Source organism: Malurus melanocephalus, unplaced genomic scaffold (genome assembly GCF_030028575.1).
Source record: "Malurus melanocephalus ecotype Western Australia unplaced genomic scaffold, MMel_1.1 scaffold_786, whole genome shotgun sequence".
NCBI classification, from domain to species: Eukaryota; Metazoa; Chordata; class Aves; order Passeriformes; family Maluridae; genus Malurus; species Malurus melanocephalus.
The window spans coordinates 51,629-122,152 of record NW_026624018.1 but is presented as its reverse complement, the minus strand read 5'-3'; the positions used below and the strand labels follow the sequence as shown (position 1 = coordinate 122,152).

The 70,524-nt window shown below is 50.7% G+C and overlaps 1 protein-coding gene across 1 annotated transcript; it reads left to right on the top strand.

Moving 5' to 3' along the window:
* The first annotated feature begins 37,344 nt into the window (after nt 1-37,344).
* On the top strand, nt 37,345-65,154 carry LOC130584863 (voltage-dependent T-type calcium channel subunit alpha-1H-like). The gene is made up of 9 exons (XM_057385099.1): nt 37,345-37,483; nt 38,241-38,374; nt 40,867-40,964; nt 43,421-43,580; nt 47,977-48,292; nt 57,376-57,468; nt 60,473-61,265; nt 64,270-64,697; nt 65,122-65,154. The coding sequence occupies exons 1-9, from the start codon at nt 37,391-37,393 to the stop codon at nt 65,152-65,154; spliced, it is 2,148 nt and encodes a 715-aa protein (XP_057241082.1). The 5' UTR covers nt 37,345-37,390.
* Nucleotides 65,155-70,524: the final 5,370 nt, after the last annotated feature.

Below are 70,524 nucleotides of genomic sequence, written 5' to 3'. Positions count from 1 at the left end.
TTATTGAAATTCCATCTCCTTCCCAGTCAGATTCCCACCATTTCTCTCCCACATRAACTGGGATGTCCATAGGAGAGCCAAATTTCCTGGAAATGCTGTCAAAACTCCGAGCTGGGATTTTTCCTGCCTGGACAGGGGATTTTTCAGGAGCTTGGGAGCGCCTGGTGTTTCCTGGGAATGCCAGGAGGGACGGAGCAGCACCAAAGTTTGGATCTCACTCTCCTTCCTCTCCCTTTTCCCGTATTTTCCACCTCCTGCTCCTTTCAAACCTTTCCCAGCCTGGCTGTGTTTTTTAGGATGAGGAGGAAATTCGAAATTTGAATCCAGGAAGAACAAATTTATCCAAGGAATTGGGACTGGGGCAGGACAGGACATGAGGGGATGTGGCAGCACCTGTTGGGGTGACAAGGAGGGAGGAAACAGCAGAACTTTCCACTTTTYCTCACTTTTCATGGAAAAATCCTATTTTTCCCTATTGAAACAGCTCACAGGCCACAAAAATTAGGGAATGTCCACCCTAAATTCCTCATTTTCTTTAAATCCCRGGTGGAAAAGGCAATTTGGGGACATGAGTGGGAATCTCTGGGCCGTTTCTTCATCCRTGTGCATTCCCTCTGTGAAATTCCCAAAGGATTTCCACCCCCCAGGCCCAGGAAAAGTTGTTTGGTTTGGGGTTTTTTTTCTGGGGGGTGGGGAGAAGGGAAGAAGGAATTATTAATGAGTTTGGAGCCGTTGCCATGGGAACCTGTTGCTAATGAATCTCTGGGGTTTCCTCTCCACCTCGAGCTGCGTTTCCTGGGAATAACGTTCCCATGGCAACGGATGTCACCGATACCCTGGGTGGCTCCCGGGCCACCGCCTCGGAAGGGGACAGGAAGCTCCTTTTTACATCATCCAGGGAATTTTTAGTGGGAAAAGGCACTAAGCCTGTTCTCCCTTCCCCTGATGATCCAGAGAGTTTTTTTGGAATACTTTGGCCAAAAATTCTCAACCCTATCCGTCTTTTTGGGGAGTTTTCCATCCCAAATCCAGCTTTGCCACAGCCTTGACTTCCCATTTGCTGCTTGCTGCCTCCCCTTCCTCTCCCTCCCCTTGGCATTTTGGGAGAAAAACACGGGAAATGTGGGAATTTTGTGGGAAAAAGGGATTATTAGCAGCCCTTTGAGCTGGGGCTTCCCAGGGGTGTTGGAAGTGTTTCCCAAAAATGGAAAATGAAAATTCTGAGAGGTTTTTCCTCTCTCCAGACCTCATGGATGGGRTGGGAACTGCTGGGATCAGCACCTGGAGCTGGGATAATGGGAGAGGGCACTCCGAGAAGCTGCTCTAAAAGGAAAGTTGAGTTTATTTGTGTTTTGATTTGGGGAAGGTCACTGGGAGTCACAATCCGATGTTTTGCTATCCTGTGGCCGTCTCCGGTGGATTCCTTGTTTTCCCARAGCTTCTCCCTAACGGTTGGCTTTGCCAGGGAGCCTGGAATGTTCGGATGTCTAATTTAGGCTGTTTATCTCCAGAGGTCCTGGAGTTCAAAGGCTCCAGGAATGCTCTGAAGCTCCTTTGGCTCTCCTGAGCCTTTCCCGAGCACCATTCCATTCTCCGGCTCGATCCACCCTTGGATCTCAGGAGGATTAGACCTGTTCCAACAGCAGAAGGATTTTTTTGGGATTTAGAACCCAATCTGATGCTTCTTGCTCTTCCTTTTCCCAAAATTACACCTGGAAACCCTCCCCACCCCCAGCCAGTGTGTATCTTGCTTTTTTCCTTGTTCATTCCGGGCGATGCCTGGAGAGGAAAGGTCGGATTTGAGGGAGATTAATTAATTCTGGCAGCTTTTCCAAGGCTGTTCTGCCATCCTTGACCTTGGAGCAGAAGCTGCTGGGCAGCACTGCAGGTTCCCACTTGGCTCCTTGGCGTGAATTCCCAGCCTGTCAATCCTGGAAATGCTGATGTTGGGATTTTAGCAGAGTGTTCAAATCCGGGATAATTACACTGGAATTAGATCATTCCATAAGAGAGGCTGTTCCCAGCTGGTCCTTCCTAATCYGGGGAGCTGATTTAGGTTTTATTCCCTATTTCTCCTCTGATTGTTTAAAGGGAAAATAAAACTCCTTGGCTCCATCTAAAAAAAAAAAAATAGATGGAATTATTGCTTTCCCAGCAAATCCAGGCCACAATTAAATCCTTCCGTGGAAAGAAAATCATTCCAATTATTGGAGAAGGGAATTTCTCCAACCAAACCTTAAGTGGTCACYCTCTGCTAAATCCCACCTTTTATCAATTTAATTAAAAAACATTCATTCCATGAAATAATCTGGGAATGCTGGGAAAGTATTTCCAGTTGCCAGGACAACCCATTTCTCCCTCGCTCCCTTTTTAATCCTTCTTTTTCCTCCCCCCCTTGATTTCTCCAATGTCACTTTTGATCTCATCATCCTGACAGGAGATTTGATTATTTGGGAATTCAGGCTGCCTGGATTGAAARGCAGAGGGATTTTGGGGAAGTTAATGGAATTTAGGGAGGTTTTTGTATCCGTGCCCGTCCTCTCCGGAAGGTCACGAGGAGCAGCAGGAATGGCAGGGAATATTGGAAAATCAGTGGAAGCAAACAAGGGCTGTCTCCTCTGTTATCCCACCTCATTCCAGCAGATCCCAGCTGGAAAATCCTTGAATCCAAGTTAAATTTGTGGCACGGGACACGGCGTGAGATCCATGGGATCCATGAGCTCCGTGAGCTCCTACTGAGCGAAACTCCAGCGGCAAAAGGAGGGTGGCCCAAAGTTTGGCAGATCCAGGTCTTTTTTCCTGGAAAATCTCTTTTGTCACTCCCATCCTTCCACTGCTCTGCTGAAATAGTCTGGATTTCAGGTTGGGATTGGATTTTGGTTAATGAAGAAGGAAATCAATCCAAAGGAATTCATGGACACAGGGCTGGATGTCGCCTAAAAGGGAAGGGTTGCTGGGGGCAGGTCCGTCCACATTCCAGAGGAATGGATTGGACATTGGAAAAAGGAGCCTTGGGAGAATCCTGACAGATCCAAAGCCTTCAGAGCAGCCTAGACCAGGTCAAATCCCAGAAATCTCTGGATTTGGTCCCTCCAAGGAAACCCTTGGCTCAAAGTCCCCAATGTCCTGAGGTCTGATATCCTGGGATGAGCTGTGGCTGCGGTGAAAATCCAAGGACAGCATTCCGTGTGGATTGTTGGGAAAAATGGGAATCATCCAGATTTTACCTTCAACTCTTGTGAAAACATGGGAATCAGTGGGAATGCAGAACCTGTCTCCAGGATGTGAAAAATAGAACTAAAAAGGGATTTTTTCCGTGTATTTGGGAGAACATTGAAATGCTGAGGACATTTCCAGCTTTCATCCCGAATTCCCCAGTACTGAAGAGGTGAGATGAAGGTCGTGGAAATTTTTTATTCCCTGATGGGGAATAAAGAGTCCCTAATGGACTTCCCAAATTGATCTGGGGCTTGGATTTTCTCTAAGCAAACAGAAGTGACAGGAAAATCTTTGGATAAATTCCCATGTTTGCTTTAGGAGCTGATCCCAGCGCCTTCCCAAACGTTGTTTAACGAGGCGAACCATAAAGCCGAATGTTAATAGAAAGATTTCCATGAATTATTAATTTTTATTCGCCTTAATGAAAYTAACGAACCTGGCTGATTTTTTGGGGATATTTGGCCGTTCCAGGAGATTTTCTGGGTGTGGATCCAGGCACTGAACACCACAGGGAGCGAGGTTGGTGTGGAACCATTTGATTTTGTTGCTCCCCAGCAGCAGAAAATGAAAAGAAAAATACAATAATTATGGATATCAGGCTGAATTCCAAGCTTTCCCACTTTTTCAGGGCATTGTAAATGGTTCATCTATTTTTCAATGGTCAAAACTAGGAAGCTGGATTGGGAATTATTTAGAAATCCCAAAAACTCCACCTCTCCCACTGCATTGAAAAATCCTCCTGACTTCAGACCATTTCCATCCTTGGATGTTCCTTTTCATCTCCCTGTAATGAAATTTTGGGGGTAAATAAGAGGATTGGGAGTTTTAGGGAGCAAAATGTGAGGTTTTCATGAACAGACACCCAACTTTGGAAGTTACCCCAAAAAAGAAAAGCTTCAAAAATAAGGTTATTCCTAAAAATCACGAGGATTACTCAGAATCCACTGAAATCCCAGCCTGCTCTGAGTCCAGAGCTCCAGACGGGATAAATCCATTCGCTCCAGCCCCGTCCCTGATCCATTATTTATGGCCCAACATTTGCTCTGTAAAACATCTCCGTGCATTCAGCTGCCAGAACCTTTGGATCCCGCTGGATTTTCCCTGTTTAATGAGTYCCAGGGGCGGGGAGCGGGGTCAGGACAGGGGGAGACACCGAACGTCTCTGCTCGAGGTTGTTCCCGCTCTCGGCTGCTCCACTTTTGTAGGAATTCTCCTCCCAGACAGCGAGATCAAAGGGAAAAGGGAAAATAAATATGCGGAGCCACTTGTTGGGATTTCCCTTTGGAGACACCTAAATTGCAGCTTTGCTTTTCCATGTGCTAATTATCCATTGTTGGATTTTTCCATTTCATTTGTTTGTTCTTCCCCTTTTTTTTCACCCTTTTTAATCCTTTTTTTTTTTCCCCGTGGTGCTTGATTCTGCGGGAAGCCAATCCATCCCGTCCCAAAGATGCTCTGGAAGCACATTCCCATTTTTTCTGCCCCCTCCTCCCCTCCCTCGCCCTCGTGGCGTTGCTCTCGCTCCAAGGTAATGGGATGATTTATTTTCCATTTGCCAAAGGATGGAATAATCCATATCCGTGTACCTCCGGCTCTAATCCCTCTTCTTTTTCCCGGGGCGATTGCATTCGGTGTTTGGGGAGTGGGGGAGATTTAAAGCTTTTTTGTATTTTTTGGGATTTGGAATTAAAAATCAAAATGCCTCAAAGCCAGGCTGGAAATGCAAAATGAGATATGCAGAATATTTTGACTGAATTTGTTCTTTCCCCTCGGCTTCACTTGWATTCTGTATTAATCTGGGAATGGCTCCCTGCCCCCATCCTTCTCCCAATATCCTCAGCTGAGGACCAAAAATCCAAATTCCTATAAAATCAGGGGAGTCCGTGGAGCTTCCCAGCTCCATCCCTTCCCATCACAGGCATCCCATTCTATAAAACCTTTTCCATAAGTTGTATGGATTCAGATTTCCCTCTCCTGCTCATTTGGGAGGGAATGATCCCATCAGGCTCCTGGAAAAGGCAGCTTTTTGACACTAAATGGAAGGGGAAAAAGAGGATTTATAGGAATTAGGGAGGATATTCCCATCATTTCTGATCCCTGTGCTGTGTCCTGGGAATGTGACAGCGCTGTTAGATCGGTGCAGCCTCATTGATTCCCATCAATAAATTATCGGGATCGCTTGATCCCATTCCATGTCCCCAAGCCAATGTCACTCATCCCATGCACCAGCACCGACTCCAAACATCCCAGGCAGCTTCCAGCCCTTCCCAGATGTTGATTTGGACTCCCAAAACACTTTTTTAATCCACATATTTCATGGCAAAATCCATCTTCTTTTATTTTTAATCTCAATTTCCTTGTCAGATCTTGCAGTTTTGGTGTTCTTCCCTTGCTCCTGGATTTTTATGGTCGGTTGCTCCATCCTTCAGAAGGCAGKAAAGGCTGATGTTGGGATAAGGAAAATAATGAATCCATGGATTTGGCTCAGCACAGGGACAGCGGCCGCGCTGATTCCTCTTTGGGGATAATTAAAATCTCTGTGTGGGCGTGAGAAATAACGGAGCAAATCCCGTCTCATATGCTCTGGATCAACCCTCTCCTTTCCAGCTGATCCTGGGGGTCAGGATCAGATCCAGAACATTCCAGGATCCTCTGTTTAMTATCAATTCATGGAATTTTGCACTCTTGAGAAAAAAAAAAAAAACCAAAAAGACAACATTTCCTGGCTTTTAAGGGGAAGGTTAAAATGGATCCACAGAACCTCTGGGAGCACAGGGAATTGTCCGAGGGAATCAATGGGAGAAATACAGGGAAAATGTGGATGTGAAGGGAATTCATGGAAAGAAATTGCTCAGGAGAAATGTTGGGATGATCAYAGCAGGAAACTCTGCCAGAATCCAGGGATTTGATTTTGCTGGGAGATACTCACGAATGGGTCCATGGTCGGGGATTTTGGGAAGAGGGGGATGTGGAAATGGGATCTGGGAATGTGGCTGGCTGAGGATGCTCCCAAAGCTGCCCCAGTGGGGTCATGGGAATAAAAGGACGGCACTGAGGGCTTGAAAAGGCCACAAAGGATCCCGGAGCACCCAGAAAACTCCAGCTCAATGCCCAAATCCTGGAATGGGTTGGGTTGGAAGGGACCTTGCAGCTCCTCCATTCCCATTCCATGGGCAGGGACACCTCCCACTATCCCAGGTTGCTCCAATTCCATCCAGCCAGGCCTGGGACACTTCTGGGGATCCAGGGGCAGCCACAGCTTCTCTGGGAACCCTGTGCCAGGGCCTCCCCACCCTCCCAGGGAGGAATTGCTTCCCAAATCCATCTAAACCTCCCCTCTTACAGTTTAAGGCCATTCCCTCTTACTGTGAGGGAGAAAGTTTTAAAGGAAAAAGAATTTGGAGAAAGTTTAATTTTTTACTTCTTTGAGCAAAATTCCTCCAAAATCTGGTAAACTCTGGATCAAGGCATGTGACTCCACACAAACCTTGGCCTTTCCCTGCGCTGCCTCTGAGCAAGGGTTTGGGAAGAGCGTGGAGACGTCAGGGCTTATCCGATGGAAAGGGAAAAATGGCCGGAACCCTTCGGTGTTCCTGAGGTTTGTCAGGAAATCTTTCCTAATGACTTCACTCCGCATCTCTGCCTGAAGTTCTGACAGTGTTTAGAGGGAAGGACATCGGTAAAGATGGATAAGAAGAGGAATTTAATGAGGATTCCGGCCAATTTGACTTTAGAATCTGATTTCCACAGGATGCACCCCTGGAAATGCCAGGGCTATTCATAGCTCCAGGGACCAAGGGAAAACACGGAAAACTTTGGAATTTCARCTTAAAGCCCATCCATGGCATGGRCAGGGACACMTTCCTSTATCCYGGAATGCTCYGAGCTGCCCTTGGACACTTCCAGGGATGGAACAGCCACAGCTTCCCTGTGCCAGAGCGTSCCCAGTTATTCCCAGCTCCCTTTTCCTGTAAATTCCAGAGCAATTCCAGAGCTCCCTCCCAACTCTGACACGGGGAAGGATTTGCTGGAAAACATACCAGGGAATTGCCCTCATCCCTCTCCTGCTTCTCCTCCCACAGTTGTCCCAGTGCCCCATTCCCAGCTCTTCCCTGCTCCTGGACACAGCCAGTCCCATTCCCTGGCTGAGGAATCCCAAATCCTGTTCCTTCCCTGCCTTTTGTTCTCCCTGTGTAATCCATATATGGGGCTTTTCCAGCAGAAACCTCCCAGTAGGGCTCCAATCTAAACAGTGGCAGCATCCCAGGACTTCTGCAGCTCTGGGCTCCCGGAACAGCCTCCAGCTGGAATTGGGAGCCGTTAGGAATTAGGAATTGGGAACATCCCACTCCAGCCATAAATCCAGATCCCATGRGGAGTTTTCTCCTCCCTGGAAATGGAATTTTGTGCTGGCTGCCCACCCCCGCAGGAGCCAGCAGAGACCAAGTTATCCAATTATTATTGGATATTTGACTGGGAGCAACTTCCTCTGCATCCCTGGGCTATTGATCCTTGGGGTATCCGAGGAGTAGAAATACCGGGAAGGAAATGGGAATTGGCATTTGAAAGGCGACTCTGCCGGGAGCTGCCCTAATGAGGGAATCATTTCCTAGGGAGTGATGGGAAAGTCAGGATGATCCATCTGGGATGGGGTGGTTGTGTTTGGTGTTGTCTGGCGCTGGGAAATTCATGGAATTGTGGAATGGTTTGGGTGTGAAGGGACCTTAGAGATCATCCAGTTCCACCCCTGACACCTCCCACTATCCCAGGGTGCTCCAAGCCCCGTCCAACCTGGCCTTGGACACTTCAGGGATCCAGGGACAGCCACAGCTTCTCTGGGAATCTGTGCCAGGGATTAATTTCTTCCCAATCTCCCATATAAACTTTCCCTGTGGCAGAGAATTCCCRCTCATATCCCCTGGATATGCAGTTCCTGTTTTCCAGTAACCTTGGATCACTTCCCAAAGCTTTCAGAGATCCTGGGAGCGGGCATTGAAAATAATTAATGGCTTAAAAGGAGTTGGGAATTTCACCCCAAGTTAAGTTTTAGTCAAATTCCTGTTCTCAGGAATTTCTTAACAACTGGTTTGGAGAAGGAAAAGCATCTCATAATCCAATTTTATTGACTCCTCATCTCCCACACATGCTGCAGAGTATCACTTTGGAAAAGCTGTAATCGTGTTGGTTTGAGGGATCAGTCTGGAGGAGCTGGGAGGTGCTTTGGGTTGAATTTCCCTGGATTTKTGGTGCTCCAAGGGCTGTTGGTGCCAGCCCCATGTCCCCTTCCTGTCATTCCCSCTGTCCCCCAGGACATCCAACAATTCCATGGCTGATCTCCCACCCCTGCACATCTGGAAGGGTTGGAAAACAGCAGAAAGGCTCCTTTGGTTCCCAAATCCAGGCCTGGGTTCCAAACTCTCCCAGGAACACCCATTATTAGAGAGAGGAGCAGTTTTGGAGATATTTCGTGAAGCAGGATTGGGAGAATTCCAGAATTTCCATAATCCAAGGAATTTTGGAATGATTTGTTGATAATTACCCCCATTCCCAGCACTTCCAGACTCTCCAGGAGTTCAAACTGGGGCTGGATCTGGGGAATTTCTCTCCAGCTGATCAGAGCCATAAATATGATATTTGTGTCAGCTTTATGCCTTTGGGTTGGCATCCAGAGGAGGGAAAATGCCTGATCCAGCATTTCTGCCCTGGAAAAAAAACCCAAAGCCAGCGATTTTGGATGTCAGAAAATCCTTTKGTGTCCAAGGTTGTCATTTTGATCTCCTCTGGTTTTCCTTTCCAAGTGGGAAGAAGCAAACCTGCCCTGGATATYTGGGAAATGCTGGGAAAATGCTGTAAAAAAAATCTTTATCACCCTCATACAGATTTAAAAAAAAATACGGGAATTTTTGGAGGCTCTGGCTATTGTCCATGCACTGGAAATACTGGGATGCACTGGGATGCACAGTGGGGTGCCTGGAAAGTGGACAAAGCAGCAAATTCCCTCTTTTTCATCCTACACAGCTGAAAACTGGTTAAGAAAAGGATTGGGCAAAAGTGAGAAAAATCCAGCTGGGAGTCTCTGTTCACTCCCAAGCCATAAACTTCTGGAAAATAGAGACTTATAAGGAAGGATCTCACTTTGCAGCATTAATGGGGAGTGGGGCCTATTTTTAAATCAATTTCCAAGACGAGAAATCTTCCCTTTGGTAAAACAGAACAAAAGGAAAGAAATATTCCAAACCCTCTGGCTCCAAAGGGAGCATCCTCATTTTCCAGCCCAGCAYAGTTGTCAAAGCTGCTGGTTTTCCTTCATTTCCTAATTTTCCTGGTGAAATAGGGATCAGGAAATGACAGGYGTGAAGTGGGAATGATAAAACTGGGATAAACCTCTGGAAACCCAGCTTTTATGGATTTTATGGATGAGGTTAAGCAAGGCTGGGTTTAAGCACAGGGGTGGCTCCCATCTGCAGGAATTCCCTGTTAATTAGTGGGAATTAATGAACAATCACAACAAAAGCTCTGCATGGAGAGAGGAGAAGGATTTTCCCAGCATCAGCTGGTCCTGCTTTTTTCCAGGAGTCAGATGGAAAAGCAGGCTCGGATCATAGAATTCCAAGGTATCTGAAACAGCYTTTTTGGTCTGACCTCAAAAACAAGGCACAGAAAATCTCGTGCCAGAGGATTCCGTGGAATTCTGCCAGGCTCTGAGGTGCTGCAGGGAGGGAGAGTTTRGGAAGGGAAAGGCCTTTTGGCCACKGTGACACTGCAGGTGACACTGCCACCTCCAAAGGCACAATCCCGAGAGCTGCTCCCACCTCAGCAGGAACAGGGAGGWCTCATCCAGCAGCAAAAGCCTGGATCCAATTTTCCCAAGCAGAGGTGGGGATTCCTGCAGCCAAACCCCAGGGAAACGTCTCTCCCTCTTCCCACAGGGAAAGGATTTTCCTAACCCTGCGGAGCGCCTGGATTCGGTGAATGAACCGTGGGATGCAAACCCAAAGGATTCCCTCGGGCTGGGTGGAGGCGGCAGCCTTTGGAACGGGATCAGGACGAGGCTTTTGTTGTCCCCGCTGCCACCTGCCCCGCCATCCCCACCCTCGGGCACGGCCTGGAGCCGCTGGAGCTGTCCCAGGCTCGGGAATCCGAGCGGGATTTAATCCTTGGCCGCGCCAGGGAAAATCTCAAGGTCACGCTGTCAGCGAGGGGTCGGGTTCCCCCCGCTCCCGGAATCTTTCCTTTGATGTGGGAATGGTCGGGATGGCTCCAGCCCGCCTGGCAGGGCTCAGCCGGTGGCCCGGGTCCCCTCCTCCATCCCGGGAATCGCCGCTCCCTGGCTGTCCCCAAAGGAATGTGCCGGGGGGGATGAGCAGAGCGAGCCCAGCAAAGCCAGGGCGCTCAGCTCCCCCTTCTCCTCAGCCTGGGAAAGCTTGGAGAGGCTGGAGCACGGAGATTTCTGCGCGCCGGGGTCTCCAGCTGCATCCCATCGCGCGTGAAAATGCGGAGCCATCCCAAAGCGTCCGCGCAGCGGGAATGCTCGGCAGCCGAGGGCTGGGCTGGGCTGGGCAGGAGCCTGAGGAGCGTCCAAAGCTCCTGGCCGGGGCCGTGTGCGTGATTCCAGCCGGGATTCGCTGGAGCCGGGACAGCTGCGCCGCGGGAGGTTTGGCACGGCGGGACGGGACCCGGCGGCAGGAATGTGCCCCCCTCCTGCTGCTGTTCCTTCTGGGAATGCCAGGCAGGCTGMGCCTCCCGCTCCCAGCCCAGCGGGATTCCCACCACCCACACCCCAGCGTGGGAGTGGGAGCAGCTGGATCTGAACCCCCGGCTGAGCACAGGGAGAGATCATGGAATGCTGCCGGGGTGGGAATTCCTGGGCGGGCGGGAGGGAGCGAAGCCCCATCCCCTGAGAGTGTCTGGAGGCTCCCAGGTCCTGCCGGGCCCTTCTGGGGCTTCCCCGAGCCCTTTGGGGGGATCTCGGCTGGGAAGGGCCGGGGCCACCTCTGAATCCAGGGAATCTCCCGTGGGTGTCCCTGTTCGAATCCACCTGGGATGTCACAGGTTCTGTGTGAGGCTGGGAGGGGACGTTTGACACCACAGGGAGCTTTGGCACAGATTCCCAGAGAAACTGCGGATTCCCCATCCCTGGAAATGTCCAAGGCCARGCTGGACGGGGCTTGGAGTACYCTGGGACAGCAGGAGGTGTCCRTCCCATAGAACTGGGTGAGCTTTAAGGTGTCTTCCAAGCCAAACCATTCTGGGATTCTGGGATTTTTTTGCCAAGCAACCCACTTCCCTTTTGCTRCTGCAAATTCCCCTGTGATCCCACTCTGCTCCCATCCAGGTGTGCCTGGACACAGGAACATGGAACACTYCGTGTCACCCAGGGCTGTCCCTGCTTGTTTCCACCCGGAGGATGAGCCAGATCAATTTGTCACTTAAAATAGGRTTTGGGAAAGCAGTGGAGAGCTCCTGATGTGTGGGAAATACAGGGATGTGGACGTGGGGGAGACTGTGTTGTGCAAACTTTGTCAGCGATTCAGCAGAGCAGTGACTCAGCTGAGGGGGATGTGAGGAGGGGGTGCTAGGGCTGGGTAGGGAATTCCTATCCTGGGAATCTCCAGAATCCCACGTTGTCCTTCAAGGTGATGCCTGGGAGCCACTGATGTTTCCCAGTGCTGTGGGACCACTTGGAGCTGGAAAATCCCCACATTTGGAGTCAGGAAATCCCCACACAAGCCGAGCATTGCCCTCACCCTGGACATTTCCTGCTCTTCCCAGCAGCTGGAATTGCAGCTGCTCAGTTCCCTCAGCATCATCCTGCAGGTCCAGCCCAGATTCRTTATCCATGCTCGTTATTCCAGGGAGCAGAGAAATTCCTGGCTAGATGGATTGGGGGCAGAGGGATTGAGGTGTAATCGCTGCTCCTTGCAGGATGGCATTCCCAGATCCCAGGAAGTAGCTCTGCCGTGTTCCCAGACCCTGGAAATCTCCAGGTTCAGGAGCTGCACTGCTCTCGGGAAGCAATGGATGAACTCGTCCTGATGTGGGAATGCAGGATTTTTCCAAGGGTTTCCTTCCATTCTGCCTCTTTTGGGRTTGCTGTGGTTTGACTGGAGGAGCCCATTGCTACTTCCTTGTCCCCATGGATATCTGCACCTCTTTCCACCTGGAAATTCCTGCTGGAATGGCTCAGTCTTTGCTTTAACCTCAGCCTAAAATATCTCTGATGTTCCCTACCTGCAACTCCTGCAGTATTTCACATTTTGGGATGCACTGGAAGAGCATTTTAGGGCTGAGRGGTTTCTCCCAGCAGAGAAGGAAATTGCAATCCCGATTCCCTCTGTGCATTCTCATTTTCCTGTGTGTTCCATCCTTTCTCCCTGTCCTGCTCCCCKCTGGCAGCCGGAATGTCTGATCCACAGGGAATGTTGTTGTTCCATCGGGAATGATGCTGAGGTTGCTGTTGCAATTTGCTCCCTGCTCTGACTTTCCCACCTGCCTTTTTCCATCCCTGCTCCTGGTGGCTCCTTCTGGAGCATTTCCCAACACTGGAGCATCCAAGGAATGCCTGGATGTGGCAGGGTGGGAACGGGCAGAGTCACAGGTTGGACCCTGATCCTGGAGGGCTTTTCCAGCCTCACTGATTCTGGGATTTTATGGAGAGGGAAAGCTCTGCTGGAGGTGTTTTTGTCCCTGTGTGCTCTGGGCTTTGCAGCAATCCCAGTTTTTTTTCCTCTGGATTGCTGGTGATATCCAGTAGCCACAGGGCTTCATCCCCAGCAAATCTTTCCTGTGGATCTCACAGAATCTCTCCTTCAGCCCGAATTCCAAATAAACATTGCCATGTTTGGAAATCTCCCTGCTGGGCCCCCCCTTTCCTCTCGGCAGGAACTTTTGCTGGAGGGTGACTCATCACAATCCCTTCCCTAACAACAGAAATTCCCTGCGGAGCCGCTGGCCAGGATCTGGAGGGGCCTTTGGATACCACAAAATTTGAGCCACTCCCACCCCTTTGGCTTCCAGGTGGATTTTCCCCATTTCCCCCCATTTTCTSATTTTGGTGGCCRGYTGKGGCTCCTTTGCCAGCAGCAATAGMTGCTCCTGGATGCTCCATGGGGTGATCCAGGTGCCTCCCAAGCGTGGAAACATCTTTTCCCACTTAAACTCTTCCCAAGACACATCCAGGTTGTGCTTATCCCTCTTCCCAGCCCTCTTTCATCCATGGAGCGGATTTTAATGGAAATATGAATTTATATTTTAATCCTGCTGAGCAGGGGCTTGGGGAGGTGGCCTGGTCAGCTGGGCTCATTAATTAATAAATCCGATAATTAATTAGTGTGCTGCAAATTATGCTTGGATGAGRGATAACCTTCAAGGTGTAATTAGAGGGGTGCAGTAATTAGCCARGCTGGGATGGAGGGGAGAATTCCCAATCTGCAGCCATCCAAAGCTGCCTTTGGCCATCCAAAGGGACAAATCTCTCCCACTTCAGAGGCGACAGAATCAGTTCAACCCATTGCCAAAATTCCCAGTTTTCCCAAAATAGGAGAGAGGGAGAGATGATGAACTGGCAGTGGTAAAGGCAGGCTAGATTTATAAGGATATTGGGAAGGAATTCCTCCCTGAGGAAGGGGAGRGTGGGGAGGCCCTGACACAGATTCYCAGAGWAGCTGTGGCTGCCCCTGGATCCCTGGRAGTGTCCAAGGCTGCTGTTCCATCATTRTGGAGTGGGGTCTTCTTTACTCTGGGAATGCTGGGATGAGTCTGGCTTGCTCSTGGCTTTTCTCTTTGGACACTTCCACAAAGTGGAATCCCAGAGGATTTGGGGGTTCCTGAACTGCAGGATGTTATGGAATCATAGGGATGTTATGGAATGTTATAGAATCATGGAATGGTTTGGGTGGGAAGGGACCTTAAAGCTCAACCAGTCCAAACCTTGGGAAAGGAAGGGACGCCTCCCACATTCCCAGGGTGCTCCCAGCTCCATCCAACCTGGCCTTGGACTCTTCCAGRAATCCAGGGGCCTCCCCACCCTCCCAGGGAGAAATTCCTTCCTCAGATCCAATTTAAATCTATTTCCATTTATTCTCTCCTATCCCGACTCTGGTAAGTCTCTTTCTATCATCCTTCCCATTTCCAGAGCCATGATTTTGGAATATTCCTGGGATATCTTTCACCAGAGCTGCCTCAGCTGATGTGCTCTCCTTGGCAATGGCTGCCAGGAGCTTCCATCCCTTATCTTTGATCCATTTCTATTCCTGTRAAACACGATTTTCCAAGGCTCGGGAGCTGCATTTGGGCAGTTCCTTTAAATAACCCTGATGACAAAGCGTTATCCATGGAAGGGCCATCTGTTCCCTGTGCTCCCAGAGCAGCTCCTCCCTCCATCCCCTCCCTCCTTCCAGCATTCCCAAAGTTTCCACCTCAGTCTCTCCCATCTGTCCCACCCATTCCAAACTCTTCCAGGCCCCTTTTCCCATCTTTTTGTGCACCCAAAATCCATCTCTCCTTGAAGGAAAGGTCATGTCTGCATTTGAAGTGCTGGGAACTGCTTCCCTTGGAATTCCAGCCTCGTTCCAAATGGCTCATGGGTTTGGAGCAGAGGGATCAGTTAATCTTAAAGGTTTGTTCCCTATGCTCCCAGATTGTGCAGGATACAATCCTTCCGACATCCCTTCTTYCCTCCAGCATTCCCAAATTATCCAGCTCTGGCTCTCCCCTATCTATCCCATCCATTCTAAACTTTTTCCCAGCTTTTTACATGCCCAGAATCCAGCTCTCCTCTGAGGAAAGGTCGTGTCCGCACCTGATGCACTGGTAGCTGCTTCCCTTGGAATTCCAGCCTCGTTCCATGCGGCTCACGTGTGGTCAGGCTGGAGCAGAGGGACCAGTTAACCTTAATCAGGGAAGGCAAAGGAAAGGTTGGGAAATAATCTCGTYGGAATGTTTGTGTTTGGAGCACTGACATTCGAGAGAGTAAATGTCACCGGGAGTTTAAACAGCTTGGAGAGCCACATTTTCCTCCAGTGGATTGGCTGCAAATCCACTTCTTTTCCACACAGATTTTCTAAGCAAGGCTTGTATTCCCATTTGGAATTGCAAGGATGCTGGAGTTCATGGCTTGAATCTGCTGCTCCTTTCCCCCCTGCAGTCCAACTTTTCTTTGGATCCCCCTTGTGTTTTCCCAATTGTTTCCACCTTTCTCTGTTGGCTGGGTCCCTCTCATTTTCTACTGATCCCACCAGTCAGGATTCCTTCCTTCTGAGCATTCCAGGGTCTCCAGAGCCATTTCCCACCTGGRCTCACCCACTGAGGATGAGCACGGATGAGCTGAAAATGGGAATGTCCATATTTGGGGCAGGAGTTGTGGCATCTCCCTAATGCAAGGCACAGGGTGGGATGTGGAATGTGGGATGTGGGATTGGGATTGTCCTGTGCAGGACCAGCAGTTGGATTTGATGATCCCTGGGGGTCCCTTCCTCAGGAGTTTTCCTGATTCCCATGGGCAGAGGTTGGGACCAYGGAGCCAGGGCTGTGGTGACAGCGAACTTAGGGAATGTGCAGATGTTGGAAAAACATGAAAATTTCTGGGGAAAGGCAGGGGTCAAGTGTGGGATACCAGGAAGAGCTGGAGATGCAGCAGGATGGGCCTTGACCCTCTGACAAACTGATAACCCATTCCTGGTGGGATACATGAAATTATTTGGGATGAAATAAGGATGGGGCTTGGAACAACCTGGTCCAGTGGAATGTGTCCCTGCCAGATGGGATAAATATCCCTGATAAAAGGTGGAGCTGGGCATGGTCCAAACCACCACTGATCTTCAGGTCGCACSTTTTGGGGACAGGGTTGTTTTCCCAAGGGTTTTGTGTTGGGATCCCCTGAAGAATTGAGGGATGGGCAGCTCTGGCCAGTGCCTGGAGCCCTGTGGAGGTTCCTGCAGGATCTGAGATGGTTCCTCTTGATTTGATTTTAGCATGGAAGGAAAAATTTGGTTTTGGTTTTGATTTTAGCATGGAAGGAAAAATTTGAGTGGCACCAAGAGGAGATCATCAGGGTGGATGGGTCATGGTTATTCTGTCCGGAGCACCCTCCTCCTGGCATTCCATCAGCCCATGGCCACTTCCAGAGTGATGCTTTATCCTGGGATAACAACACACAAGTCCCACCACTGGCATCCCTAAATGAGGTTCTCCCAGCTCAGAATTTKGGGGGATCCATCCTCCAGCAGCAGAGCTCCCATCCCATGAGCCAGATTCCCACTCCCAGATCATCTTTCAGGGCTTCCCCATCCGTAGCTCCCATCCTCCATCCCTTCTCCTGGCAATTACTCAGCTGTTTCTCAGCTGTTCCCTGGAGCGTCAGGGATGAGAAGGCAGGAGAGATATTATCCCTTTTTTTTCCCCATGTTTTATGGCCGGGATAAGCTGCTCCCAAGCTGTTGGAACAGCTGTGGGTCAGGAGAGCCGAGTGCCAGGCGTGGCAGCGCTGACTTCTGCGAAAGCACGGAGTTCAAGGGCTCCAGGTGGTTCTTTATGATCCCTGCTCCYGGTGTTCCTCCCTTTTGTGGGAGACTGATTGCCAGGCTTTTCCAAATGWGCCTTTTGGGAGGTGTAGGGTTAGGGAAAGGCTGGGAAAACAGGACTGATCCCCTCGGGCTCAAGTCCTGACAAATCCTCGTGCTCCCTGGGCTGGTGCTGGTTTTCCTACTAAGTTCTCCCCAAGGCTGATGGATGAGGACCTGTTTCCCTCCCTCCCCCTTTCCTCTCCCAGGAAGCCCGTTTGCAGYTGCTGTAGATTTGTTTTGATGGGATTTCCTGGTTTTCCATGGCTGAGGGCATCCTGGCCTTGCACTCGCTCCCGTTCTTGCTGCTCAGCAGATCCTGCTGCTCCCTCAGTCCCAGCTTGGCTTTTCCTCACRGAGACAAAAAGCTGGATTTCCCTGAGAGAATCCTTTCCCCTGAGGTTTTCCAAGCCCCGCAAGCTCCTCACCCTCTGGGATGAAGTCACAACACAGAGGAAGAGAAGCCAGAGCAGGTCAGGCCCTCTTGTTCCCCTGTTGGTTCATTTCTCTCCAGAGGCTGCTCCTTGCAGAAGCACTGGAAGTGCTTCTCAAATTCCCAGAGCTTGACAAGGCTCAGCCAAAGGCTTCCCTGTCCCCTTTTYATTTTCCAAGCCCAATATTCCAGAGCCAAAACCTTTGCTTCCCGTGGCCTGCACATGAGATTGGAGCAGGGCAGCCTCGGGTTTAACTGAACCGGGAAGGAGAATCCAAGAGGAATAATCCAGGGCTGGATCCCAAGGCTGACAGCCTCATCCTGCCGCAGTTTTTGGGATGACGTGATGGTGCCAAGGCTCACTCCGGGATCACCCTGAGGCTGCTCAGGTGCAGCTTCCACCCACGCGCCCTCGGCAGGACCCGCAGAGTCTCGCCCACGTTCCTGGGTTGCCCTTTCCAATCCGGCAGCTGCCAGGTACTTGGGAAGCGCTTCAGCAGCGTTCCCTTGGCAACGGTGGGAGATGGGAATGGCAAGGTGTGTGGGAGAAACACCAAACTCCGCATCCGGCCACTTCATCCCAGGGAGAGCCCCATCCCATGGGCAGTCAACGCTYGGTTATTCCTGGTTTTTCACAGGCAGGGGGTATTTTTAGCTCTGACACGTCCCAAGGATCGAGTGTCCATCAGGATGGGGGAATTCGCAGCGGGGAACCCTTGGGATTGACCGTGTAAGTTAAGCCTGGCCCCGGCTGCCAAGGATGAGACTGGATTCCCCCGGCTGCTGCTCCGGGTGAACTCGGCGTTACCTCCAGCATTCCCCATCCCGAGGAATGACTGACACAGCGGGAAAAATGCCAAAGTTTTTTAAGGAAAGGGGGAAAAATGAACTTCACGTTCAATCCGTGGCAGTCTGGGCTCATTGCAGCTCCCTGCCAGCTCTGCTCTCCTTCTCCTCCTYGATTTATTAATTTGTCCATCTGCTCCGAGGGAAAGTGAGGGAAGGTTTTTACAGGAGGGTTTCTCTTCCCTTCCTCAGTCCAGGAAATCAGAAGGAAAAAAGGACCTGGGGAAGGAATCTAGGCCATCCCATTGTGACTCTATCTGGGGCTTAAAACCATCCAGCTGGGTTTGTTTGAAAGGGCCGGTTCCTGTCTCGGTCTCACTCCTTTGATTTTCTTTGGATTTTCTTTTGTTCAGTCAGCTGGAACAGGCGGTCGCAGAGGGAGGGAAAGCAGAGGATTCCGATAATGGGGTTTTGGCAGCAAGTTGGCCATAGAACAGCTTTATTTGGGATTTTGGTCCTTTTTTTTTGCTCCAGTTTGCAGCAGATGAAAGGAGCTCGCAGAGGGGCYGGGGCAGGGGCTGGTGATCCCCGGGCTGTGCGGTGTGAGTCGAGTGTTCCCACCCCAGTAGTTGGGATTTTGCTGGGAATCCCTGTTCCTTTTCTGCTGGGAATCATTGGGAAGCTGATGGTAATTGATCTATGGCTCTGATCTCAATGCACATCCCACTCCTGTGCCTGCCAGTGCCCCCAAAGCATCCCAAATCCTGGGATAAATACAGCAGGAAGTAAAATCATGGACTGGGTTGGGTTGGAAGGAACCTGAAGGATCATCCTGATCCAGCCTGGAGATTTTTCTTACTGTGGGGTTTCAGCTCCCAGCCAACAGCCACCCGGACTTGGCTTTTCCCCCYAGGAGTTTCCATTGGGTTTTGCTCCCTGAAGACCCATATTTTGCTGGACTGGTGCTGTTTTCCTTCCCTGCAGTCTCAGAATCTGCYGCTGAAAACTTCTTGCTCCGTTGTTTAATTGTGTCAGGAGCCCAAAACTTCTCGTGTCCCTGGGATGGGATGGGATGTTGGGATGTGTGTGGGATCGGGAAATGGTTTGGGTGGGAAGGGACCTTAAAGCCCATCCAGTGGCCCATCCACAACCAACACCTCCCACTATCCCAGGGTGCTCTAAGCYCCATCCAGCCTGGCCTTGGATCCATCCACGTGTCCAGCAGCAGCACAGACTCAGGGTTCAACCCATCCCCTCTCACTCCTGACATCCCASTCTGCCCCCAAATTCCTCTGGTRYTCCTGGGTGGGACTKGATGGGCTTWAAGTTTCCTTCCAAGCCAAACCATTCYGGGATYCCAGGATTATGGGAAGCAAAGCTTTGTTGGCTGATGGCTGATCCTGAACCAGGGAGGGATTCAGACAGACTCAGCTCATCCTGGGCTCAGCCGGACGGGTTCGAGTCTAAAATGTTGTGCACGTGCTGGAGAGCTCRGCTGAACAGGAACCCTGAGGGATGAGCAGGCGCCGGAATGTTTTCGGGAGGAATCATCCCAAATGTCGAGCTGATCTCGAAATCCTCGTGGGAGTAAATGTCACTGGAATGGCTGAGCCTGTGCCAGCGGGTGGGGGGGAAAAGGCTGGGTGTTGGTTGTGCCAGCTCCAGCAGGCAGCAGGAGATGGGGACAACTCTGAGGATCCCATGGAAAGCAGCATTCCTGGGATGGTGACAGTGACAGAGCTCAGTGCTCTCCAATAGGTTCTGCCTTCCTTTGCTGTGAAACCACCTTTGGAAACATGTGGGAATCCTTGGGATGCAAGAATAACTGGGATTTTGGAACAACAGACTCAGGGAAGCTTCTCTGTAGGGTGAGCTCCAGGCTTTGGAGTTTGCACCTTTTGGTTTTCCATCCGTCTCCCTGTAGGAGAGGGGATGGACTTGGGGCAGCTGATTTTGTCAGAGCAGTGTCCACACAAAGTGTGGATGGGGAAGTGGTGAATCCAAAGTGTAAAAGTCCCTGGGASGTGGACTCCTTGTAGAACAAGGGGTGGTTGTTYAAAAGTAAAATAGGGAAKATTTGGATTGGGTATTGGGAAGGAATTCCTGKCTGGGAGGTTGGGGAGGGSCTGAGATGGAATTCGCAGAGAATCTKTGACTGCCCMTGGATCCCTGGAAGTGTTCAGGGCCAKGCTGGATGGGGCTTGGAGAACCCTGGGAWTGTGGAAGGTGTTGGGGTTGGAAGTGGATGAGCTCTAGGCCCCTTTCCACTGCTTTTTAATGGGAMTTCTCTGCATGGACACTGTCTTGTCTCATCCTCCCCAGGAACAGCTCTTCCCAAGTTTCAGRAAAGGGCTGAAGGGACCTTCTCAGCATTCCCTGCACTCGTGGGCATTGCAGGAAACATCCCTTGGAATGGCAAATCCAAGAGAAACTTCCCGGAGCTGCTCCAAGCTCCATGGCAGGGCATGGACGCGCTGGGCCCCGCCTGCAGCAGGAACCGGCTCCCAGCTCCGTGTTCCGAGCAGATGGAAGGAGCAGCATTCCCTCCCACGTTTCTCCCCAGGAGGCCCTCAGGAGAGATGACATTTTTCCTTTAACCCCCTGATATTTTTCCGGGATCTGAATTAACAGCCCCCACACAGGGATGGTTTTTTCCTCCCTTCTTTTTCTTYTCTGCCTTTCCCCAAAGGCTCCTATTCAGGGAAAGGGCTGCGCYGAATATTTCAGTCATTTGGATAACTGGAAAAAGCCAGCCTGGCAGCTCTGGGCAGGATGGATTCCTCATTATTTGGAATTCTTGGAAAAGATGGGAGCTGAGGGGAGATAATTTTGATGCTGCAGGTGTGGACGTCACCTTCCCAAATCTTCCACCTTCCTAAAATTCCCCTCTTCCAGGGAACAGCCCAAAAAGGGATGAAGGATGCCCTATTACCAGACTTCCCAGGGTGTAGCTTTCCCTGGAAGAGGAATATCCCTGGAAGTATTTAAACTTCGGCTGCTTTATCCCTCGCTTGCTAAGTCCCAAAGCTCGTTAAATCCCAGGCTCTGTAGCAATGGTTTAATGTCTTAAGCCTTGACCCAAATTACCTTCTCTCTGCCCTAGGATTAGGAATGCCTCGGATTGGGAGGAGTCCTCTCCTCCTCCTCCTCCAGTCTCCCCATATTCCCAACAGCTCTGCATTGGGAAGTTGGATTGGTTTAAAATGCATTTGAGAGCAGCAATTGGGCTTTTCCTGATTGTAAGGCTTTTTTTGGGAAGCGGATTGGGTGGGTTGGAGCCGGCCTTTAAAAGCCTTATTCGTCCCTAATCCCGAATAATTCCGTCTCCGTGGCTTTTAAAGTGATTAAATCAGGGCAGGCTCTGACGACACCTGGCAATTCCACTTCCCAAAGAATATTGGATTTAGCCCAGAGCGAGGCTGCCGGGCCGGGAAAGGAAGAATTTGGTGGTTGGGTTGGGTAGTCCTGAGTTCAACCCAGTGCTCTCCCTGGAGTTCAGGTGCTCCATAATTCCAGGGTGGAAAAGCAGAGCCTTTTCCCATCCRTTTTGCCTCATCCCTGGATCTAAAGCTGTCCGTGTTCCCTGCTTGTGCTTCTCTCCCCATCCCAGGAATTCTTTGCTTARAACTCATTGTTGATGGATGTGATGGAAGGTGGGGTGGGGTCACCTGGATTGTCATGGCCACAGAGTTGTCCATCACTGAGTGCCAAATTCCCGGAATTGTATCCCGCCAGAATTGCATCCCTCCATCCTCCTCCTGCACGTGCTCCCCTCTGGAAAAGGCTGAATCCCCCAGGAATAATTAGTTCCCTGTGTGATCTTGTGCCAATCACTCAACCTCATTATGTCCYGACTCCTTTGTGATTAACTAGAGGATAATCTCCGGGAAAGGAGCTTTCCGGAGGGTGCTGTGGGATAAACKCATTGGCAGCTCCGAGGTGCAGGGAGGTGCTGAGCCACGAGGATGTGCCAGAATTCTGGGAATACAACAGGGAAAAGAAGTTCTTGGGGGAAATGATTGTTTAATTGTCACTCCCTGTAACAGAGCTCCCAATAGGTCATGATTCCCAAGCAAGAAAAGCCCCAAGCCAGAAATCTCCACAGGTGGAAGTTCAGTCCTGGGATTTGGTTCATTGTGGCTGCTCCATAAATTCACACGTTGCTCTTGAACCATTCCCAAAGCTCTGCAAATCCAAATTCCTCATGGATCTGAATGGGTATCATTTTCTGGGTTTTTTTTTGCCACAATCTGCCCAATCCCACAACAAAAGATGTGAGGAATTGAGTGAGGGGTGGTTCGAGCTCCAGGGCTGAGTTAAGATGAGTTTAAGCAACAGGCCAGGCCTGGAGCAGGGCTTAAAATGATCACTCCTGTCCCCCCACGATGAAGATTTTCTCTTTCCTTTACTTTTTTCTTCCATTAAAATCCCGATCCAGCCTTTTGAAGCAAGTTCAGACAGGAAGAATTCCTTCGCAGAATGGGTTGTCCAGCCCTGGCACAGCTGCYTTGGRCAGTGGAGAGTCCCCATTCCTGGAGGRATYGAAAARCTGTGGRGATTTGGCACYTGGGGACATGGGGCAGTGGTGACATTGRCAGTACTGGCTTGGACCYRRTGGCMTTCAGGGCTTTTCCTACCTAAAYAATTCCATGATTTTATGGAGCTGAGCATTATGAGGAGCAATTCCCTGCTCCAATATGGCACCGAAAACAATGGTGGGAACTTGGGAGSTGCTGTAAAGGGAATTACAAGAGCAGCAAAGGACTTTTCCTTTCTCCCAGGGGTTATGCCCATTGGGAATTCACCTCCAGCCGGACTGTGGGCAGGGAAGGAGCTGTGTGGATTTAGTTTTACCCGTGAGGTAATGGGGGAAACCCTCCTCTCACCCTTCACTGCATGGGATCTCTGAGCTACTTCCAAAATCCCATTTTTCCTGCCAGGAACCTCCCCAGAAGTTTGCAAAGTGCTATTTTAGAGACTCTTCTCCACCCCCAAGCTCCCARCTCGTCTCTTGGAGAAGGCATGGAAAAGGAACGGAGCATCTGCTTCCCCGGGCCGGGGGGAATTCTGGCACCGCTCGGTGTCAAAACACTTCCCGGTATTTTTAGGAGAACGGCTCCGTAGGCACGAGCTCTGCGCAAATATTCCTGGGATTCCTTCAGAGGGTACCAGGTTTTCTTCTCACCATGATGGRGCAATCCCACTTTCATTCAGGAAATCAGGGAATGCTCTGATGGGATTGCTGCACCCAAACCTGTGCGCCTGAGGGGTTTCTTTGTGGTTTAATCCATGTCCCATCCCCAGCGGAGAGATTTTATGGGGTTTATTTGGGTTTTCTGCAGCCAGGTGGATTTAAAGTGGAAGTTTATATAACACCCTCCAGAGCCTGGAGCTTTTCCCCTCATGCATTCGGCCCTTTTTCCCCCTCAAACTTCCTTTTTCCCTCATGTTTGCCATCCTTTTCCCCCTCACGTTTCCCGGCCTTTTCCCCCTCACATTTGCCACCATTTTCCCCTCACATTTCCTTTCCTGGCACCACTTGTGAGGGATAAAACCTCCGCTTTTCCTTCCTTTTTAATCCTTCAAATGGGCTGTTGAGTCCCAACTCGAAGGGGCCTTGTATTTTTGTGTTTTGGGGAAGATACAACTTTGTCACTGCAAAGAGCTGGGGGGAGAGGTGAAAACAAAAGAAATGTAAAAACAGAATRAAGGTGAAAACAGGATAAAAGTGGAAACAGAAGGAATCAGGAGCTGGAGAAAGGAAGGATGGGATGCCTTTATCTCTTTATTCCAGCATTGTCCCAGAGTGTCCCCATTTTCTTCCCTTTCAAATCCATGAGACAGGGATGTGGCACCGAAAGGGACAAGGAGAGATAAGGCAGTAGAACCTGGTTAATTATTAATATCCATAATTAATAATTCCAGGGGAATCAATGGGGCTGTGGAGTGCTCCTTGCTTCTCTCAGCAACAATTTCTGCTCTGAGCCTCAGGGGGCAAAGCTCAGCTTTCRGCCCCATGTTTGGGATTCTCTGATTCGGTGAGTCTGGGATTTAGGCTAGTCCTAAAGGCAAACCGGGCTTGAGGCTTTGCTGAGAACTCGAGTTGCTTTTGGAGGTTTCACGTGCAGGGCAACAAATCCCTGAGACAAAATTCCCATTCCATGGTGCAGCCACATCTTCCCAGCACCCTTCTCCAGGGTTTAATTAAAGGCGACTCCATCCTGGCAAGGAAAATGGGACCAGGAGATCTCCAGGGCCACCATCCCAAGCTGTTTGTCCTCCTGCTGTCCTTCACTCTGCAGGCTCCGGGGTTTCTGGGAGCACAGGCAGAGTTTGGGTTTAATCCRTGTCTCCTGAGCTCMCTGAACAAACCATCCTCAGGAAAGRGGGAGAGATTTGTGGATAYRGCTTGGCTTCAGTGRCATTTGTCGGGAGAAGTTTGTCCTCACTCTGCTGCAAATGCAATTCCRTCAGATCCTAATTTCCTTCCTATCTTGGCACTTCGTTGGAGCTGGAACTGTCACGTTTGCATGGGATAATGGAGATGTGGAGTTATGGATAATGGAGATTTGGAGTTATGGATAATGSRGAATTGGAGYATGGATAATGGAAATATRGAGTTATGGATAATRGAGATMTGAAATTATGGATAATGGAGATCCAAAGTTATGAATAATGGAGATTTGGAGTTATGGATAATGGAGATATTCAGACTTATGGATAATGGAGATTCAGGGTTATGGATAATGGGGATTTGGAGTATAGATAATGGAGATTTGGAAGCAGCTCCCTGTGCATTGCTCCCTGGGACTGATGGAGAGAAGGGATGCTCCTCTCTCAGCATTCCCAGGGGTCCCTTTCCAGCTCTCTGGCTCYTCAGGATGTTGAGGATGTTTTTCCATGCTGATGCCAGGGTGTGGCTCTTGCTCAGCAGGGTGGGACTGTGCCAGGGTGGAAAACCCCAAATGGTATTTGCCAAACTCATCCATCCAGGAGCAGGGCTGGAAACTGGGAAGCAGGGATTCCCACTGTGCTGACTTTTGCTCCTCACTTGGGTCACAGCTGAGTCTCAGCAGGAATAGAGAAATCCCAAAAATGAAGTGCAGGCAGGATTTTGGAGTCTGGGGTTTTGTTTGATTTATTATCAGGGACTTTTGAGGCCTTCAGGCATTGGAGAAACCTGGAATGTTTGGGTCAGGAAGGAATTTAAGGATCATATCCAGTTCCATCTCCTGCCCTGGACAGGGACACTTTCCACCATCYCTGGCTACTCTAAACCCTGTCCAACCTGGCCTTGAACATTCCAGGGATGGAGCAGCCACAGCTTCTCCAGGCAAAYCTATCYCAATATCCCATAAAATCCCATTCCAGGTGCTGCTCCCCCAAAAATCCTGGTTTTGGGTTCATCCTGAGATGCTGTCCCATTCCCTGCCATTTGGGTGGCCCTCGGAGCAGCTCCTTCCCCCAACATCCCAACACCTCTCCAGAGGAGATCCACACTCCGATCCCATAATCCAGGCTTCCCTGCCAATCCAGCTGGCAGCGCTGTGGTGTGGAYTCATTAACATTTGGGAAGCTGCGATTCTGTAGGAAAACAGGCAAATAAATCAGCAGCTGCTTTGTCTCCCTGTCCACACGTCCATCCCGCGCTCCAGAGGGATGGATTTGTTTAACAGGAGCATCCAGTGGCGCTGGGAGCAGGAGCTGCTCTGGGGTGGTTCATCACAGGCAGTAATTGACTGTCACGCTGCTTTTTTTCCCTCATTTTTATTCCCATTATTCACCAGCTGGAGAGAACAGAGGAGCTGACAGGCTGGGAAGGAGGGGCGGGTGCTGCTGTGGAGCTGCCTGGGAGGCTGCCTGCTCCACAAAATTCCCAATTTCTGGAAGTTTCATGAACACTTTGTGTGCCTTTACCRTGGGCTGGATTTTTCCTGGGCAGGGGGATGTGTCTCCATGTGGGACCCACTGGATGTGGCAGGGCTGGCGATGGCTGCTCCAGAGGGGCACCGAGTCCCTGAGGGGACACTCACAGTGGTCCCTGTGCAATCCTGGCAGAAACATTTTCCAAGGGTTTCTGGGGAAACGAAAGACTCCTTCCCAAATTTAGAGCTGTTGSAATTAATGGGTTCTAATCCACAAGGAAATTTTCTTTACTTCTTGGGGCTTTTTATTCCTTTTAAATTCCTCCACTTGTCTTAAAAGCTGGAGCATCCAAGGAATTTCCAGCCTTTACCATCTTTTTCTCTCCCTTTTATCCCCCCCAAAATCCCTTTTTCCCTTCCCTGTGCAGCCCCTCCAGGATGAGCTGCCCCGTTATTCCCATCCTGGCTGTGCCACCTGCTGCTTCCACGGGGCTGAGCTGCTTCCCAGAGGGAATTTGAGGCAAGAAAGGCTCAATGGACTGCACATTCCAGCYCTCAGCTAATTGAGAAGGGAATTGAGGGTTATTTTAGTCAGTCTGGAGACAGCAAAATATTTTCCTCACTGGGGAAGTTGTTTGGTGCAGACAGAGAGAATCCTGAAAATTTCAGCGCTCAGGAACCAAACCAGGCCTGCCTGGAACAGGAGTCAGTTGGGAAGCATCAGGGATTGAGGGATGTAGGGAGTCAGTGATGCCAAGCTTGGTGTTACAGGCACTGCTTCCACCTGGGTGGAAAAAAGTGGATTTGGGGATCTAACTCAAGGCTGGAAAAAAACAGTGACAAATTCCCATGAAGTGGTGAGGAGTTTCTGCTGATTGCGGCTGGATCTGAGGAATTTTTCTGGGAAGAATTCTGKTTTTTTTTTGTCAGTGGTGACACTGTTGTTGGAGGGTTTGGGTGTTGCTTGAGGTCTGGGAGTTTTCTGATGGATTCATGGTGGGAAATGGGTTTATGGGCCCTGTGAACATGGTGGGAAGCTGGAGGAGAACTGGTCAGTTAGAACTGGTCAGTCCGAGGCCTGGATGGGCCTGGAAAAATCTGGGATAGTGGAAGGTGTCCCTGCCCATGGCAGGGGGTGGGACTGGATGAGCTTTTCCAATCCAAACCATCCTGGGATTCTCTAGGGATTGAGAGATGTGCAGGAGATGTGGAGGTCCCACCTTCAGTGCCTGGAGAAGGACACAGGAATCTCCCAGGGACAGGGTGGATTCAGTGCTGGAGGCCATGGAGCAGTGGCAGAGACAGGGATTGTCTTGTTCCATCCCACCCATCTCCAGAGGAATCATCTGGATCCGGAACCAGTCTGGAATATCCAATCCAAAGCCTGTAGAGACAGCAGTGATCTCAGAACCACAGCRAGGGCAGGATCCACGTTCATTAGGGCCTCAATTAACGCTGCTAATTGAGTTTTGGGACCTTCAGGACTTCCATCAGGGACAGAGCTCTGCCTAATCCAGGTTGGATGCGCTGGGAGCTGGAGCTTCTGGAGAATCCCAGCGGAGGAAAAGGGAAAGTTCCAGGAACCTGAAGTGTGCCAGTGTCTGCACTTCCAGACGGCCTCAATTTTGGGAGAATCGAGGCTGGGCAAAGCTCCTGGGGCAGCCCAGACACAGAAAGCAGGGCTGGAAGGTCAGGCAGGAATTATTGCAAGGAAAAGCCACAAGCTCCAAACCTTCAAATCCTGCAGTTGAAATCTCCTAGAATTAACCCAGAGGAGAGGGATGAGGTATTCCCTGGATTTATTACGCACAATTAATGGCCTGTACATYGGATATGTTGGAATTAAATCCATGAGACACATCCTCCCGGAGGAGCAGCATGAAGCCTTCCCAAGGATTTGTCAGGCTGCTTCATCCCAGGGTTGGTTCGGATTTTTCCCAGCCTGGCTGTGCTTGAAAATGAATTTTTACCTGGCTCATGTTYGGATTTATATCCAAGGAAAAGGGTTTGGCACAGACAACTCCAGACAGTTCCGCCTGAGGTGGGAATTGCAGATTTGAATTGTGTTTATTGCTCGCTGTGCTCAGCCTGGAACCTGCCCGGAGCTCTGGGAATCCTGGGATTCCTGGAGCTTTGATTCCAAGCCTTGTTTTAACTTTGCTCTGTTGTTGAGTGGGGAAAATCACCTRATCTGGGTTGTTCTTCCTGCAAAGCCTCTTTGCCACAGAACTCCCCAATTCCAKCTGAAAGCTTGGAGCGATTCCCTCTTGGAAATCACCCCCCGGCAGTGTTTTTAGGAGGAGGAAATGGAGGCAACGAAAACTGCCCTGGCAGAACGTGAGAAATTCAGTGAAGCACCCCCAGCCCTGGCACTGTCCCTCTATGCCAGCTACAGTTCCCTGAGCCCCTCATTAGCAATCAGGGCCTTAATTAGCAGGAGGTGGGTGAGGGAGAAGCTGTGTCCAAATTCCTCCTGCATCCAATCCCAAATTTCTTTGCTCATTCCTGCCCTGGGTTCTGCTCTTACTCTGCCATTTGTGGCACCACTGGCACCCCTGCAAAGGACAAGAACATTCTGCCGGGGAATGGCAGTGATTCTCAGGGATCTGAGGTAGGAGAGCTTGGGAAAAGGGTGGTGGGAAAGGGATTTAAAGCTTTTTGTCACATCTCTGCACCTTGCTAGGCTTGTTTCTCATGTCACCACAACATTGCTTGTTTGGGTTGCAAATGCTGCAGGATGAATTTTCAGGAGTTTTCTTTTGTTGCTGTGTGAAAATAAAAAGGGGGGAAAGGGGCAGGAAATGGGGGAAAAAGGGGGGAAAAGGTTCTCAGTGACTTTTCTGTTAATCCCAAACTTTGTGAGTCTTTTGTTGAGTCGGTTTGTTGGCAAAGCTGCTCCTTCCAGAGCTCAGCTCCGTGACAGCGTCCCTTGGAATAAAACAGAGCTCRGATCTGTTCCACGCTTTTTGGGGAGGGTCTGGAGCGATCTCACGTGTCAGCCTGGATTGGGGATGGATGGGGCCGGGGCAGGGAGCAGCCACTGCCTCCTCCAGGTTCTCCTTGGGGAGGAGCTGCTGGAATGATTGATTTTAGCTGGAAAAAGGAGCCTTGCTGGGGGCTCGGGTGATTCATGGACTGGCTGAACTCCCTGCACGTGGCACTGCTGGATGGGCTCTCCAGCRGCACGGATAGTTGGGAATTGTGCTRAAGGAATGCTGGGAAGGAAATCCCATCTCCAACAGCATCACAGACTCCCCATCTTGTCCTACGTCGAGCCAAGGATCAGACCCTCAGTGGGACGTGCATCCCTCTTTTCTCACTGTTTCCAGCTGGGTTTCCTTGGAGCTGCCTTCCAGCTGCAAACCTGGGTTTGACACTCCATGCCTGAACCTTGTGTGGCCTGAAAAGCTGCTGGGAATTGGCTCTTTTCCCTTGGCTCCAGAGGGATGGCCAGCTCTTCCTTTCTTTCTGCCAGCTGCATCTCCAGATACTTCTTAAATTTACTTTGGTGAAATTCCAGTTGGAGGCTGAAGTAGGAGATAGCAGAGGGAAAAATCCAGGCCGGTGGGTGCTTTTCCTGGCTTGCCAGAGCTGGCACGGTCATCCAGGACTGCTCTTGGGTGAAAAAGTCACTTCCAGAGATGTTTCCCTCTTCCCACTGTGGYATCCTGATCCCAAAGCTGCTGGGCATCCCATTTGGAGTGGAATTCCAATCCCTGGGTGGGTGGGAGTGAGCTCCAGGAGGGCTCTGAATGAGGAGGCTCCCAGGGGAGAGGCACCGAATTCCCAGAGGCATTGAAGGGGACATTTTTCATGGAGTTTGGAAATATCCAGGGAGCCAAAACACTGCTGGGGGTGTATTTTCAGAGGGATGGAGGAGTCCATGGATTTCTCCTGGTGACAGAGTTCCTAAATCCACATGTGATCCATGTACCAGGACTGACATATCCCCTAACCTCCAGCATCCCAATCCTGAGTTTCTCTGTATTAACTTCTACTTCATCCCCTTGGAACCTGCTAAAGACCCAGGTTCAGTTCCAGCGAGGAATCCAGGGATCTAAAATTGTCACATCCTGCCTGCCCCTTGTGGCTTTATCCCCAAATTCCCGCATCCAGTCCCATGGAGCAGCTCCCGGGAGCAGATTCTGAATCTTTTCCTCGTTTTTGGGGTGGGTTGGATGTGGGATCTGTTGTTACCTCCTGCCCGTGCCTCATTTCCTTTGGCATTCAGGGCTGTGCTTGTCATCCTGGCAGGATTTTGGGATGAAAGGGAATGAGAGCAGAGTGTTGTGCCGGGGAGGAGAGGCACGGGGAGAGGATGAAAGAGCATTCGGGGTGAGGTGCAGGGRGGTGCATTACTCATGCACAGAAGCCATTAAAGATCATGAGACTGTCTGGGATCCCACGGCAGCCGGGCTGGCAATTCCCAGGATAGAAAAGCCGTGGAGAACATCTCTGGGATGTGTGGGAATGTGTTTATGTCGGAATTATCCTGCTGCAGCTCAGGGATGTGTCACAGCTCCTGGGTGAATCCAGCCAGCCCAAATTCCGCCAAAGGCTAGGAGGAAGAACCTGGGAATCACTGGGAAATATTTATCTAGAGATCCAAACTCCAGGAGGGACAGAGGTGGCTTTTTTTTTTACCAGGACGAGCCCCCAGGCAGGATTTCCAGGTGGTTTAGCTCCAGCAGCTCCTTAGAAATTCCTTTTCTCAGTGATGTCCCAGCGTTTCTGGCAGAAGATTTGTGGTACCCCACCCTCAGGGCACCCCATGTCTGGTGCTGCAGGTTCCTGTCCCTTTTGGGGCCGAGGAGCAGGGTCCAGCTGCTTGGATATTTCCCKGGGATTCCAAATTTTCAATGGGATGTGTCCAGTCCTTTCCATTCACCAGCTGATCCAGGATGGGAAAATGGAGTGGGAAAAAATGAGGCTTCCATCCCATCTGGATTGATCAGGGAAAATTCAACCACCCAACAGGAATCTGGAGGGTCTGGGGAGGGTGGGAAGGATGGGAGGGGACGGTGAATCCCAAAGTGCTGCACTGGGATGATCCCACAGTCACCTCTGCCACCAGAATGTGGCACCAGGACCCTGCTCAGTCCCAGAGCAGCTCCCAGGTCACTCTGTCCTTGAGGTCCTTTSCCTCTGGAGCCCACGGGAATTTGGGGAATTCTCATGCTGCACCCAGAGTCGCTCAGATGGAAAATCCCTGCTGGGAGCAAAGCTYGGCTTAACTTTGAGCTCATTTAAAGGTCAGCCTGAACTGTCCCTGGTATCAGAGCTGCTCCAATTATCCTGAAAAAATAATTGTCTGTATTCATCAGGAAGATGTGCCAGGGATCCCGAGTGGAGCGTGAAGTGTTTGGTTGGGGATTTGATTTTATTTTTCCCTCTATTTTTCAACATTGCAGTCAGGAAAAAAATCAACAAAAACAACTCCAAACCTTCCTTTCTCTCCCAATAATGCTCTGTTTTAATGGAGCAGTGGAATCTATGGAATTGCAGGACAGGGATGGGTGAGTGTTATCTGGCAGGGATGGATGCTGCCACTTGTGCAAATCCATCCTGAGATTCCGGCTGCTCGGCCCTTCGGGAATGGCGCTRAAGTTTTCCCAGCTGGATTCAAACCAGGAGCTGTCCTGGGAAAAGAGAGCATGGAGGGGGCAGACCATGGGGACTTCCAGGGTAGTAGGATCATAGGAGTGTCATGGATGGAGTGTTATGGATGAAATATTCCCAAAAGTCAGTGTTCACAGGATCCTGGAATCTCCTGGGTCRGAAGGGATCCCCAAGGATCCAGCTCCTGGCCCTGCACAGGCATCCCAAGATCCAGATGTGTCCTGTGTTTACCCAGGATGCTCACCAGGGAATAGAAAGTTGGAAGGCTCCAAAAATCCTATTTTCTTGAATGATCAGGATTGTTATTGTTCCCTGTTTGTCCCTTGTCCYCTCTTTTAGCCACACTCATTCCCAGGGACAGCCCAGCTCGGGATCCACCAGGAGCACCGAGTGCTCTGCTCCAGGGCCAGGGATGTGGCTGGAAAAGCCCCTGCTCCACTGAGGCTCTGCACATCCCAGAATCAGGGAAAAGACTGGGAAAAGAGCGCCTGGAGCACGGCAGGGCCCAGCCAGGCAGAGCTGCCCCCACTCCCCCAGCTGAGAGCTCCCGCGAAACCTCGGAGCATCATCCCTGAGGTGAAAAGGGCATTCCCTGTCTGGATCCGGCTTTGGCAGGGATTTGTCTCCTCCGGGGCAGCACGTGGCTGGAGCAGATGTTGTGGACAGTGAGGCAGGAATGCGTGGCTGTTTCGGCTCCACCTCCAGCCCTGAGCTGGGAATGCTGCCAGCTCCCCCTTCCCACTGCCCCTTCCYGAAATTTGGGGCCAGACAGTGCCTGCTTGGCCTTCTCCTCAGTTACAGCTGGAAAATCCTTTCTCCACTGTGAAACCCTGAGTAACCTGGGGAAGGATGATTGTGAATGTCACAGGATAAATCCATCCACACATCCGTCCATCCGTCCATCCATCCATCCATCCATCCATCCATCCATCCATCCATCCATCCATCCATCCATCCATCCATCCATCCATCCATCATCCCCATGGGTGTGTCAGCAGCTGTCCCTGCAGTGTCCCCGTGGGCTGCCTGGGAGGACAGTGAGTGCTGTGGCCTGGACATTCCGTGGAGTGGATGGAGAACATCCTTAGGGAGAGGATGGAAAACATCCCTGGGAGCAGAGAGGGATCAGGGGCTGCTCAGGGTGGGCTTTGGGCTCAGGTTGAGAGCAGAGGCAGAGAGAGAATCACGGAATTCCTCAGGAAAAGCCCTTGGAGATGKAATCAAAGCAGCACTGCTGAGGTCACCAGTGACCCCCAAAGTCCCCAAATSTGAGGTGGARAKGTCCTGRCACAGATTCCCAGAGAAGCTGTGGCTGCCCCCAGATCCCTGGAAGTGTCAAAGCYGGGTTGGACAGGGCTTGRAGCAGCCTGGGAYAGTGGAAGRGGTTGGGATTGGAACTGGATGATCCTTAAAATTCCCTTCCAACCCAACCCATTTTAAGCTGTGAAAATTTGGGAACAGCTCTCCACTAAAACCAGTGGGGTTGGTACCGAGCTGGATTTCCTCMTGGTGGGATGCAGTTATCCCAGGAACTCAGGTTCATCCCTTCTGAACAAGAATYGTCAGCCCAGCCCAGTTCCAAAGTCTTTCCCAGCTTGGAGTTTTTTGGGCAGAGATTTTGCTCCAGGTCCATGTTTGTGGTGCTGTTGAGGAGGGAAGTTTTGCTCCAGTGCAGCTCTCTCCTTCTGTTTTCCAATTCCCGGATGGATCCGGCGCAATGTGGCCCCTAAAAATAGCTTTAATCAATCAACTTTTTAAAAATAAGAATGTTCCTTAAAATGATGCCAGCACCAGCCGGCGCTGCCTCTTGGGAATTTYATTCTGACTCATTTTTCTTCCAGTTTTTATTTATTTTTTTTTTTCTTGCTCCTGTTTACCAAATATCCTCGAGTTTGGAATGTTTGCGGTGATTTTCCTCCAGGATGAGGCGGATATTGCGGATTTTTTTAAGATGGTTTTTTTTTCCTCGTGGCACAAAGGACTAGGCAGTGGGATTGCTGGAATTTGTTGGGATTTGGGTGACACCCAGAATTTGTTGGGATTTGTGTGAAACTGTCACCTGTCACTTTGAATTCAGTGTTTCCATGCTGGAGCAGCTTCCCAAGGGTATCCAAAATTTTCAGGTGACCCATCCATGGAATGGTGGATGATGGATGGCACAGAGCTGTGGTGGCAGCTGTGGGATCAGGGGGACATGGCAATGGTTGCCTTTTTCCTTTCCCCTTTCCCCTCTTCCCTCTTCCCTCTTCCCTCTTCCCTTTTCCCTCCCCTTTCCCCTCTCCTCCTGCAGCCACTGTTGGGTGACAGATCCATCTTGGGCATTTCAGGATTTTCTCAGATTTTCAAGTGGCCCCATTTCCAAAGACAAAATAATCAGAATTACCCCCCAAATCCTGCTGCTCTCCAAGGAGCAGCACATCCCTGGAATGCTCTGGAATTCCCAGGATATGTCTGGGTGTATAYTTAGTGCATTAGTCACATCTTAACTGACACAAATTGCAACTTCACTCRGCTGCTCCTCCTGTCAACATTCGTTTTTCCTTGGAATTGTAACTGAGATTTACAGCTTTTCCTCGGCCTYGTGTGCAGCATGGACAGATCCATAATAAACAGGATCCTGCCAAATCCCAGCGCTTCAAATAATGGGTTAAGTCTCCAAAATCCCCTGAGTGGCTTAGAAATAATAAGATTATGGGAAAACATTGCCATGATCCTGCCTTGCTGCTGTTCCCGGGTGTCGGGCTCGTGGCTCCTGTCTCTCTCCAACCTGGAATTGGGTTCGGGGTTGGGGAATTTTTAAATGGAGCTGCTCCCTCGGAAGCACCTGGGAATTTGAGCAGCGTATCCAAGGCATGGGATGAAAGCAGCGTGTTTGTCACAGGGGTGATGCCATCCCAGCCTTTTTTGCTGTGTTTRTTGCAGGGGTATTTGTAGGATTTGAGGGATGGATGGTGGAGATGATCTCCATGAAAATGGGGAAGAGACTGCCCTGGGCTGGCTGAGCCTGAGCTGTACCCATGTCCTGGGAGGTTCCAGGTTTTATTTGGAGCTGGAAAGTGACTGAGGGAAAGGGAAGTGGGCACAAACAATGTTGAAGTCTGGTCTGGACTGAGGGAATTTATAATGAGATTTTGAGAACTGAGTTTTGTACTGAGCCAGGCAAGGAATTTTCTCTTGTTTTTTAATTCAAGGGAAATTTGCAATTTTAGATCAGGGTTTGGACGTCCAGACCAGGAAATGCCCCCACAGCACCACAGGGATGTGGAAGGATTTAACAAGGAGGGTGGGGAGGCCTTGCACAGGGTGCCCAGAGAAGCTGTGGCTGCCCCTGGATCCCTGGAAGTGTCCAAGGCCAGGCTGGACGGGGCTTGGAACACCCTGGGATAGTGAGAAGTGTCTAAAATCGGAACTGGATGAGCTTAAAAATTCCCTTCCAACCCAACCCATTTTATGCTGTGAAAATCCTCCAGAAACAGGAACTCTCCCCAGGGTTTTGCTGACTAAAATGWGGGAAACTGCTCTGACCCATCCTTGATTTCCCACCTCTCTTTCCAAACCAAGCCAAGGCCTCACCAGCTCAGCTGGGGCAGYTCCGAGCAGTGGGAAAAGCAGCACTGAGGCATCTTCAGGCAGCCAAAACCCTTCATCCTCCAACCCCTGCTCTTTCCCGGGAGGTGATTCCCATAAATCCCACATAAAGCTGGTGGGAAGCACCGGGAGAGCTTCTCCTGGGAGAACCAGGAGCATCAGCCATGGATCTGGGAGAGCAGACCAACAATTGGGGCAGAGCTGAGTTTGGTGGTACCACTTTTAAACTCGGGTTTAATTTAGGTTTTAGGATTAAGTTTTAGTCCAAGAGTCGTTGTGTATCCCTCCATGCACCTTCTCAAAGARAATCTTCCCAAAAGGGATTTGAGCTTGGCCTGGATATTCCCGAGATGTTGATTCCGCGAAATTTCTGCCAGAGAAGGAAATATCACGTGAACCCCTCGCAGCCCTCAGTGCCTCCAGCTGTTCCCCCGGATCCCCCTGTGGATCTTCCCCTTTCCAAGGAGTTGGGAAGTTGGGAGGCGCTTCCCRAGCCGCGGTTGCTGTGGTAACGGGCGAGCTCCCGGTTTTGCGGAGTCACGGTTTTAGGGGATTTGCCGGGAGGATCCCGGAGCAGCGTGGGGGCAGAGCTGACTTTGGGGGATCATCCCTCACCTCCCTTGACTTCCCAGCTGCAAAACAGCCRGACAGGAGCTGTGGGAACATCCATCGGGAATTCTGTCTGCAGCCCCATCCTTGCTTTTTGTGCAGGTGTAGAGCTGCTCCAGGACTTTTTTCACTTTCTCCTCCCTTTTATTTTCCTGGGAGTTTTCCCATCCTACCAGAATTGGATTTTTCATCCCTGATGGATGTTCCAAACTGCTCCAGGCTCTAGGAAGGATGTTGGGAATGTGCTCTGCAATCCCACCCTGCCAAGCAGCATCACCCCCCACCCACCCAGGGTTTTTTTKGGGGACAACTCCATGGAGCTGCTGGAGCCTGGATGGCTTTGGGGGCTCTGGAAAAGCAGGAAATCAGGGGTTCAATCCCACCTTTGGGGCTCCTGCAGATTCAAGGGTCAGGAAGGGGCAGTGAATCATGGAAGGGAGGAAGAAATTAAACCCAACATTGGAATTTCAGTGGCAGAAAAATCCCATCAGGATCTTCACTCATGGCAGAACTGGAATTTTATTTCATTGATTTCTCTGATTTCCTGCTTTTCCCTTTCAGACAAGTGAAACTTTCCAGGTCTGCCCTGGTTGGTTCCCTGCTCCAAGGTTTTCCCAGCTCTGATTTTCCAATTAAAGCCCCTCCGAAATAGAAACTGGGTAGAGATCAGATTTTAGGGAGCTGCAGGATYTGACCCCACCCATTTCACTTTTTTTTTAATCTGGAACAATAAAAATGTGCAAAATCAGTTGAGGACTGGAGCCCTGCACTTGCCTAATCTTCTGCTGCAACGAATTTTATCCTGAATGGATAARATCCAAGATAAAATATTTCTAAGGGATAAACATGGAAAGGTTTTTTATCCAGGTTTCCAAAGCAGAATTGCAGTTATCAGAAATAACTCGAYGTCTGCACTTCTCTCTGCCTCACCCAGGTGTGGGTTTGGAARCAAAAATGTTCCTTCACATCCAGATGTTTTCCATTCTTTTCCCTAGGAATGGCTCTCTCATTCCCACTCAATTTGTGGAATTAGTCCATCTTTTTGTGGGATTTTTAATTGTCCTGCCAGCATAARCAGCAACCTTGGGCCTATTTTGCACAGATGCAAATCATCACTTCCTGCTTCGATCAATTAATTATCGGTTAATTGAGTACTGGTGGATTCCAGAAGGAATATATGGGGTTTTTGGAGACTGGAGAGATCCAGCTTGGAGCCTTTTCCTTCTTTTCTATGCCCTCTGGATCCTGAATCCCAACATCCCATCCTTGGCCCCACCAGCTTGGCTCTGTATTCCCTTCAGGATGGGGATCTCAAAGTGGAATCTGCCGCTCCTTGAGATGTGGGAATGGGGCTGGAATGAGAGAATCTTGTTCCCAGGACTCCAGAGGGAAACAGAAATGGGGTCAAAATGAGAAAACCTCATTCCCACAACTCTGGAGGGAAACAGGAATGGGGTTGGAGCGAGAGAATCTCGTTTCCACAACTCCAGAAGGAACAGAAGGTGAGCAGTTCATGGATCAGAGCGAGGAATTGGGCACCCCAGTGCCTTTGAGCTGCTCTCTTGGTGTGGGGGTGATTTTCTGCTAAAACTTGGGATTCAGAGCTGGAAAATGGAGACGGGGTCGGGACGGGAGTGGGTTCATTTCCCGGGGTGCCCCTCTGGAGCAGAGCTGTCCTTAACGCCGKCGCCAGCTGGTTCGAGCGTGCCAGCATGCTGGTGATCCTGCTCAACTGCGTCACCCTGGGCATGTTCCGGCCCTGCGAGGACGTGGAGTGCCAGTCGGAGCGCTGCACCATCCTGGAGGTGAGGATCGCGCCAGTCCTGGGATTTGTGGGGTGCAGGGGGGAGCTGGGACCCCATTGTGTTCCTTTTTCCTGTAAGAAGCTTTCCCACAGGGATGGGTTTTCCCAAAAGCCATCGTGGGAGCTGCTTTGGGTGAAGCCTGAGGGCTGATCTGGACCTGTCCCAGCAAGACCCTTCCTYTCCATCCTTAATAAGGGTACAAATGGGAASACAGAYCCCACTGSAGTCCTTGGACACACATTAATMCTATCTYGGATTAATCCAAAYCCYRTCCAACCTGGCCTTGGACATTTCCTGAYAGGTTTTAGGCAGGAAAGGGGTGRAAAATCCCCATTATCCYTCCCMTGTCACARCTTGGAGGARGGATTRGAARCCARAAYATGAGGTGGAAAAGCCTGAACCTCWTTATGGRGATAATTAAATGAAATTAGGGAGCAAAATCTGGGTGTAGTTTATTAAGAGAAAGTTGTTTGATARAGACAAATCCCTCTCCAAAGGCTCTCCTGGAAGGGCTCTGAAGTTTCCCTGGAACATTCTCAGCTCCCCCAGCCTGGCTCCAGAGCAGAGGGGCTCCAGCCCTGGGATATCCTCGTGTCTCTCTCAGTGGATGAGCAGGAGCTGGGGGCACTGCCCAGACCCTGCAATGCCCCAGGAGCTGTTCCAGGGGAGGGGACAGGTGGCATTTGGGGAAGGGAACACGGAATGTCCCATGGTGGGAGCATTCAGATCTCTGAAGTCCTTCTTTCCTGCTCTCCAGGCGTTTGACGACTTCATTTTCGCCTTCTTTGCGGTGGAAATGGTCATCAAGATGGTGGCCCTGGGCATCTTTGGGCAGAAGTGTTACCTYGGAGACACCTGGAATCGCCTGGACTTCTTCATCGTCATGGCAGGGTGGGTAACAGCCTCACCCATTTATCCTGAGAGCAGGAAAATCCCAGGGAGCCGAATCCATGGACTGTCCTGGCTCGTTTTTGGAATCTCCCAAGTCTTGGTTTTTCATTTGCCACCCCAAAGCTGCACTGGGATGGTGGGAGGTGTTCCTGAGGGTGGAACTGGATGATCTCCAAGGTCCCTTCCCATCCAAACCGTCCCACAATTCCATGAATTCTCCACTGTTACCAACACCAAACACAGCAATCCCATTCCAGATGGATCAGCCCGACTTTCCCATTGTTCTGTAGGAAATTATTCCCTCATCAGGGCAGCTCCCAGGAGAGTTGCTTGGGTTTGGGGTGGGTTAGATTGTGGGTTTTTTGTAGYGATTCTTCCATCTCTGTCAGATCAGCACATCCGGATCTGATCCAGAGTGTCCCAGTGCTGCTGTGTCCAAAAAAAAAAGCCCAGAGCAGCTCAGCCCCTCTCCTGCTCCATGTCACCATCAGAGAGAGGTGGGAATGGGGCAAATAAAGAGAAGGCAGCCCAAAAATCCCATTAAGAAGGTGGGAAGAGCTGACCAGGAGTTAACCCAAATTCCAAGCCTCCTGGAAACTCCTCCTGCTGTACTGAATTCCTGAATTCCCTCTGCCCCAGCTGCTKCTTCGAGCAGGATGTGTTAACAAACAGCTCCAAGGACAATCCCATTGCTTTTGACACCACTTCCCTCATCCCCACAGGGAATAACTGAGAGGAGTAAAACCTTGGCAAAGCTCAAACTTGGGGGTTTTTTTTCCCAATAAATAAACAGCTTTGGACAGTCCAGGCTCTCCTACCTGCCCAGCACATTCTGGAAAGGGATGGAAAGCTTTAATTACTGCCTGAGCTCTGAATTCCTGGGTTCCTAATGACCAGCCTGGGGTTAATTAAAACATCCCTGTAACATGTTGGGGCGTTTTTCCCCTTCCATTAGTGYTGTGCCATCCTCCCTGCGCTAATGGAGTTTTGTTGTGCTGTTGCTCYGTGTTATTTGTCGGGAATACAATTAGGAGCAGCTTTAGTGCCTTGAATAAAACATGAGCRCTCCTGAGCGGAGCTTCCTCGGAACTCGGGTGCAGTTCCAGCCTGGGAAGGAACATCAGGGACAGCACAAGAATCTCATCATTCATTATTTCTTCCTTAATTATGTTTTCCTATAAWGCTGCTGCAGTGTTTAAGTGAGGAGTGGTAGGGGAAGAGCAGAGGGAACTCGGGCTCGGGATTTTGCCAGCCGTAACCAAGGTGCTGATGGTGTTTTTTCATACTGGATATCTGGGATTAGCCCTCCTGAGGGTGAGCAGGGAATCCCCAGCTCCTCAGAGATCTCCTAAACCCAGGATTGAGGGATCCTGAGAAGGCAAAAAGGTGAAGCCCTCTGCTCAACCCCAGGGGCAGCTTTGGCATCCAGAGTTTTTGTGGGATGAGGGGGAAAGGGGCTGGTGAGTCCATTCAGGAGTTTTCCAAGGTTTTTCCCCACCTTCCATGGCTTGAATATGTTTGAGGAACAGCAGGAGACACTGCTGCCTGTCTTGCATTACCCAGGTTGAGGATGAGGAGAAATAAAAACCCTTCCCTGGCTGATCCTGGGCTGTCTCCAGACTGTTTTGGTGGATCTGAGCCATCCCTGGGATGTGATTTCAAATCTCTTTGAAGAGAGGCTGGAGCTGGGAGCARCCCTGGGGGAGGAAAAGCTGTGCCATGGGCTGGGCTCCCCTCTGCCAGTACCACCACCCCTCAATCCTCTGTGTGATCCTGAACCCGGAGGGGTTTTCAGCCGGGAACTCAGCAGCAGGGTAACAAAGCTGCTTTTCCCAGTGAGGGGATGGATGTGCCCAAGCCATTCTGAGAATTTTTGGGATGAGAAGAGGAACAATTGCCAGGCAGTGCTCACTTTGCCTCCTCAGAGGAAGAGCAGCATTCCAGAGGGAGCAGGGAAACCAGGGAATAAATGCTGCATATCGAGTCTGAGGTTCCTTCCAGCTCCCAAAATCCTCGTGTTTTTCCTTGCCTCAGAGACATTCCCTGGAAAATCCCAAACCTGATGGAGTTCATGGCCTCTCCATCTGTCCAGCAGCCAGAGTTTSCAAGCATTTCCCCAGCACCAGGGATGTTGCTCAGCAGAGCTGRAACCAGAGGGGTTCCTGGCCCATCCAGTCCCTGGGGACATTCCAGGCTCCCAGGATTTATTTTGCACTGGCCAGCRGAAGGTTTGGAAGCTGCTGTGTTCYCTGTGCCAGCAGTGAGGGATGGAAGGGACCTTAAATCCCATCCCATTCCATGGCAGGGACCTCTCCCGCTRTCCCAGGCTGCTCCAAGCCCATCCAACATGGCTTTGAGCACTTCCAGGGACACAGAATTGCATCCATTGCACAACGGGTGGATTTGCCCTCCAGCAAAGCTGCTCCTGACCCTGATTCCATGCCAGGTCTGATCATCCCCCCATCCTGACCCCTTTCCCGTTTTCCCTGCAGGATGATGGAGTATTCCCTGGATGGACACAACGTCAGCCTCTCGGCCATCCGCACTGTCCGTGTCCTTCGGCCGCTGCGAGCCATCAACAGGGTCCCGAGTAAGTGACACTTCCCGGGCACAGTGGGGTCTGGGAAAACTGGAAAACMCTGGGAATAAACCCACCCCACCTGGCTCTGTGCTGTGCATTAATAATCTGCTCTCTTGCTGCTGGGAGTAAATGAATTTATWTTAATTTTTAATTAAATTAGTAAATGTAGAAATGACATTTTTGTAATCGGTGTTAAAAAAGGGCAAAGGAGTATATTTTAGGGAATTGACCCCAGGGGCAGTTTTCCAATGTTTTTRTGACTTTTCTAAGGACAATAACTCTGCTGACAGTGTAATGTAAATAATGTTTCTACAAAAAAAGGGAAAAGGTCACTCCTAAGAGGGATCCTCTTGCCCTGATGGGTTTATTTTCCCTCCTCAGCCATTTAAGGTCTTTCCATGTCTTTATGTTTGGGATTAGCAGCTCGGGAGCCTTCGTTGTTGCAAAAACCCCATGGAGGGTTCATTCCACGTGAAACAAAATCGGGATCATCCAGGATGGGAAGTTCAAGTGGGTCCTAAATCCATTTTCAAGTGGCTTCAGCTGCTTGGCTTCTAAATCCAATTTGAAAGCTGAGCCACCAAGTTGGAATAATTCCCTGCTGGAATCAGCCAGCTGCTGAGCCAGCCTTTGCAAGGTGCTCAYTGCACAACAATTCCAGCCGTTTTTAACCCAAATCAGCTCCAAGCAAAATGCAAGGGTGTTGTATGGAAATCGTACGGATCCTTGCAAAAAAAAAAAAAAAAAAAAAAAAAAAAAAAAAAAAAGGTATGTTATGTTTCCTGTTCTGTTGGAAAGCACTTGGAGCAGCCCAGCCCCACATCCTGCACCTTTCAATCCTCAAAACCCATCACAGCTCCCCTATGGAATAACAGCAATCTCAAACTGGGATTCAGCTGGGCTGAGGGCAACAGTCAGGGGAATTTGAGGATTTACCCCAAGCTCCAAGGATCCAGGACTCTGGAAGCTTCAGGTGGAATTTTGCTCCATGTCGGACTTGTGTTTGTCTCCCTCCTCTCTGACACCACATGAGCCTTCCAAGCTGATTTTGCTGCACTTCCCGGGGGATTTTCATGTTTTTCCAGCAGACAGGTGATAGAAAATATTTCAATTTTTTCTGGTTAATATTATGTGGGATGAAATCCAGGGAGTTCCATCCGTATTTGGAGWGTGAGGAGCAGCTGGGCTGGGCTGACACCACCACCAGAGCCTGGAGCAAGCACCAGGATTAGGATTCCTAGAAATTATTCCCAGAAATATTCCCATTCCTGGAGGGTAGCCTCCACTTCTTTAGGAGACATCAACTCCATCCTCTTGGAACGTTAGGAATGTTGCTCTTTCAGACTGATACATYTCAGAATCTGTGGAGAAGGGATGGGGAAACCCCTGGATTTTGGTGTATTTTTGAAGTTTCATTTTCATCCTTTCATCCATGGGGATGCCCCACCTTAGCCAAGTAATTTCCTGGAATTCCAGCATATCCCAGCAGTGGCAAGAGGGCAGCACCATCCATGTCCAGCACCTGGGAATGGGATTTTTGGCTCAGGAATGGACACACAGGGATGTGGAGCAGCTCAAATTTACATCTGGATCAGAAGAGATGGACCTGGCRTTGAATCACCCCCTGGGAAGAACAGGGAGAACCAACCTGAAGATTTATCCCTGGAATTCCTGGGCTCTTCCCTGGGATCCAGCCAGCACTGTCAGCTCTTCGCCTCCAGGCATAATAAATTCACCCACGGGATGATTTCATTTCTATGCTGTTGGTTAAGAAAAGAAAGAAGAACCCCAGCCAATAAAAACATCACTCCTATTAGAAATTATTCCTTCCAAACCGCTGGAAAAATAGAATTCCTGCAATTTATGCACTTGGCAGGGKCTGGAGTCAAGGATTTTTTTTCAGCAGTGGTCACTGGGGTTGATTTTTTTTTTCTCCAATCCATTTCACTGCTTTATTTTTATTTTTCCACTGTGTGGTTGAAAGCAGGMCTTGGATGGAACAGGAATGATGATCCCGATCCTTGTTTCAGCTGAAGGGATGCTCGTGCTCTTTCCCCCTGGCACATTYGGCATCCCACTGGGAGCCCGGAGCAGTTGGAGAACAGATGGATTCCATCTCAAGGATGGTGTCACTGAACAGCCCAAAACACTGAAAGGAGCTGGGCAGGAAAAAATTGTTTGGCACAGGGAGAAGAGTTTTACCCATTTTTGGAAAAAAAAGAGAGAGAGATATCAGTGAGAAGGGGGGAAAAACCAGGAGAAAAGTGCAGCATTATCTTTCCAGTGGGCCACCCTCTGGAGATTGCTTTTTATTCCCATTTTCTGAGCCTTTCRCCCTCCTGACCTCCCTTCCCAGCCTCAGGGTTTGGGGGAAAAACCAACATCCCAATTTTCCTCCTGGGGACACCCCAAGGTGGGAATGGAGCATTCTCCCCATCACATCCCAGTTTTCCCTCCTCCCCCAGGTATGAGGATCCTGGTGACCCTGCTGCTGGACACTCTGCCTATGTTAGGCAACGTCCTCCTCCTGTGCTTCTTTGTCTTCTTCATCTTYGGCATCGTCGGCGTCCAGCTCTGGGCGGGGCTGCTGAGGAACCGCTGCTTCCTGGACAGGAATTTCGCCATGTGAGTACAGCAAAATGAAGAATTTTTCACCTTTCCCTTCCTTTCTGTCTGTCCCCTGTTGGAAAAATCCTGGCACTCAGCAGGGCTCTGGGTCCAGCTGGGAATTTTTTCTCTGAAAAAATCCCATTTGTCAGCAATTTCCTCGGGGTTTGAGTGGCGCTTTTGTGTTTTCCTGCTGCACCTGAAGGACAAGGATRGCAGAGGGTTGGATTAGCTCAGCTTGAGATCCCTGACACTGGGAATTGGAGGATTTAGAACAAATTCCCAGTTCTCCAAACAGTTCAGGTCACCTAGCACACCCCAACCCCTGGCAGGGGGGCAGTGAGAGGGAAAAGCTGATGAAACTCAGACAGAAATCCTTTTTGGGGGTTTAAGATAAGAAGCCAGATGTGAAAAACCTTAAAATCACTTGGACACAGCTCAGGGTATGGGACAGGCATCGGGAATGGGCAGCACCTGGAATCACAGAMTCTTTAAGGCTGRAAAGCACCTCCTGAGATCATTGAGCCCAAATTTCATTAGGCCAATTTTCCTTTCAGTTCTTCCAGGCAGGGAATTTTTCTGCGCATCACCTGAGACCCCTATCCACCTCCACCCRCCCCCTGCCCTGCTGAGCCTCACCTGGGACCCCCACCCACCCCCAGCCCCATTTAAGCAGCTCCATTTAAGCCCAGCCCAGGCTCTCAGTCCCAGTTTGGGCTGAGCTGTGGGGTTTGTTCCAGGTACCTTTGTCCCCTGCCCGAGCTCCCTGGGTGAGTCCTGGATCTGCTCATCTTCGGCTCTGTGGGGGCTTTGCCTCGACCCCACTGCCCACCCTGGGCTGTCSCTGCTGGRTCAGAGCGGGATYGTGGAGATGCTGCTGGAGCTGGGATGGCTCCAGGTGATTTTGGGGGGCTTTGCCCAAGTCCYGGTGCTCGTTGTGATGTAAGTCACAGTATTCCAGAGGAATTTGGAGAAGGGAGGCTGCTGGGGGACCCATGGGGCAGGAATGGTGGAGGAAGGGCTTTCCCAGCTCGGTGTCAGCAGGAGGAATGTGGGGATCTCAGTACCTCAACCCARTGCTGCTGGGCTGGGTCGAGCTCTCTGTCCACGTTCACCCCCAGCACAGCACCGGGATGGAGCCCCAGTGCAGCCAGCATGGAAAAGCCAGCTCCATCTGGGAAAATCCTCCAGGAAGGCTCCTGTCAGAGCTGTCAGCAGCTCAGGGGTGAGGGAATGCCCCAGCCCAGCTCTTAGGGCACCTCTGGCTCTTCGGGAGGAGATGGAGCCTGTAATTACAGCCYTGGCTAATCACCCGCTGTCTGCGCTCGGATGGGCTGTGGGACAGGCAGGGAACATCCCCCAGCTCCTGCTGCTGCCTCTCACCGCTCAATCCTGGTGCTTTCAGCTCCCTGAGCCTTTCCCCGTCCTCTGCACCAGCTCTGGGGGCATTTGCTCATCCGAGCAGAGGTGCTGAAAGGTGGAAAATGGATGAATTTGCCATGGGTGTGATTCCACTCCCGCACCCCGATGCTCCAAACCCTCCCCTGCAGCCCCAAATTCCCATGGACAGGAATTTGCTGTCCATGAAAACCCTCCACACTCCATGTGACCCCTGAGCTGGCATCCCAAAGCCCAGATTGTGGTGCTCCAGCCCACATGGAATCCTGGAATGGGTTGGAAAGGACCTTAAAACTCAGCCAGTGCCACCCSTGCCGTGGCAGGGACATCTCCCACTATCCCAGGCTGCTCCAACCTGGCCTTGAACACTTCCAGGGATGGGAAATCCCTGATTTCTCAGGCCACAGAAGTTTCCTAGCCCTTCAGGAGGCTGGGAGGGGCTGATGATGGATGGGCAGCCAAGCTGGGGCTGAGCACAAGGTCCTGGCCCAGATTTCCTTTACAGCCCCTTAGAGAGGAAAACCAGAATTACTGGAGGGTCTCCCCTTGGTGCTGCGGCCAAACCCTCCCAGCTGAACTCAAAACTGCTTTAAACAGAGGATCTGGACAAAATCCAGGGGTCAGGGAGGGCCCTAACCCCAAATTTTCTGGATTAAAGGAGGTGTAAGTRAGCTGACAAACAGGTCAATCACAAACCCAGCTTTGTCCTGCTACGTTCTGCCCTGCAGCTTCCTGGGCCTGCAGCTTTTCCAGAGGCATCAGATGGAAGAGCTGACTTTGATTTTTGCCGTCATTCTTCTTTCCCACGGAAACCTTTTTYCTTTTCAATCTCCCTCAAAAAGTTGGCAGCTTCAGGGGAAATCAACTATTTTTAAGTGGAGCACATTGTGATAGAAATTGGGGAACTTTTTGGAGGTGCATTGGGAATTTCTGCTTTTTCTTTCTCCCTCTTTGAGAGCTGCACTGTTACAGTGCTGGAATGAGGTTATTTAAGGATTTTAACAGTGATTTTGAAGGAATTGCTGGGTTGTTGCAGTAGAGAGTTGGAACTGGGTCTCTGGCCCTAAATTGGATGTGTTTGYTGGCATTTTGGATCCCTTCCTGTCCCATGGAAGCAGCTCCTTCCCRATGGGATGGAGGCTCTGGGAAGAGGGAAGGGCTGGGCTGGAAGTGCCCCCCAAGTGACTGATTCTGTCACAGGGACAAGTTTCAATTGGTGAATGATTTTGGGGAAGGCTGTGAAAGTGAGGACGGGGAGGAAAAATTCGTTGAGGGAGCAGCCAAACCCAACCAGGTTTCTCCCACCCCTCCCAGCCAAGCTGTGCTTCATTTTCCCTCTTGGATTTTCCTCCCCCAGCCACCAAATGGGGCCATTTTTCTGCTACTCCCAGTGGTTCTTTCCCAGATCTTCCCTGGGCAGCCTCCCCGACCCCAGCCCGGGCTCTGTGTCCTGAGGCAGCTGCTCTGCACCCCAAAATTCCCTCAAAGGCCACTCCTGGGATGCACAGACAGTGTGGGGCTCGAGGCATTCCAGTGGGATGGTCACTGATCCCATAGTTTGCCACTTGGGAGTTAGTCACTTCTCAGGTGTCTCCTCTCTGCTCCTTGTTTCTTTCCCCAGATTTTCCAGCAGTTCCCGAGTTTTCCCACACCTGGGTGTGTTTGAAAGTTCTGAGCCCCCCTCAGTGTGGCCCTGCTGGCTGGGGTGTCTGCTGTTCTCCCAGACACGCACCTGGCCCCTTCTCCAGCCCATTTTCAATGGAAATCTCCTCCCAGGAAAGCCAGCTGGCKGGAGGGCAAGGAAAAGGCTTGCAGGCAGTCTGGGAGGAAAAATATCTTCCAGGTTTTTGTTGAATCCAGAAACAGGGCAGATGATGTTACAGCTTTGTCTGGAAGGGTGGGATGTGCGAGGAGAGGGGAGGAGCTGCCGGACACAAATAATTCCCAGCCAAGCATGCCCAATCCCTGGGATGTGCTGCTCTTTCCTATCCCATTCCTGAAGCCGACAAGCCCTCCCCACCCATCTTAAGTAATTGGATGCTGGAAGAGAACCAGATTTCCCAGGAAAGTCGTTGAGGGCTGATTTCCCCTCAGCCCTGCAGCAATCGTTCTCTCCTTAAAATGCAGCAGCTCCTGCTTGGCTCGAGGGGTTTGGGGAGCAATTCCAAGCAATTGTGTGGAATAACACTCGTTAAAGCCCAATCTCTGCACYAGATAGGGACATTCAGAAGGAGATAAAAATAGAGCTGTCCTGGCTGGAAGAACTTCCTGCTCATCGCCTGCCCGGATCTCATTTAAAGAGGGTGTTGCCTCTCCCTTATCTCCGGGTGGTTATGGAAGATCTGGGATCTCTGGAGCTCTGGGAACAGTGGATAAAGTCGGCTCTGGAGCAGTGCAGCTCCTCAGTAAGCCCTGAGTGATGCTGGCTCTCCCTGAGCACCCACAAATCTGGGACACAGCTTGGGAAAAGGCAGATCCTGCCGTGCTGCAATTCCAGCATTTCCTGGTCCAGGCTGTAGCAGAGCTGTCACCTTTATCCAAGCTGGTTACCCCAGATATGCAGGAAGCACGTGGTTCCCATCAATGTGGGCTCTTCCTTTTTCCCTGGAAGTGCAGAAGGAACTGGAGATGGCCCTGACTGGTCTCTCCTTGTGAAAGTTCATCCTGAGGGGGAAATTTATTTGGGAAGCTGCTCTGCCATCAGAGGAGTTATCTGCAAATCCCTCCAGAGAACCCAAAACTCCCTGCATTTTTGGGAAGAATCTGCCCTGCTGGGATTTTCTCTCCATCCCCTCTCATTTATTGCTTTTAACTGCTTTGTTTGCTTGGGGAAACTGGGGCTGACCTTTCCTGGGAGATCCCTGGGTATAAAGGGATTTTCAGGGGATTTTAGGGGCCATAATTTTGCCTGGGACTCACTGAAGGTTGAAGGAACAGCAACCAGCACCTCTTCCTGCCACTAAAACAAAGGATGACCCTCTTTTTCCTCACCCTCTTCCTTCCTTCCTTGCTCCAGGACGTACAACCTGACCTTCCTGCACCCCTACTACCGGCCGGACGAGGCGGAGGAGAACCCCTTCATCTGCTCCTCGCACCGGGAGAACGGCATGCAGAGGTGCTCCAACATTCCCACCAGGAAGGAGTTCAAGGTGGAATGTACTCTGAGCATGGATTCCTACAGYGCCAGCCTGGCCAGCCCCGAGCCCAGCAGCCGCAATTCCTGCATCAACTGGAACCAGTACTACAACGTGTGCATGGCGGGGGATGTCAACCCCCACAATGGAGCCATCAATTTTGATAACATTGGATATGCCTGGATTGCCATTTTCCARGTAGGATTCTCCCAATAATTTTGGGGTTTTTCCTGTTTCCGTTGGGTTTTTTGCTCAGAAAGGTTTTGGTGAATGCGCCAGAGGAAGAAGGAATTTGCTTGGCCCAGAGTGGAACTGCAAATAAAGGAAAGGAATAAATGAATCAGGCAATGAGTGATGTAAGGGAGCGTTTGGAGAGAAAAAACTTTGGGTTTTTCATGCGGTTTAGAAAAGGGGGAAAGCAATTACTGAGGCAGAAAATCCTTATGGYAAATTCCACCTCTGGAAATTGCATAAATCCCAGGGATTTTTGGGAACAGGATCTTTGTTGTTGTAGCATCAGGAAACTGAAAGTGGTATTGGGTTTTTTTAAACAAGATTTAATTTCATTTTGAAACAAAGAAACCTGGCACGGCTTAGGCTGGGTTTTAAATCTCAGGGTGATCCTGGTGAGCATGGAATGCTGGAAGGGGGAAAAATCCTTTCTGGACAGAATTCCTGTGAGGAAATTCTGCCCGGAGGGAATTTTGGTCTCTTTTGAGCCMCAGCTCTTCAGCAAAGCCCAAAGTGCTGCTCAATCAGACTGGGGGAGATTTTACAGGTGACAAAATACTGCTGCAGCTGAAATATTTTCCAAGCATTTGTGGCTCTGGAACATTRGAGTTCAGTCCAGAGGCTGTGGTTTCCCAGGGCTGCCCCAGCTGGCCTGATTCCTGTGCTCTTTTCCMTTTTTAATGGGCACTTCCTGGTTTTTGAGCATTTCTTTGGCTTTGGCTGGATGCCCTGCTCAGATCAGTCCTCCTGAAGTGGAGGTGGCATCTCCTAGAGGAGAGGAGAATTCACCTTTTAGCTTTGTTAATGATGAGTAATTACCCATTCCAGCGCTCTAAAGTTAATTTATGGATTCCATTCCAGCTCCACATTATCCCAGGAACTTGGTAACTCCCAGTTTGCACCTGGGAGTTGGAAATGTTGGCTCTGAGCATACACAGGAGCTGCCCTGGGATCACACTGCTGGTGCCAGAGGCTCAGAGCCAAATCCGGGGGGGTTCAGGCAGATCCCACCGGGCTCTTTGGGAAAACGCTTTGGAATTAGTGAGGAAGAGAGGAGCTGCTGGCTGGCAGTGAGTGCTGGAGAACGGGAAGAGGGAATTCTCCTTTTCCTGCTCTGGAACAGCCTTTTGACAGATCTGAGGGATGTTCCCAGGAGATCCCACCTGGCTCCCACCACAGGGCAGGGATGCTGAGGAGGAGCAGGAGATTCTCCAGAGGAGTTCTGCTTCCTTYTCCCTTCCAGAGCCTTTTTCCAGGCTGCAAATTTTCATTCCATCTCAGCATTTGATTTCCTCACCCTCAAAGGGCTCAGTCTTATTTCAGGAAGGACCCCCCTCCACCTCAGGAGAGGCTTCAGCCAATCCCTGAGGGCAGAGCAGTGTCTGGAAAAGCCTGATCTCAGATCCYTTTGGCAGCTGCCAAGAGTGATGATTGGTTTTTAGGCCATCCAAATGCTCCAGAGGATTTCCWGCCAAAAACTCATCTCACGTCTTTATTCCTTTTGGAAGTGAGGGTCGATTTTTAGAAGCTGGGAGTGATTTAACTCCAGGTAAAGTGGCAGCTGTGGGGAGCAAGGTGCTGGCTCAGGCTGGATGTGGGAGGAGGGAATTGTCAGAGCAGGAGGTGAGGCRTTCAATCCAAACAATCGCCAGAAGCAGAGAACATTCAGCGAATAAATCCATGGAATTGCGCTCTCATCCCATTTAATAGCTGGAGCTGGATAGCACCAGGTCAGCAGTTGGATGAGGGCTCTGAGTAAGTGGTGCAGAAAGTACAACTGATGGATTGGGGAGCTCAGGAGCTTCCCTGGGGATTGGTATTGAATTACTGGGATGAGCCAGGGCCAATTGTCCGGAGCAGTTATTCTGGGGGATAATGAATCCATGGCACTTCGCAGGAGTTTGATGGAGCTGCCCTCGTGATTTATCCCAAATGAGCCAGGAATCTCGGTTTGTTCAGCCTGGGAAAGAGGCAGCTCCGAGGTGACCTTCCAGCACCTGAAGGAACTGATGGGAAAAATGGGAGAGATTTAAAAAGGGTCTGGATTGCCAGGAGAGGGGACAATGGGTTCAAACTGCCCGAGGGCAGGGAGAGATGGGATAGTGAAAAGGAATGTGAGGATGGGGAGGCCCTGGCAGAGGCTGCCCTATCCCTGGAAGTGTCCAAGGCCAGGCTGGACAGGGCTTGGAGCACCCTGAGATCGTGGAASGTGTCCCTGCCCATGGCAGGGGGTGGCACYGGCTGGGTTTTAAGGTCCATTCCAACYCCAACCATTCCATGATTCTGGRATCTGGTGCGGGTTAGAAGCTGAAGTGAGGGGGATGAAGGGAGCCCCACAGGGGAGATCCAGAAGGAAATTACCAAGGGTTCAGTTGGTTAGTGTTCAGACCATGGAAAATCCAAACCACAAGCAGACTCTGCAGAAAAGTCTGAAGATTTCCACTCCAGAACATCCTGCACATGGAGCCCAGGGCAGCAGGATGGGTGAGCTCTCTCAGCTGCTGAAATTGGGATTTGGTAAAGCCCTTTCACTCCATGGCAGTGAATCTGAACTTCCAAGGTCTGGGACAGGCGACTGCAGGAAAACCAGGAATTGTGTAGTCAACCTTCCAAGGAGAAAAGAAGTCAGAGATGGGAGAACCTGATGCAAATAAAAAAATCTTTGAGTAGTAAAGGGAATGGCTGTGTCCCTGGGYGCCTGGAAGGACAATAATTCCTGATGTAATCCTGCAAATTATTCCTGTTTCGCTTCCCCTCATTTGCTGTGTGTGAGGCTAATTCGTGCCTGTGTTTGTCACAAAGGCACGYTCAGTGCCAAATTAGGCGAACTAATTAGCTAATTACAGCCTAAATGGGAGGAGATGGAGTTGAAATTAACTGGGAGGTTTGGCCTGATATGAGGATCCCTTCATTGCACACGAATTCCAGCCGCAGCCATCTAAGTAGGAATTACAGGTATCGCTGTCACACGGCAGGTAATGGATTATCCCCCTCGGAAAAGCCCAATTTTCTTGGAATTACTGATGGCCCCARTGCAGCAACCCAAACCTTCCCACCTCCCTGCCCAGCAGGCTCAGGGAGGCCAGCCCTAGAGCAGAAATCCCAATAAAATAAAAGGGATTGAGGAGCTGGGAGAAAGTTTGGGAAGAAGAGATGTTTCAGCTGCTTTGTCTAAGGGTAGAACCATTGATTGGGGAATTTCCCATGGGATTTGTGGGAGACTGGACTCACACTTTGCTCCAGGGTGGCACTTCAGGCAAAAGCTGAAGGGGAAAACCATCCCAGACAGATCTGAGAAGAAGCAAAGGGAACACCCAGTTCCTCCTTACCTCCTTTTGGGATGTGCTGGGTAGAGCTGAGCCTGGAGAGCAAATCCATCAGGAAAAATGGCTTGGATGCTTCAGGAAATGTCCCTGAAATTCAGGAAATGCCCATCCAGTCCAGGAGAGATCTTTCTGGCACTCAGGAGTGACCTTTCCTTGCTCTGCTTCTGGAAGCTCAAGCTCCTTACAGAATCCCAGCTCCAGAATGGTTTTCCTGTTGGCTCATGCTCTGTACAAAGGTGTTGTTAATTCCCTGCTCACTCTCCACTGCACCCTCTGCTCTCCCGCCTCCAGCAGTCCCACAGATCCTGGGAAAGAGCCAAAAAACTGGAACAGAAGGAAAAGGTCTGAGGCTTCCAGCTGCAGCTGTTTGTGCCTAAAGTCACTTCAGGGCTGTTTTCAGGAKCTGGGTGCCCATGTTTGCAGCGTTCATTGAGCAGAGAAATTCAGGATTTGGGGCCAAAAGGACTTTTTTTCCTGCACTGGTTCATTCTTTAAATTGGAGATCCRTGTCAACAATGCTCCTCTGTGCAGAATTTGGCAAGAGAAGAGCTCRGAGCTTTTCATTCCCACTGCTTGGAGCTGATGCTTTGTCACTCAACTCAGATCTGTTTTGGATCACCGAAAATATTTCCCTCGAAATGACGGGGTTTGAGCTCTGTTGGTGTTGCTTTTTTTAATTTGGTCAGCCAAATAAACAGCGCTCGCTGCATTTGAAGAGCTCTCCGGCTGAATACCCCATCTAAAAATACCCAGCCCTTTTCAAGCAGCTCCGAGCACGCTTCCAAGAGGGATTTGTTGCTTWTGGAAAAATCTTCGTTTTGAAGGTTGGGAGGAGGTGTCTCCTATAGGACAGGGCAGAGGGGCCACCCTGATCCCAGAAATGGTCCCATAGCCGATGGGAGGTGTTGGATGGGCTTAGAAACCTCCTGCAGCTGAAGTTTGGAMTTCCAAAGCTCTGGAGTTTTGGAAGGGTTTCATCCAACCTAAATYGTGGATTCTTGTGTTTGGAGGAGGAGGAGGGGTCCTGCTGTGGGCCCTGGCCTGAACTGGAGTCCGGGGGTCAGAAGGTCRCTGGTTTTGGGGTGCATCAACAACAGATCCAAGAGAATGGCTGGAGCTGTGCCAGGGGTGTTTWRGGTGGATTTCAGGGAAAGGTTCYTCCCCCAGAGGGAACTGGAACAGCTCCCCAGGACTTGGGCACRGCCCTGAGGCTGCCARAGCTCCAGGAGCATTTGGACAGYRCTCCCAGGGATTGTTGGGGCATCGGGGTTGAACTCTGATCCCTGTGYGTCCCTCCCAGCTCAGGATATTCCATGATCCCGTAATTCTTACAGGGAAATCCCACTTTGGTTGGATCGCCCCAAAACCTGCTGTGTGAYCTTAGGGGACACTTTCTCCAGAGCCAAAGGTGCAGCTCCTTGATCCAAATTTCCCAGCCAGGATCCAAGGAGTCCAAACCTGTCTGGGTGTTCACCTGAGTGAATTTTCTGCTCAATTCTTGCAGTGTTGGGAGAGAGGATAGGACACGAGATCTGATAATGCCAAATAAGATTGGAAATCAGTTGTGAAATGCACTCAGCTGTCAGCAAAGGTCTCAGCCGGGCTTTGCTTCCCTTTTCCTCGTGGCAAATCCTTCATCTTTAGGATTCCATCTTCCAGCCTGCCTCTGCCATAAATCCCAGATTTACAGGGCTCCCTGTGCTAATGGACTCRTTAGTGCTGCAGCTGAACAGTTAAATCCCTTCCCCATGCCAAGGATCCCTTACAAAAACCATGGAGACCAGGGATAATTATCCCAATAAATCAAACCTTGGGAATACGGACCAGGATGGGATTTGTTGAAGAAGCAGCTGGCTCAAATTGGGGAGGTTTTTGCTGTGGGATGAGGACCTTGCATTATTTAGTGTGAARCAGCAACAGCTCAACTTCCTTTGGGAGCCAAATCTTGATTTGTGTGTTTGTGTTGTTTTTGATCCCAGAGCTACAATTCCATGAGGTTTTGGGCAACAATCAACAGCACCAGTGACATGTCTGACTTTATCCCATATTTGTTGCTTCTCAAAAGCCACCAAGGACTGCTGGCACTGCCTGGGGATCGTACTTCTGGGGACAAATTTGATAGGTCAGGAGTCCAAGAGATGGAAAGGTGCAAAAATTCCTTTATTCTCTCATTTAGGGCCTCTTCCCAATGCAGATTCCCACTCTTCCAATCCCAATTTATAAAGCAGTCGAGCAAGGCCTTGACGTGGAGGGAAAAGCATCTGTTCCAAGGATGTTACTCAGCGTAATGAACCTGCTTTTCTGGACACAGAGGTTCCTTAACGAGATGGTTCGGGAGGAAATAATTAAAATTGTGACGTTGGCTTCAAAAATAGAGATTTGATGATCTGCCAGGCTGGCTCTGCCCGTGGAATATTTGCTGGGCAGCGTTCAGGAGCCAAATCGGCATTGCCCAGGAGGGTGGGATAAGGAGAGGAGAGACTTTCAGGAATGGAAGCTGAAGGCTTTCCAGAATTTCCTGAGATCATCAGAGTAATTAACAGCCCTCCCAATTTACAGCACTGGGTCTCATCTTGATAAGGTTGATGAAAATAAAATATCAGAAAGCCTTGCAGCAGGGCCAGGGGAATGAGGAGATTAAAATAAATGGTCCCCAATGCTTACGGCCCTCCTCGGAGCTGCTGTTAGGTTCAGGATAATGGGTTTGGATGCAGATAATTCCCATTTTTCCCCCTCAAAGGACTCAATTTAGACCAAGGAAAAAGTGGCTGAGTGCAAATTATAGATGTCAGTCAAGATGAAGCCTTCAAACGTGGGTTTCCTTGGATTTCCAGAGCATCTCCCGCCTCAGCCAGGCACTGAGCTCAGCCAGCACCTGCARCCCTGGAATCAGATGGAATTTCTCRGTTGCCAGAGCTGTGTTTTATCAGGATTTTAATAAGGGAGAGATGCTGATTGTGGTTCCATGCTCAGGGAGGCTGTCACTCCAAATGGAGTTTGCTCAGGTAATCAGAGCAGTGAGATCTCGCCGTGAGACAGCGCCRGGCTGGAGCTCCGTGCGCTCCTCATTCCACTCTCATCTTCACACGGAGATTTCCCAAACTCTCCTCGACTGATTGGTGGCACCTCGAGGTTGATTTGGAGCTGCAGCCCTGGCACCAGCCATCGGTGCTTTTTAACAGCCAGGGATTCAGCTCTTGACTAATTTCAGTTGGAGTCTGAATGCGGTTTTTTTCCCYTGGATGATTCTTTTTTCTCTTTGTTATCTGACACTGAAGCAAGAAACATCCCGCTCTTGAGCCGGCCACAGCCAAGARCTTGCAAAGATTTTGGCAGGGCTCAGAGGCTGGGGAGGTTTATGATGGAAACTTCTTGCTGCAATAAAAGAAATCGTTCTGTGCAACCTCTGAAGTAACCCCAGAAAAACCAACACGAGCTCGCTGCCTCCCTGGGAGCGCTGGGGAGGTCTGAGTTAATTGCCAGCATCTTTAATCTTCATTTCCCTTGTGATTTTTGCTCTGGAGCTGTAGATTGGCTCTGATTAGCTTGCCTCGAAGATCTGATTCTGTCCCCAGTTACTCTYCCATAAATCAGCCGAGCATCTTTATTACAGCTGATGAAATCGCTGTGGCGTGAGAGAAGCAGGAGGATCAGAATCAGTGAAGATCCAAAAAAAACTGAATCTGGTTGGGTTTTGTCCACTCTTACCCTGCTCCTGTGAGTGAAGTGCTCGGGAAGCATTCAGGCCAAGGATCCATGGGGTCCAAACCTGGCTATGGCTCACCTGAGTGAATTTTCTGCTGAATTCTTGCAGTGTTGGGAGAGAGGATTGGGCACAGGACTGGAGATTTTAGTGCTCTACCTCAGGGGGATTAAAGGGAGAGAAATGATTTATCCCAGCCCTGGGGAGAACTGAAGGAGCAGGGAAGGACCTGAGCAYCACCCAGGAGCTGAGTGGGGTCAGAGGATGCCTCTGCTCTCCTGGGAAGGCAGGAATCTTCTCCCCAGGCTCAGGGGTGGCACCTCCTTGCCCCCAGGTGTGGGGCACCATGAGGGCCAGCAGGATCTCCAGCACCACCTTGCCAATCATCTTAATTAACCTGCCAATCATCTTAATTGAATCTCCAGCTCTGGCCCTGCAGCTGCTGATTTTTTCTGTGCCTCATGTCTCCCCCATTGCAGCAGGATCAGGAGTTCTCACCCTCTTATCTCCCTGATAAAGGATTGGGGGTGCATCTCTTGGAGGCTCCGAACAGGAGCCTTGGGAGAGGCTCCCTGAGGGAGGGACAGTGCCAAGGAAAGAATTCCCTGGGGAAGGAAGTGGCAGGGATCTGGTGGAGCCCTGTGTCACCTCCTGCCGTGATCCCTGTGTTCTCTCTGACCCTACAGAGGCTGGGGAGGACCGGCAGTGGAGCAGAGCCCGCAGGGAAAAGGGACCTGCCCCAAAGGGACTTTGCCCCCTATAAATGTTCCAGCCCCATTCAGGGAGAGGCAGGAACAGGCAGGAGGGGTTTGGTTGCTTGGCTGCTCCACAGAGATGAGTATCAAGGCAGTTTAACCCCTTCCCTGCTCYGGGAGAATGGCAGCACTGCAGGGAAAAATGGGGATAAAGAACCTTCTGCYATGGATGGATCTCTGGGGTTAMYGAGGGYTAAAGGAATTCCCTRTGGTTKGGTCAAACCCAGTTGTGGGCAKTTGGTGACAGGASAAGGGGTAGGGGTTCTGAGCTGCCAGAGGGCAAGGTTAGATGGGATTTTGGGAAGGAATTGCTCCCTGTGAGGATGGGGAGGGGTTGGAATGGAATTCCCAGAGGTTTTTGGGGACACACCACCCAGGAAATCCCCTACACCTGTGAAGTCTGAGCCTGCTCTTCCCACAGCAAACTCCTTCCCTGCAAACCTTATTAAATCAGGGATGATRCCACCAGAATTGGGGACAGGAGCAGTTGTGGGGTTGGCCAAGRCCTCTAAGGTGAGATGGGGATGTCACTGTGGGTGAATTCAGATGGGAGCTTGGATTCTGATGGAAAWTGGAATTCCAGGAAGGAATTTCAGCTCTAGTAACGAGCTACCACTGGAAGTTGGGTGTGTTTTATCTAAATAAAAAGTGTAAATTGCGTGGCTGAGCTCACTTGGCGCTGCACGCAGCCTGGGTGGTGTTAATTAAATCCTCAGCTGCTTTTTTTAGGGGAAGGAAGGCTGAGGAAACGAGCCTCAAATCAAGCCTACGTTTAATTAAAGTCTCTCTTCCATTCAGAGTCTCTCCCACCACGATAGTGGCACTGCAGCTGGAATGCTGAGCCGGTAGGAATCWCAAAGAAATCGGGTTTGAGGAAACAAAATGAAGTTAAAAATGTGGGAATTTTCCTGATTGCCTTACATAACCAGCAGCTTTAGGTGAAACTCCAAGTCTCTGGAGGGAGAGGCTTTTTTTTTAAAAAAAAAAAAATAGAATCCCTCCTTGGAATTTCTTTGCCTCAGGACTGGAGTTTCATGTGGTTTATTTTAATGTTTCATGGTTTTAATTGGTCYAGAAACCTGTAGGAACCTCCGGCCAGTCCTTTGSCCACACATTCCTGCTCTCCCAARCCAGCTGGGAACARYRCTGGATGGATCCCAAGAGTTTCTGYGGAGCGATGGGTGCCAGGCASMATCAGAAAATTGATATTTAATAATTTTTCAAGTGACTTTTGTCCTCACRCTCTGTTTCTCTGTCTCCCTGCAGGTGATAACCCTGGAAGGATGGGTGGATATCATGTACTACGTGATGGATGCGCACTCTTTTTACAATTTTATATATTTTATATTGCTCATCATAGTAAGTATGACCTGGGAGGTTCTTCTTTCCCTTGTCCTTGGGGGGTGAAGTTGTTCCCGGGATTTTCCCAGATGGGATTCAGGATTCAGGGCTTTCCCTCCCTGTTCCCTCCAGTCCTGACTTGTCACTTGGATGTCACAAAAAATTCAGGCTTTTCCTCCTTTGGCCTCCTCAAAGTGCCAGAGGGATCCTCATTTCTTTGAAGATCCCAAAAACCTTTGAATTTCCCCTGAACCCTTTAAAATAATAACAATCTCCTAATAGCAGCGTTCCTCCCTGAGGTCTCACATTCCCAAAAAAACAAAATATTCCCCATTGGAGGTGATGGAGGCTGTCTCCAGAAGCTGCCATTCCATGTCTGTAAGGTTCTGGTTCTTCTCCTCTGGGAAGTGGAAAAGTGAAGGGTTTCAGACAGGAGGGGAGCAAAGGGGAAGGCACCACAAAGATGCCAGGCAGGACATGGGATGGAGGTGTTCAGGAGTGCTTTTGGGATTGGATTGTCCTTATGGGTGACACTGTTCTCACCAGTGGGGGTTTGGAGCCTTGGGAAGACAAACCAATTCCCACCAGCAGTGAAAATCCACGGGAAAGCCTGGATCAGAGCAGTCTGGGAGTGCCTGGAGCAGTCAGCGAGTTCTGAGCTGTAGCAATGGGCCATGAGCAGAGATTTGCTCTCCACTCCRTCCAGCCGCTCTCTACAAATGGATCCATGTGGAAAAGGCAGGAGGTGACTCATTCCCAGGTCAATCKGAGCTGGGAAAGGCACCTTTGCTGCCTGTCCAGCAGTGTCCACCCTGCAGAGCTGCCCACAAACCATCTCCCAGGAGCCTCCCCCCAGGGACTGAACAAACAATCCCAGGTTAAATCCATCCATGCCCAGGGCTGGCCCCACAGATGGTGGCACTGCCCTGATGTCACTCCCTTTTCACCCCTCAGGGCGCTGATTCCTGCTGGGAATTTCCCTGACATTTCCCTTTGGCTGATTTAGGAAACAGAGTGGTGAAAAATCACTTTGTGGGCTCAGCAGCTGAGGGGAGAACGCAGCCTTGGGTTGCATTCTTGTCCCTAGGACCTCATTTTGAAAGCCTGGTGTCACCCCAGAGCAGCTCAACCGAGTGACACTAAATCAGCCCCTCAGGAGCTCTGTGTGATGCATTTCTGTGCCAGGGGGTCCMAGCAGCACAGGGTCACAGATCCGTGGTCCCTGAGTGAACCCCCAAAACGAGGGCTCACAGATCATTTCACACCACCTTTTGGGGTGTGAAACGATTCAAGAAGAGCAGAGGATGTTCCAAACCACACAAATTGGACTGGAAATCATCTTTCCCTGCAGGTGGCCAGATGTCCCAACCCTGCTGTGGTGGTGCTGGGTCGTGTTGTGTTTCATGCACTCTGCTTTAGCAGCAAATGTGATCCCTTCGAGGGGAGGGGAGGGAAGGGAAGGAGGGGAGGGCTGCTGCTGGAATAACTGATCACGGTTCAGAGTGAACTGAGCAGCTCAGGCACACACTGACAGAACATTTGGCGAGCAGACCCTGGGATCTGGCACACTGGGAAATCCCAGGATTGCCGTGAGCCGTGCTCGTGGCAGCGAAGAGCTCTCCTTGCTTCGTGCTGTTGCCTCAACAGCCAGTTTTCAATTCTGAGACAGACACGGTTAAGGGGATAAAAGGGTTTTCCCTCGGTATTTTAATAGGATCCTGGGTGCACAGCTGAACAGGGGGGAAAAGCCAAAGATGCACCCTGCACATAACACATACACAATTTTTATAGACKTTACAAATTAGCTTATCTGTCCAGAATTCCCCAATAAGAAACTTAACAAATGAAGTAATATCYCCCTATTCTAAAAAATTCTGGATGAGGCCAGAGCYCAGTTTATACAAAGTGTTCCAGAGAGAAGGCTTCACCCAAGGTTGGAGCCTCGAGTTTTGAGATGGTATAGGGTTCACTGATCCCCTACTCAGGAAGTTTRKTCTTTCTGCCCAGCAGGACCCCAAAACTAAGCTGGAACATCAGGCTACAAGAATTACAAGCGTGCAGGCTAAGGGTACAAGGGATATATAAATAGTACAGAAGATGCCTAAAAGGGTATATAACATACATAAAACAGTATATAAAATGTATTTTTAAATGTATAAATATATATTTAATATATTTTAAAGNCTTTCTGCCCAGCAGGACCCCAAAACTAAGCTGGAACATCAGGCTACAAGAATTACAAGCGTGCAGGCTAAGGGTACTAGGGATACATAAATAGTACAGAAGATGCCTAAAAGGGTATATAACATACATAAAASAGTATATAAAATGTATTTTTAAATGTATAAATATATATTTAATATATTTTAAAGATATAAAATATATAAAAGGGTATATAAAATATATTTTAAAATACATAATATATTAAAGAGGTATATAAAAATATGTAAGGGTATATAAAATATATTAAAATACATATAAATATATATATAATAGATTTTAAAGTATATAAAATATATGTATAAGGATATAAAATATATATAAATATATATAATATATTAAAAAGGTATATAAAATGTATGTAAGGGGATATAAAATATATATAGAAATATATATAATATATTAAAAAGGTATATAAAAATATATGTAAGGGGATATAAAACATATTAAAATACTTATAAATATATATAATATATTGAAAAGGTATCTAAAATATATGTAAGGGTATGCAAAATATATTAAAATACATATATATATATAATATATTGAAAAGGTATCTAAAATATATGTAATGGTATACAAAATATATTAAAATACATATATATATATAATATATTGAAAAGGTATCTAAAACATATGTAAGGGTATACAAAATATATTAAAATACATATATATATAATATATTGAAAAGGTATCTAAAATATATAAGGGTATATAAAACATATATTTTTATTAAACTATATTAAAAATCATCAGGCATCAGCGCAGTCCCCGCTGACTCCTCTCCCCGGGCTCTCCCCAGGTCGGCTCCTTTTTCATGATCAACCTGTGCCTGGTGGTGATCGCCACGCAGTTCTCAGAGACCAAGCAGCGCGAGAACCAGCTGATGCAGGAGCAGCGRGCGCGCTACCTGTCCAACGACAGCACCATCGCCAGCTTCTCGGAGCCRGGCAGCTGCTACGAGGAGCTGCTCAAGTACATCTGCCACATCCTCAGGAAGGTCAAGCGCAGGACCATCCGCCTCTACAACAACTGGCAGAGCAAACGCCGCCAAAAAGTGAACCCCAACAGCGGCGGCGGTGGCGGAGGGGGCGGGCAGAGCCAGCGGAGCAGGAGGAGGATCACCTCCATCCACCACCTGATCCACCACCACCACCACCATCAYCACCACCACTACCACATCAGCAACGGCAGCCCGCGGGGGCCCCGCGCCAACCCCGAGATCTGCGAGCTGGAGCTGCGCACGATGAAGCCGGGCGGGCGGCTGATGCTGCCGCCACCGTCGCCTTCTCCGCAGGGCCCCGCGCCCCGTCCCGACGCCGTGCACAGCGTCTACCACGCCGATTGCCACATGGAGGGGCCCCCCGGCGGCTGCAAGGCTCCTGGTACCCCTGCCAGCAGCAAACTGGCCGGGCTGGCCCACCACAGCAGCATGAACTACCCCACCATCCTGCCTTCCCCCACCAGCAAGGGCGGCTCCGCGCCCCTTCCCGCCGGGAAGAAGAACGGGAATTCTCCMGTGGCCGTGGTTAACAGCCCGGGGAATTTGGGCCTGGATTCTTACGGGAAGCTGCAGCAGCTGGTGGGAGAGCATGGTAAGGGCAACCAAGTTGGATTTTTCTGTTTGGGGAACCTGGATGAGGTGTTAATGGCAGCCCTGAGGTGCACTGATGGTTGGGATCATTGGGATCTCTGGGATCATTGGGATCTCTGACATCATTGGGATCTTTGGGATCCTGAGATCATTGGGATCATTGGGATCTCTGAGATCATTGGGATCATTGGGAGGGCACTGGAGCTAGAGGTGGGCCAGGCTGGGGCTGGGAGCTCTGTTCCCTCCATCCCTGTGTTTGCAGCTCCTGGATAGCCCAGGCTGGAGGTTTCTCTCTTGTGGTTGCAGAACGGGGATTTTGAGCTCCTCTCGTGTGCTTTGTGTTATCCAGGAGGGTCTCCCTCTCTTCTCACCCCAGAATAGATCTGTGCAACCCCTGGAATTGCATGTTCAGGCAGTGATGGAGCTGCCAGCTCCAGCAGGAGGATCAGGAGATGATGCCTTGAATGGGGTGAGCAGAGGGGAGCTCGCGGAGGAACACAAAATACAAGAAATTGAAGAGTTTAAAACAGGCAAGCACTGAAAGAACACGAACCAGACTCTTCCAGTGCTGCTCTGACAGACCCTGGAGCCTCTGAATTTCTGTTTGGCGAGGAGCAGCAAAAGGTTCGGTGCTCAGAGGCCATGTGGAGGGCAGGGCAGGAGCAGAGCTGCCCATCTCAGCCTTTCCCACGTCCAGCAGAAATGTAGGGCTGAGTTCTCCTGCAGATTTGGGTCTCCATTCGATCTGAGGAGCATTTTGGGGCACTCTGCGGTACCTCTGCCCCATCCCCTCTGTATAGACGCAGCCACCCCAACACTGGCAAGTTTTATCTCCTCTCACATGTAAATCACCCACTGGAGCAGCAATTCCACCCAAGGCTTGGATTTCTATTTTCTAAAATGTTTTCCCAGGCCTCATGACTGAAGCTAAAAGCCGCAAAAAATACTCTTAAACCCTCAAACAGCAAGAAAACAAAAAGATCCAGCTTCTATTTTTTAATCTCTTTAAGCCAAACTCGTCATTTGTTTTTTTCAGTGCCTGTGTTTTCCAAAACCATTTCTTTGCGTGTGCATGGACACAAATATTTACCCTGGTGATGCACGCGCTGAAAAAATACCGAACCCAGCTTGTGGGGGGGTCACAGGAAAGGGAGCTGGACAGGGAGCTTGGGTGGCTTGTCTTTGTTAATTTTGATGTTTTTAAGGGCTGCACAAAAGGGTAAAAGTGGATTGTTTATAGAAACCGCCTCGAGCAGACGCTTCCGAACGCTCGGGAGCTTGGCACGGGGGGCAAGGTTACTGCCAACAGCTCTGTTGTTCGGCAAGGACTTTGTATAAATCACTGCTGCATCCTTCACTGTGCCTGCAAATTAATTTTTTGGAGAGTGTGGTTTTACCTTGAGATAAAAACCCCGGGCTCTGCAGAAGTCTGGGACTGGGGAAGAAAGGAGGAGGAGGAGGAGGAGGAGGAGGAGAGCTGGTGAAGTCAGAGGTTTGGATCCTCATGTTCGCTGCTGGGGTCCTTTTTAGGAGAAGAAAGGCCCAAATCTCAGTCCCAGCTGTGACATCCCTGAGCCGGTTCGGTGATTTAAGATTTTTCCCTGCAGCCTGGGGTGATTCTTTGAAAGCTGGGATTAGATTGAGCTGTCATTAATAACACAATTACAGCGTCCTCTTTCCACAGAGGGATTGCAGCCCGGAGGATGCCAAAACGCTTTACACAAATCTCCTGGAATTGTTTTGGCTCCTCCAGAAATGTGGGAAGGGCTGGAAGGTGGCRAGAGGCTGCTTCTCCATCCTCTGAGGAAAACGGGCTGGGAAGGGGTTCAGGGCAGCCGGAGGCACTGGGAGTGCCCAGCTCTTCCCTTCCATGGATCTGGCTCTTCCCAGCCCTCCTTCCCACTCCTGCCACACCAGCAGGGCAYGGACAGGGTCAGTTCTGCACCAGGAGTGACCTCCAGGCTTTCAGGAGGATCTGTGAGTGCCGGGTGTGGCTCTGCCAGGCACAGCCCCGACTCCCCGTTTCTCCATCCCGAAAACTGAGCTAAAACCCCAAGCTCTCCGGAGCCTCCCTCAGCCTTTTAGGGCAAACAAAGAGCCTTTAACTTTCCCAAAAGATCCTTTAACTGTCTCCATCCTCTCCCCAGTCAGCAGGCCGAGAGTTTTCAGTGCAGGGGGAGCACAGGAGCGATAATGGAGAGCATTAAGGGGCATTAAGAGCCCGGGCTCTCCCAGCCCCAGCCGGGGGCAGGGTTGGTTCCTGCTGGGAAGGATGCAGCTGTGGAGGAGAGCAGAGCGATCTCCTGCCTTCTCTGTGGCGGATGAGAAGAGCTCCAGTACAGCCTGTTCCCCGCGTTCCCGTGCCCCGCGACGCTGGAGGTTATTTTAGCAGGCAGCCAAGGAGACTCTGGTATTTTGAAGACATCTGCGGCGCCAGGGCTCCTCGTATCGCTTTTAACACTTTGAGAGCATCAAAAGCCATCTGGACAAACGCCTCCCCGTGCTCCTCCAGAGGCCGGGCCGAGCTTTCCATCCTGGGATCCATCCTGAAGGGGATCACCGCGCTGATGGGCGAGGGGCAAAACATTCCTGATCCTCCCGGTGGCTTTGAYGCAATTCCCGGGAGCCAGGCCTGAATCCCAAGGTTGTTCTGAAGGCCACTAATATCCGTGTGACATTCAGACAAGGGAAATGTGTTTTGACTCGTGTCACATGCCAGCTTTCCAGCGAAGGGATGCGTTGGCTCTGTTTGGTGCTGCCTTCTGTCCCGTGCCCGGCCGGGAGCGGCTGGAATCAGCATTCCTGCTGGGAGAGCTCCAAGCTCCAGGGCACGGAGCCAGGAGCAGCCGTTGCTTTCAGCCTGGTGGCCACAAAATGCACCCAAGCGATCCCCATYGCACCTCCAGACAGGGACAGGGGGATGTGGCACTTAGGGACAGGGTTTATTGRTGCTGGGTGSCTGTCAGTGGTGTCTCTCGGTGGCTCACGGTGCGCTGTCCCCGCAGGTCTCCACCGGACGCCCAGCCGGCTGTCGGGGCTGAGCGCTGCCGGGGCGCTGCCGGGCACGGGCGGCCCCAGGCCGGGCTGTGAGCTGCAGGACTGTCCCTTCTGTGCCAGCCTCCTGGACGAGGAATTCGCCCTCAGTGACTCCGACAGCAACGGCGACTCCGACAGCAACGGCGTCTACGAGTTCACGCAGGACCTGCGGCACGGCGACCGCCGGGACCAACTGCAGCAGCAGCAGCAGCAGCAGCAACGGAGCAGGAGGAGGAGGAAGAAGAAGAAGGCCAAGGAGAGGAACAAGGTGACCAAGCTGTGGCGGGCGTTCGGCACCAAGCTCAAGAGGATCGTGGAGAGCAAATATTTCAACCGCGGGATCATGATCGCCATCCTCATCAACACCCTCAGCATGGGCATCGAGTACCAYGAGCAGGTCAGTGCCTGGAGCCCTCAGGGGGTGGTTTGGGTCGCTCTCAAAGCCGTGTCAGGAGGAGCAATGATGTTTATGCCAGCTGGAAATGGGGYTGGAGATGAGCCTGTGAGGGGCAGGAGGATTCTTCAGGGTGTGGGACATGTGGCAGCGCTGCTGGGGCATGCAGAGCTGAAATGGGTGTGATGGATTTGTCTGCGCCAAGCCTGGCTGCTCGTTGGCCGGGAATTATTCATATAAATATGAATTTTTGTGGTGGAAATAACTTTGGTCTGATGGTTGCAGGGGAGATAATCCAGGCAGAAATTTCTGCTTTGATCTGGACCTTTATTTAGAGACTTGAACTATCAGGGAATGCTAAAAGCAGCAAAGAAAAGAAATTAGAGTCTTTAAAAAGCTTTCATTTGCTCTCATCCTGTGTGAGCAGGTTTTTGTTGAAGTGTTTGGAGGGAGGGAGTAAGGGAGGGAGGAGGAACGGTGCCTGCTCTTGCCAGCATTGGGAGGGCAGGAATTGGTGCTGGAGCTGAGGGGCTGTGCCCTGGGAGAGGGAGCTGAAGCATGGGWGCATCTCCACGTGGTTATCCCAGCAAAGTTGTGCTCTTCTGGGCTCTTCTTTCTTGGAAAAACTGGGGATTTTCCGCTGTTTTCTTGAGGTGTGCTCAGGAATTCTTCATGCCCCCACCAGTGAGCCCAGGATCTGCTCTTCTGGGATCAAACACTTCCAATGCTCCCCCAAAACATTCTCTGCAGGGTCACGACCAGGTCAGGGTTATTTATAAAGCTGCTGCTCCTCCCTTCCAAGGTCTGTCYGTTCAGGAGTGAGGAGGGAAGGCAGAGCAGTGTAACACCCACAGGCAGGACGGGAGACTTGGCAGCTCCTTCTCCATCATTGCCTGGAGTTCAGTGTTGCTCAGGACCATGACAAACAGCCCTCTGGAGTGCTGCTACCTCATTTTTTCTCCATTCCCGTGCTTTAACCCTCGCCTGTTTTAGGCTGAGATGTATTTTCCKTCCAAAAAAGCAGGACTCAGCTGAAACACAGCCTCAGCCGTGCACCAACAAATCAGGATTCCTGCAAAGTGTCCAAATCCAACGAGGATTGAGCTGTCCCTGTCAGCTCCCCGCTGAATCCTGCTTAGTTGTTCAGCAAGATGCACTAAAATTGGGAAATCCACCTTGTCGGTGGCTGCTGAACAGGCCATTCATTCCTCATTTCTGCATGGATACTCCTCTGGCAGGCGGATACAGCTTTGTCAGCCCTTGGATRTGGCCGTGATGGGAGCTGGGGGAAAACCTGAGGCAGGGAGAAAATGCAGGGATCCCAGAGCGTGTCCCCAGTCCCTCCCAGAAAGGCACATTGTGATAATCACAGCCCCGCTGCTAACAAAGGAGAGCTGTAGCTGCCTGGCTTTTATTGGATTTTACCTTGTAAAAAATCAGCTTTAGGGCATCTTGAAGCCAGTAGCAATAGATTCCGGAGCTTTTTGGCTGCGGAGCGTCAGATCCCTGCCAGCTCCGCTCGCAGGCACTGCCCGATTAAAAGGGAGGAATTTGGAAGTGAAAGCTGTAAAAGTCACTCCACGTGCCCGGGACACCGGGATAATGAGGCGTGGAGGTGTCAGAGCCCAATCTGGTGACACCTCTCCCAAGCCCTCTGCTCTCAGCCGTGTCCCAGGGGTTGAGGCAGTGTCCAAATCCAACAAAAACCTGCTCCGGGCTCCCAGGTTTGGCACAAAAATCTGTGGCTTCAAAGTGGGGTGATTTTTGAGCCCCCCTAGTGTGAGAATTGGCTGCAAGGCTCGGGATGGGGCTGAGTTTGTGTGGAGAGCAGGAGGAGGGGGCTGGGTGAAGTGCGGGGTTGGGGTGGAGGGGAGGGAGAGCGGCTCCGTTCGGGGTTCGGGATGGAGATGGAGCCGGGCTCTGCCTCTGCTCCTCTCCGCTCGCCCCGGGACCGGCCGAGCTCCGCAGAGAAGTCTCACGGAGCCCTCTTGAGGCAGCGGAGCATCATTGTCTGGGTCTCGTGGATGCGGGAATCGCGGCTGCACGGTGCCACGCTGGAGGCAAAACCCGCTGGGGTTCCGGCCCTGCTTTGGAATCAGAGAAGATCCCGATTCAGGAGGGTCCCACAGGGATCACGGATCCAGGCTGGGTTGGAAGGGAATTTTAGGGATCATCCAGTTCCAATCCCAACACCTTCCACTGTCCCAGGGTGCTCCAAGCCCCGTCCAGCCTGGCCTTGGACACTTCCAGGGATTCAGGGGCAGCCACAGCTTCTCTGGGAATGTGTGCCAGGGCCTCCCAACTTCTCAGATAAGAATCTCCTCCAAACCATCGTTCCAAACCATCCCCCTAGAGGGGATCCTGTCCCATGCCTGAGAACACAACTCCCGGAAAGATGAGGAGATCCAGAACAGCTTTGCAGAGCTGATCCTGCTTCTCTCACGAGGCACAACCAAGATTCCATGGCAGCACAGCCCATCAAGAGCAGGAGGGAAGCGTTTCCTCGGCGCTCCCGGTGCTGGGAGCAGCCGGATCCTGCCCAGTACATCCGCAGGGTTCACACCCAGCTCCACCGGGACACGGCTGGGAATGAGGAGGTTTTGGGGAGCTGCTCATCAGCAGCAGCATCGCTTGGATTTCACGGGTTAATTCAGAGGCCTGGAGTCCCTGGGTGTTCTTTCCCTCCTGCGCCGTGTTTATTTCTTTATTTCTTTCTTTATTTCTRTATTTCTTTATTAATCTGTCCATCTCCAGCACAGTGAGCACTCCCACGGACGAGGAGAGCCAAGTGCAGAGAGGAAGGCGATCTTTGCATTAATCTTCCCGGCGATCTCAGAACGCTGGATGAGTTTGCTCTGCGCTCATTGCAGCTGACAGCTCCCCAGAGATCCTGAGAATGTGCCACGGCACTGCAGCAGCCGGGCGGGAGGAGGGCACTGCAAAGGCATCACCTCTGCCGTGCCTTTGGGGTGCTGGGCTGGGATCCCTGCCTCTGCTRTCCCATTCCAGGATGTTTCCAAGCGCCTCTCTGCTAAGGAAAACCGATTCTTTTCTGCCCCACAGTCAGCTTGGAGGATTTCTCCAGGCAATAATTGCTGCTCCTTCAGCCTGCTCCGTGATTATCCAGGAGAGGRACAGAGCCCTCCCATTGCCCAGGAGAGGTGCTGGTGTTATCCCTGCAGAGAGAAACGATCCAGGAGCCCCCCTCCTGTCTTCCCAGAAGGATTCACTGAAGGAGCTGTTGATACTTGTAATGATTCCCCATAAAAGGCTCCATTTACATCAAATGGCACTAGAAACAGTTGCTTTATATTCACTTCTCAGCACAGAAGTACAAATTAGTATTTGTTCCAAGCTATTGCCGTTCAAAGAGCTTTTAATTGCTTTTCTGATCCCTCATCCATGGCGCGTTTGCTCGGGAGCAGCTGCCTTTGGAGCAGYTCGGGGCTGACCTTGAGGGGCAGCCGGCGGTCCGTGGCTTGTCAGAGGTAGAGGAAGGCTGTTCTGAGCGGAACGTTTCATTATTCTGGAGTAAAAGTCGCTCCGCGTGATTGAAGGCAGCGCTCGCCTCGGCGGGGACGTCCTCTCTTAGCGTTTGCCAGTTCTGGCTTGAAAAATTGGTTTGGCGTGGAAAGCTCGGCGCTTACTCAGACAGCGGAGCAGAATTTTTAAGCGGTGTTTGAAGCAAATTGCTGAAATTCCTTCTGAGTTRGGAGTCAATAAAATCGCACCCTGAGCTGAGATTGGCTCTTTCAGCTGGCAAAACTTGTTGGCTCTTCCAGATTTTTGCAGGATCCAATTTTAAGGACTCGCACKCTGGCTGAATTTGAGGAAAACTGATTCCCCCGGCCCAGCCTGTGAAAATCCACCCCAGCGTGTTTGTCGTTGTTGTATAAATGGTGTGAGACTCACTCTGCCCTCAGGAGCCCTTGGCTTTGTGTTTGGGCTGTGCCAGCCACTTCCAAACTGCCCCTTCCCTGCYCCAAGGTCCCAGCAGCGAGGGGACAACTCTCCCCGAGCCTTGGCTGGACCAGTGGAAAACACACCTGTGATGGGAATTTGGCTTTATCCACAAATTGTGGATGACCTGAATTCTATCTCCACCTCTGGGAAGGGCTTTGCCTGGTGAACTTTGGGAACAAAGGGGTGTTTTCCATCTTTTGTGCCCCGAGATGTTTTTATTGCATATCCAAGCCCCCTGTTCTTCAGGTCAGCATCAGGTTGGGGATTCCCTCTGRGAATCCAGCAGCACTTGCATGTGGATATTCCCACCTGGAAGGTGCCATTCCCACCTGAGAGGGAATCAGGAATCGGAGACAGAACAGGATGAACTGCAAGTGTTGGCAGGGAAATTCCAGGTGTCCTGGCTCAGTGTTGGATCACTGTCATGGATAAATCATGCCCTTCCTCACGGAGCCTCCTCTCTCCCCCTTCTCTGTAATTTCAGGGCTCCTCCCCTGCTCTGTTTTCCTTCTCTGGGATCGGATGTTCTCGGGATATTTTTTTTTACTATAAAAGGGAAAGAGCTCCCGGAGCTCCTTCCATCGCTGGGAATGGCAGCAGAGCAGGCAGGAGCAGCCCCTCTGCAGGGCCGGGGCTCAGAGCTCAGCCTGGGCAGAGCCAGGGCACAGGACACTTCCAGCCAGAACTGGCTCCTCTGGATGTGCCCATCWGCCATGGCAATGTCCGGGTATTCCCTGTGGAATTCCCTGTTTCCCACTGCCCGTGGCTGGGTTGCTTCCCCTCACTTGTGCCGTTTGTTGTGCTCTGTGGGGAGGGATTGGGATGGAAATCCCAGCCCAGGTGACACTTCCCAAGCAGGTGACACTGCCAGCGTACTGGGCTGAGCTGCTGCCTGGAGACCGGGGATGTGCTCAGTCCCACACCGTGCAGAACCCTCCCAGATGTATTTTTCCCATCTGGATTCCACACCCCCAGCACCCCAATCCCAGGCAAACCCCCCCGGGATGCTGAGGATGGATTGTTTGCATTTCGGCTGGCAGGTGACATCCACCGGGCAGGATCCAGACCCGGGATGAGAGCAGGGCACTTCTACTCGCTGCATTCCGGCAAGAATGGCTGTAAATCCCAGCCGCATTCCATCAGGAATGGCTGTCAATGCCAGCCACATTCCATCAGGAATGGCTGTCAATCCCAGCTGCAGTCCATCAGGAATGCACATCAATCCCAGCTGCATTCCATTGGGAATGCCCATAAATCCCAGCTGCATTTCATCGGGAATGCCCATCAATCCCAGCTGCATTTCATCGGGAATGTCCATCAATCCCAGCTGCATTTCATCGGGAATGCCCATCAATCCCAGCTGCATTCCATCAGGAATGCCCATCAATCCCAGCTGCATTCCATCAGGAATGCCTATAAATCCCAGCCAGCCCCTCCTCCCTCCTTGTGGCTCCGATGTGCCCCAGTAGGGCAGGCACGGTGTGCCCGCTCTGTGCCAGGGGACCCCAGGGTTGGAGCGAGCTGTGATGCCGAAACCCCAGAGAGGGAYTAGAGTGAGGCTGGGTCCTTCTGCTGCCTGCCAGCTCCGTGATTTCATCGTGAGTGCGATTGGGACAGGAGGGTGGCTTTGATCACAAAAAGCAGGACAAAAGCAGGGAGGGAATTTCAAAAGACTGAGGCAGCCACAGCATCCTTTAGGCAGGAAAACTTGGGCATCTTGGGAAGCAAGGAGTGGTTTGGATTGACACAGGAGGGATGCAGCTGCTGCTGTACCAGGAGCACCTSTGTCAGCTGTCTCTGTCTCCTTACACCTCCCCATCTCCCTGCATCCATCTTTTGTTCCCTTGGATTTTTTGTTCCCTAAGAA